Genomic DNA, 67,665 nt, shown 5'->3' on the forward strand with positions numbered 1-67,665 from the left:
AAATTGTCTAAGAACATGGTAAAAGCTGGGACACGATTTCCCCATAAAGATATATATAAGGGAACTTGGAAATCTCCTATTAATGAAAAGATTAACCAAATAGATCATATAATGATCGATGCACAAAAATGAATATTTTTGAATTAAAGTAATTTTGTAAAAATAAATGTTTTATTTGAAAGTGTACCTATCTCTTCTTGTTTGATAATGAAAAATAAATTTAAAGGATAGAAATTTTACTTGTGGGTGGAAGTTTCATTTTAGGGAAAGAATTATGTATATAAATTTATTTATTGACCACAAAATAAAATAGTTTTTGTTAACATACTTCTAAGTCTATTATTTAGTTTCTCACCTTCATGGTACAACCTTATATTGCAACAATGAAAACAAATTATATTTATTAGATTAAATAAATGGTTAGTTTGAAAATCATGATCAAACATTAGGTATATACCTACTATAATTTTTGTGTCTTATGAATGGTGATTGTAAGTCATCACTTTCAATTGCACACAAACATATGTTACAATTTAATGTTTTCTTAATTTTCTTAACTACAAACCCAGCGATATAGTGTTCATCACAAATATAAGACAATGTTTTTGAAAAAATTAAATTATTTAAAGTGTAATCATGGTCACTCTTTTATTCTCATCAGTCATAAAGTTTTCAATGTTGATAATCAATAGTTTTGATTTTCACAGTATGTGTTGTACTCATTGCAAAAATTATCGAAGGTGCCTGTTCTATATAGTTAGCCTGGGAAGATCCAGTAACACTTGTGTGCATCCAGAGCAGCTTTAAATTGTTTTGCCGTTTGGTTGTTGTAACCTCCATTACCCCTAATACAACTAAAGAAAACTTCTAAATGATCCTGAGACAGTTTATAGGCTGAAAGATACTTCAGACCTCCATCCACATCCTCTACATAATTTTTCCAAATTCCCATAAGTGACTTTAAACTAATAATCATGTGATCAAGTGATGTATTTTATAGATTCTTCAATTTTCTGAAAAATAGCGTGTTTATTATGTTGTTGCAAGCTGGATATTAAGTGTTTTGCCAATAAATCTATGCTATTTAAAATATCAAATATAACATTAATAAGTTCGATGAAATTCTCAGTAGCTTCGCAGTTTTCAAATTCCTTTGAGCATTTATTTCTTAAATAATTTAATGCCTTAGCAACTTTTTGGCTGAAAGTTTGGGCAGCTAATTTCATCTTAATTTTTTCTTTAAACCAATTAATATGCCTTCGGGTTATCCTCGTTGCTAGATGAAGGCCTTCCTTTTCTTGAATTTCTATTAATTTTTCCAAATATTCCCATAATCTCTTCACTATTACCATCAAAAAAATTTTATAAGTACCCAAAGTATTGCGGATAAGGTTTAACATATGTGGAGGGTCAAATATTACATACATTGGTTGATTTGTGACTGGATGTAAAAAATATGTTAGCTATGCTAATATTTGATGCTGCACCATCAAATGTTAAACTTGTGATTATGACAGCAGCTTCGTGCATTATTTTTAAGCACATTTTTCCAGATTACTTTTTTGAACTCCTGATAAACCATCGATTAGAACGTAGCGTATTGGTAGTTTCCAGGTGTCATTTAAGCTATTAATTAAAAATACAATGGCTTCTTTTGCTTTGACTTCGGAAAAATCGCTTTGATTGTTACTTCCCATGTCAATATACCTACAATTAAAGTTTTCAATTATATAAATGGAAACTATATGTTATGATACTTTTTATAATTGCTAATAAATGCTAAGCTAAACCTACCCTAAAAACTTTTCACCATCCCATTCTATTTTCTGATGTAGGTATAGACATTTCATCAACCATCAAAGCACTGATATTATACATGATTTTCCTTTATCTTTAAGTTCAACTACTTTTTGTTTTAATATCTACACTGCTTGCATGCATCGTATCCTAATAACATAAAAAACAATAACTTAAAATTGATCGACTAACTACAAACAATATAAAGTAATAAACTGCTTATACGTACCAAAACTATATAGATTACTAATATCAAGTATTAATAATTTTGCTTACCGAAAGTTTCAGACAGAAATCTTCATCGATCATCTACTTTTTTTTAAAGATGTTCTAGTAAAGATTTTAAGGTATTAACCTTTTTAACAAGCCTTCTATTTTGTTGTTGCAACATTTTGATTTTTTTGTTTTTCTTTTGGAATAAATTGTTTACTACCACTTTATATTCCTGATCTCTGTTAGATGATCCTTGTTCAACAAAGTCACCAAGATAATGTCTTCGCTTTTTCAAGGGAAGTTCTAAGGTAGTTTCCTCTGGAATTTCTACTTGAGTCTTAATGGTAGTAGATTGACTCGTTGTTATATTTATATTTTCACTTTTAGAGCCTGTTGTTTTGTCTGAGACAGTTTCTCTTTTCACTGAAAATTTTTTAGTTTTAACTTGCTTAATTGAACGGTTTGAAAAATCGAAAATGCTGGGTACAGCATCTTTTTTGAGTTGTTTTTTTGAACTCCATCCATTAGTAATAAACGAATCCGTCGTGAAATGTTTAGAGCAAATTTTAGAATTATTTGATGGTTTAAAATTTTCACGGCGCATCGCTATAATCCATTTTTTTTGCAATGATGAATCTTTAGGAAACCTAAAACAATTTATTTGCTTTATCCTTTAGTTTTCAACGTAATTATAAAATGAAAATTATATAAGACTCTCATATAATATGTATCTATTTTAAACACTTTGGAAGAGAAAAGTACATTAATAGGTGCTAAATTTCTGGTAGGTTTTCCAAGTTTAATTTATGAATTTACTTACCCATGAAATGATATATCTGTCCCCTTTTTGTGTCGCTGGGTACAATTAAATGCACTGCAAGATAATACCATAATTAAAAAAAAATAATGTATTAGATAAGTATTAAATTGGAACTTAACACTTATTAACAGTTTGCGAACACCTGTAAATACTTCTAGTTTTTAACGTTTTCTGCCATATACTGACGTCACGCATAGCTGCGCAAAGCAATTTATGTTGGCTTCTCTCTTCAAAACGGTGGTACAGCATACGCATCGAGCAAAAAGAAAAGACAGTCTTTTTGCTCGATAAGCATGTCTAATCGACCTGCCTTAGAGACGGGCAACACACAATACACCATCGCGCCCAATGCATTCAATGATTCAACAGTGGCTTTAGCCCGAGACCTTTACCAACTTAGTTTGGACCAACGTAAGTTTTTTTTAAAATTTGTTTTTAAAGAGCTAAAATAAGAGTACTACGTGACATTTACTTATTCTTATTTATGTATATAATTAATTAACGCGAACTAACAAAAGCCGTTAAATCAGGGAAATTAATAACTACCTACAACAAATAAAGCAAACAACAGAAATGCACAAAAATATGCAACATCAACACAGAATCGATTTTAAAGTTTACCATCTAGTCCACTCGTCAGAGATTTGACCTCTAACAGTCATACGAACAAGCTGAATTTTCATGAAAATGTGAATTTTTGGGACCTCAAAAACAAATGCAAAAAAGTTTACCACTTTTATCCTCTGGCTTTCCCCTAAACGCCTCCTCCTAGGGAGGGGGGGGGGGGGGGGTAACGGAAACAATGTAGCAAACAATCGTAGAAAAAAATGTTTCAAATAAAAAATGTAGCAGAGATAATTTTGAATAAAAATGTTTATCGGCACTTTTTGTGTAGAATAAACCGTTCTCTCAGAAGCAACCGATGATGTTTAATGCCAGTTACGCGCGCGAAATCAATTTTAAATAAACTCTGTATCAACTTGACGATAAAAATTCGATATCTTTTGATCAGAGTGTCCTATCGACAAAAATCAAAATGCGTTTTAAAGGTGAAGACTGCAGCTTTCGTGTGTAATTATTGTATTTTGCCAGTTTTTATAAAGGTGTTTAATAAATTAACGTTGCGCGATTTTTGCCATTTTATACGATTTTGATGAGATTATCACTTTCATTGACCTGTCGTAATGTGATTTTCATTGTGAGAGCCTAATTTTCAAAACTTATAACACAAAAATTTCAATTTTGAGTTTTGGCAACAAATACGAGGCATTTGAAATATGTCTAAAAAACGCAGAAATTACACTTTTAAAGTACAAACGATCACACGTCACGGGAAAGGCTTTCACGAAGACGGTATTAAGTAGAATTTGTAGCTGAAGATGTGTAGACGTTTTAACTAAGACTCAGTAAATTTTGGTGTAAAGGAATGCCACGTTTCTTAAAGTATTTGCTTCAATTCAAAGATTGTTCTGGCGGGAGGTTTACGAAGCGCTTTCTTAAAAATCGACGTGTCTCATCGATTTTGTTTTATCTTTAAAACAAAGTAGTTGGCAGAGGGGGGTAAGATTTTATCCCCTCACTGTATAAACCTGGAAACTTACCAATAGACTGGCTGCTATTAATACTAATCCAAGTTAATTAGTTTAATTTAGTGAGGTGGATTTACGATTCTGACCAGACTTCGTAACAAGGACAGCGCTTTTTAGCTTACAAGTATTAATACAAAAAGCTAGAAATGTCAACTACGGCGCATTTTCATGTTTCATTGATTTCGAAAAAGCATTCGACAAAGTCGCACGAATTAATATTCTAAAAAATAAGGAATCAATGGTAAAGATATGAGAATAATCTCAAACTTTGTAGTTTGAGACTACAATTGGTCAATAATATTAGATATGTAGATGACACCGTACTGCTGACAAATAATGCAGGACTCCAGACAATGATGGATAACGTTGTAAAATCATACAAAGAATACGAATTGAAACTCACTCTTAAAAGACTAAACTAATAAGTAGTAATCTTCTTATGCATTGGCAAATTATCTTAAGTTCAGATATTTGTCTTTTGCGGCAAGCAAAAGCTCACCACTGTTATTTATGCCTGTTCAGTTATTTATATTCCGTAGCCACATTTGTTGACGACTTACCCCTCTCTTGTTCTCAATCTTTCCTTGCACCAAGTATTAACAAGAACACCAAATAACTGCCCAATTTAAAAGAAATGATACACCATTAGAAAGTGAAAAGGAAACATGCTACCTGGGCTGCACTATTAAAGATATACGAGGTCATAGTTATGAAATAAAAACTCGTATTAAAAAGCCAGAAATGCTTTTAACTGCCTAAAGAAGGTCCTCTGTAATATAACTCTAAATATTAATACAGGCATAAGAATTCTCAGCTGTCTTTAGTGATTGTTATCTTTTAAGAAGCAGAAAAATGGAGGCTTACGAAATATGTCACCAAATGCTTAGACGTATTAAAAATGTGGTGCTACCAGCAAACAACTATTATCACGATTTTCGAGAGGCTTAGAAAACACAAAGAAATTATTACCACCGTAATGAACAGAAAACTAACCTACTTTGACCGTATTATGAGTAATGATAAATACCGACTACACAGTTATTTTTATAAGCAAGATTGAGACCAAGAGAGAACTTTTACGTAAATGTATATCCTGTATACCTATACATGTTTAATTCGTAGAAGTTAAACAACATTTTTATTTATTATACTAATTGGAAATCGGTAAAAAATGAAACAAATTTGTTCAATAAGGTCAAATTAACCATCTTTATTATATAATTTAGTCATTAGTACAAAAGGTAATTCATTAAACACTTTAAATATTGTGTTAGTTAAAACTAATATCACTCTTGTTTTTTATGTATATCCTCTAAAAACCTCAACCAACATCCGATGACAACAAACCAATATCAACTTTTTACATGTAGTTTATAAAATTAATAGTACAACTTAAAGGAAACCATTTTATTACTATTTCAAAAACAATATAGAAGTAAAAAATTAATAACTTGATTATTGGTGTGATTTTGTAAATTAATAAACAAATGTATATGGGAAGTATTTGCATTTGCATTTAAACAACTATAAAAACATTCGAAGAAGTGTTATATGATCATCATTATCTTTACCGTTATCTCTGTGCTAAATCAATCTATATCAATAGTTACGCCTATAGCTCATTTTAAGCTAATAAACAAACATAATGACTTTTTAAATTTTTAATAAACATTTTTTTTCCAAACCTATATCGTAAGTTCAGCGAAGAAATACAACATATTAATACAAGGCTTAGATTAGAATAAATTTTACAGTTGTAACATAAAATTATTTAATTTCTTTTTTTGTATATTATTATATTTAACACATATAAACTTATGTGCATATTTATTTTTCTTGCATTTAAATAGTTTAAAAACGACATAAAAATAAACAATCGATCCGGGATTTATTAAATTAATTATTTATTGAATATTTTTTTTATTATATTGTTATAATTATATATTTTTAAAAATAAGAAATTTAGAAAGTATAAAAATATTATTAGTTAAAATTAATATTTACAAATAAATGTATTTAGATTTTGATCAAAAAGTATAATTAACATTGATATTATATTTAAATACAAAAAATTAAATATTCATATAATTTTATTATTGTTAAATAGAAAAATAAAGAAAACATAAGAAATTAAATAATTCTATAAGACAAAAATGTAAAATCTATTCTAATCTAAGACTTTCGTTATTATATTATATTTCTTTTTTTGAACTTTCGATATAAGATTAGAAAAGAAAAAGTTAATGGAAAATTAAAAAAGTTGTTCTATGTGTTTATTAGCTTAAAAATTGTATAGTTGTTTCAAAAATTTCCTAGGCTTTTCTTTTCAACAGATTTCAATGATTTGGGTTTTATTCCAAAGCCTAAATACACTTCTATATGTAAATTTTTTATAAGTATTTAAAACTTTTTTTGTTGGCTCTGCATAATGTTAAAAATGAATAATTTTTTTTAGACATTTAGATTGCAGAATTATTTTGCAAAAGCTACTTGATCGATTGTGCTGATATTTTGTGTAGTGTTTTTTTTTATACTAAATAGACTTTCTGAGTAAATTATGAAGGTTCTATGTCGCTTTTAAATATCTGAAAAAAATTACTGAATAAATATTGATTTTTTGAGAAAAAGCAACAGCAACAAACAAACACTAGCAACAAAAAAGAGAAAAAAATTGAATTTTTCAAATTTTTTCACAAATTGTTTAATAAAAAATTTAGCCCATCTTTTGAAGTGTCCGCATAGTGAAATTATCATTTCTAATAATATTTTAAAGCAATTAAAGCAAAAATAGGATCATATACGATTTACCCAACCCAAAACAGATACCGCCTCGTCTACATTGAGTGCGGTGGAGATTAATGTCACTAAGATGCGTGTGGGTGGAGTTCCACACCCTCCACGAGGATCGGGGAATATCATTTATAAACAACACAATACACAAATATGCAACCACACACCAGTGGCGCACCGAGGGGGGGGTTTTGGGGGTTAAACCCCCCCCCCCAGGACCCTATTCCGACACTGTTACTTACACATTTTAAGGACTCAAAATGGAGGTAACATCATAAAAAAAAATTTGGTGACCAACCAAAACCCCCCCCAGAGGCAAATTCTAGGTGCGCTACTGCCACACACAGAAATAGAAATTTACAGGTAAGTGACTTTAGTGACTTAAAATCTTGATAAGTTGAACGGGCACTAGCCTGCAAAATCCACAAAGACAGTTTTATCACCAAATTTCCTTAAAAATTTCAATGTTTAGATTGTAAAAACAGTTTAATATTAATAAAAAAAAATGTAAACACATTGTAAATATAGACTCAATAATAATAAAGTTTACTGTCCTTTTTATTTTTAAGAATTCAGTTATTTGGTACGGTTAACAAAATGCATATTCTACTTTTTTTTCTTAATTTTCAGAAATTTTTATTTTATAAGAACTTTGTTGCCATAGGCCATTAAAATTACTTTTTCTTTAATAAACTTAATAAAAAACTTGTATAGGCTTATTGTAAATATATCAAAATATAAAAACAAAGTGCAAATTGTACAAACATCACTATTTAAAAAAGTTTAACCCGGGATTGGTCGCTAGATATGTGTTTCTTTCAGACGTATTTTAAAAAATAAATCAACTTTTTTAACATCCGGGATTATTTAAGGTACTTTACTAGTTACTTCCACTCCTTTTTCTGGCATAACGCGTGTAAGCCAATCAAGCCTATTAGTCTTGTATACTCGAGTGTAGTAGTCTTTGCACTTTGTGATTAATAACTTTAGATCTGTTGTGAAATGTGTCGTGGAAAAAGACTTAAAGACTTTGTTCTTTTAAAGATTGAGCAGAAAACGGACAGACATAAGAATACATTGTTTGTCTTTCTGCACCAAAATCAATGAAGCTGATAATGTCATTAGAAAGCTTGTTCCCAACTCCCAATACAGATACACATCAAGCCAATTGTGAAGAAAATGAAGGCGTTAAAAACGAAAACAGTTTTGATGAATATATAAACGTTTTATATACGGTTAAACATATCAACGGTTAAAAACGTTCTAGAGTATTGTGCAAATTAATGAAATGATTGTGACATTTTTCAATATTCACATTTGGCAACACTGTCTACACATTTACAACTGACCAAGCATTGAAAACATGACCTTATTTGTCTCTGTCTTTTATTTGAGGGTGTTTTAGGACATTTCCCACTAAGTTTGTGTTGTTTTGTACTATTTGTAATGTTTGTTTGTGGTAATTAGTGAGTTTGTATCGTTTAATTCCATCATGGATATTACACCTAGGAAGCGTGAAAAGATTATCACGTTAAATGAACACACTTCTTTGTTACAAAGAGAAATCGCAAGAAGGTGTGGAGTGAGTCAGGTGGTAGTAAGCAAGATTTTGAAGCCTAAAAGAGAAACGGGATCAATAGATGTGAAAAGGTCAGGAAAATGCGGAAGAAAGAGAAAAACAACACCAGCTGATGAAAAATGTTTGCTTCGAAAGAGCAAATTGGACCCAAGAAAAACAAGCCAAGCTCCAACAAGATGTTAATGATAGTGATTCATGACTCAACTGTACGTAAAAGACTTTTGGAGAATGGTAGAAGAGCAATGCGTCCACAGAAAAAAACAGATTCTAACTGAACGAATGAAGAAACAAAGGCTATTGTGAACCAAAAATACTCTAATTGGACTGTAGACGACTGGAGAAAAGTCTTCTTTACAGATGAAACTCACTTTATAGTTCAGGGACAGCGGTCGAAATTCGTCAGGAAGCCTGAATGTGAAAACCTTGCACCGTCTCATATTGATCAAACCTCAAAACATCCAGTCAAAAATTTTTTTTTGTACAGGTGTGTTGGATTTTTGGTACCAATCGAAGGCATGATGAACAGCCAAAAATACAAATCCATGTTGGAACAGCGTTTGGAGACACAGAACTCGAAAAATGTCAGACCCAAGGAGAAGCGATTCTTCAACATGACTCTGCTCCCTATCACAAGTTGAAGCAAATGATAGAATTTTTAAAAAATAGTAAGATTAATGTTTTAGATTGGCCCGGTAATTCGCCAGATTTTACTACAAAAATTAAAATGAAAATTTATAAACATATTAGCGACAAATCCAGAGTTAATATTGTTAAATTCATATAAATAAACTGTTATACCCAAAAAGATATAGAAGTATACTGTTCTATAATAGAACGATATTTTCTGGCTTAACAAGCACGGAAATATTTTCAGTAACTTTGCTCTCGTTGTTTTGATATATAATAGGTACTCTCACGATAAAGCTTTTAGGAAGACATGTGTCATCCGTACAAGTAACAAGATTAAATAAAAAATCTATGTTTTGGTTCTGATTAATACCATTAGTAGGTACACTAATTGTAGTTTCTACCAAATCAAGGTTTGATCCATTCTTGGGTATAGAAGACCACGTTATGTCTGGCAAATCCACCAACCACGTCTGCGGAGCACCTTCGGTAAGCCCTAAACCATTATCAAACTTTAAATTTACTGTAAGAATAATTTTTCCACCATTCGAATTAATTGATACTGGTTTTCTCGATAAAATCTCGTAGCTAGATTTGTCAACTTCAGCCTTATTGTTCTCTATTTTTTTCAACTCTAGTTTTTCCACTTTGGTAACATTATGCTGGTTATTTAAATGCAGGACTTTGATCTGATGATTGTTTGTATCCGCCACATACAGCTTTTTATTATCGGAACTAATACACACTCCAGCAGGTTCTTTAAATGTGCTACTAGTACCATCTGTGGCGTCTTCAGGTGGTAAAATAATAGAGCACACGGAATTATCGGCAACGTTGACTTTCTTCACTTTGTGATTATAGGTATCAGTTACGAAAAGGGTTTTCTCATCACTGGTTATTCCAACTCCTAACGCGTGTTGGAGTTTGGCGTCAAATAAGGTACCATCTTTATCACCAAATGCAAACAAATTCTGAAAAATAAAACTATGTATCTATTTTAAACACTTTGGAAGAGAAAAGTACATTAATAGGTGCTAAATTTCTGGTAGGTTTTCCAAGTTTAATTTATGAATTTACTTACCCATGAAATGATATATCTGTCCCCTTTTTGTGTCGCTGGGTACAATTAAATGCACTGCAAGATAATACCATAATTAAAAAAAAATAATGTATTAGATAAGTATTAAATTGGAACTTAACACTTATTAACAGTTTGCGAACACCTGTAAATACTTCTAGTTTTTAACGTTTTCTGCCATATACTGACGTCACGCATAGCTGCGCAAAGCAATTTATGTTGGCTTCTCTCTTCAAAACGGTGGTACAGCATACGCATCGAGCAAAAAGAAAAGACAGTCTTTTTGCTCGATAAGCATGTCTAATCGACCTGCCTTAGAGACGGGCAACACACAATACACCATCGCGCCCAATGCATTCAATGATTCAACAGTGGCTTTAGCCCGAGACCTTTACCAACTTAGTTTGGACCAACGTAAGTTTTTTTTAAAATTTGTTTTTAAAGAGCTAAAATAAGAGTACTACGTGACATTTACTTATTCTTATTTATGTATATAATTAATTAACGGCGCATTTTCATGTTTCATTGATTTCGAAAAAGCATTCGACAAAGTCGCACGAATTAATATTCTAAAAAATAAGGAATCAATGGTAAAGATATGAGAATAATCTCAAACTTTGTAGTTTGAGACTACAATTGGTCAATAATATTAGATATGTAGATGACACCGTACTGCTGACAAATAATGCAGGACTCCAGACAATGATGGATAACGTTGTAAAATCATACAAAGAATACGAATTGAAACTCACTCTTAAAAGACTAAACTAATAAGTAGTAATCTTCTTATGCATTGGCAAATTATCTTAAGTTCAGATATTTGTCTTTTGCGGCAAGCAAAAGCTCACCACTGTTATTTATGCCTGTTCAGTTATTTATATTCCGTAGCCACATTTGTTGACGACTTACCCCTCTCTTGTTCTCAATCTTTCCTTGCACCAAGTATTAACAAGAACACCAAATAACTGCCCAATTTAAAAGAAATGATACACCATTAGAAAGTGAAAAGGAAACATGCTACCTGGGCTGCACTATTAAAGATATACGAGGTCATAGTTATGAAATAAAAACTCGTATTAAAAAGCCAGAAATGCTTTTAACTGCCTAAAGAAGGTCCTCTGTAATATAACTCTAAATATTAATACAGGCATAAGAATTCTCAGCTGTCTTTAGTGATTGTTATCTTTTAAGAAGCAGAAAAATGGAGGCTTACGAAATATGTCACCAAATGCTTAGACGTATTAAAAATGTGGTGCTACCAGCAAACAACTATTATCACGATTTTCGAGAGGCTTAGAAAACACAAAGAAATTATTACCACCGTAATGAACAGAAAACTAACCTACTTTGACCGTATTATGAGTAATGATAAATACCGACTACACAGTTATTTTTATAAGCAAGATTGAGACCAAGAGAGAACTTTTACGTAAATGTATATCCTGTATACCTATACATGTTTAATTCGTAGAAGTTAAACAACATTTTTATTTATTATACTAATTGGAAATCGGTAAAAAATGAAACAAATTTGTTCAATAAGGTCAAATTAACCATCTTTATTATATAATTTAGTCATTAGTACAAAAGGTAATTCATTAAACACTTTAAATATTGTGTTAGTTAAAACTAATATCACTCTTGTTTTTTATGTATATCCTCTAAAAACCTCAACCAACATCCGATGACAACAAACCAATATCAACTTTTTACATGTAGTTTATAAAATTAATAGTACAACTTAAAGGAAACCATTTTATTACTATTTCAAAAACAATATAGAAGTAAAAAATTAATAACTTGATTATTGGTGTGATTTTGTAAATTAATAAACAAATGTATATGGGAAGTATTTGCATTTGCATTTAAACAACTATAAAAACATTCGAAGAAGTGTTATATGATCATCATTATCTTTACCGTTATCTCTGTGCTAAATCAATCTATATCAATAGTTACGCCTATAGCTCATTTTAAGCTAATAAACAAACATAATGACTTTTTAAATTTTTAATAAACATTTTTTTTCCAAACCTATATCGTAAGTTCAGCGAAGAAATACAACATATTAATACAAGGCTTAGATTAGAATAAATTTTACAGTTGTAACATAAAATTATTTAATTTCTTTTTTTGTATATTATTATATTTAACACATATAAACTTATGTGCATATTTATTTTTCTTGCATTTAAATAGTTTAAAAACGACATAAAAATAAACAATCGATCCGGGATTTATTAAATTAATTATTTATTGAATATTTTTTTTATTATATTGTTATAATTATATATTTTTAAAAATAAGAAATTTAGAAAGTATAAAAATATTATTAGTTAAAATTAATATTTACAAATAAATGTATTTAGATTTTGATCAAAAAGTATAATTAACATTGATATTATATTTAAATACAAAAAATTAAATATTCATATAATTTTATTATTGTTAAATAGAAAAATAAAGAAAACATAAGAAATTAAATAATTCTATAAGACAAAAATGTAAAATCTATTCTAATCTAAGACTTTCGTTATTATATTATATTTCTTTTTTTGAACTTTCGATATAAGATTAGAAAAGAAAAAGTTAATGGAAAATTAAAAAAGTTGTTCTATGTGTTTATTAGCTTAAAAATTGTATAGTTGTTTCAAAAATTTCCTAGGCTTTTCTTTTCAACAGATTTCAATGATTTGGGTTTTATTCCAAAGCCTAAATACACTTCTATATGTAAATTTTTTATAAGTATTTAAAACTTTTTTTGTTGGCTCTGCATAATGTTAAAAATGAATAATTTTTTTTAGACATTTAGATTGCAGAATTATTTTGCAAAAGCTACTTGATCGATTGTGCTGATATTTTGTGTAGTGTTTTTTTTTATACTAAATAGACTTTCTGAGTAAATTATGAAGGTTCTATGTCGCTTTTAAATATCTGAAAAAAATTACTGAATAAATATTGATTTTTTGAGAAAAAGCAACAGCAACAAACAAACACTAGCAACAAAAAAGAGAAAAAAATTGAATTTTTCAAATTTTTTCACAAATTGTTTAATAAAAAATTTAGCCCATCTTTTGAAGTGTCCGCATAGTGAAATTATCATTTCTAATAATATTTTAAAGCAATTAAAGCAAAAATAGGATCATATACGATTTACCCAACCCAAAACAGATACCGCCTCGTCTACATTGAGTGCGGTGGAGATTAATGTCACTAAGATGCGTGTGGGTGGAGTTCCACACCCTCCACGAGGATCGGGGAATATCATTTATAAACAACACAATACACAAATATGCAACCACACACCAGTGGCGCACCGAGGGGGGGGTTTTGGGGGTTAAACCCCCCCCCCAGGACCCTATTCCGACACTGTTACTTACACATTTTAAGGACTCAAAATGGAGGTAACATCATAAAAAAAAATTTGGTGACCAACCAAAACCCCCCCCAGAGGCAAATTCTAGGTGCGCTACTGCCACACACAGAAATAGAAATTTACAGGTAAGTGACTTTAGTGACTTAAAATCTTGATAAGTTGAACGGGCACTAGCCTGCAAAATCCACAAAGACAGTTTTATCACCAAATTTCCTTAAAAATTTCAATGTTTAGATTGTAAAAACAGTTTAATATTAATAAAAAAAAATGTAAACACATTGTAAATATAGACTCAATAATAATAAAGTTTACTGTCCTTTTTATTTTTAAGAATTCAGTTATTTGGTACGGTTAACAAAATGCATATTCTACTTTTTTTTCTTAATTTTCAGAAATTTTTATTTTATAAGAACTTTGTTGCCATAGGCCATTAAAATTACTTTTTCTTTAATAAACTTAATAAAAAACTTGTATAGGCTTATTGTAAATATATCAAAATATAAAAACAAAGTGCAAATTGTACAAACATCACTATTTAAAAAAGTTTAACCCGGGATTGGTCGCTAGATATGTGTTTCTTTCAGACGTATTTTAAAAAATAAATCAACTTTTTTAACATCCGGGATTATTTAAGGTACTTTACTAGTTACTTCCACTCCTTTTTCTGGCATAACGCGTGTAAGCCAATCAAGCCTATTAGTCTTGTATACTCGAGTGTAGTAGTCTTTGCACTTTGTGATTAATAACTTTAGATCTGTTGTGAAATGTGTCGTGGAAAAAGACTTAAAGACTTTGTTCTTTTAAAGATTGAGCAGAAAACGGACAGACATAAGAATACATTGTTTGTCTTTCTGCACCAAAATCAATGAAGCTGATAATGTCATTAGAAAGCTTGTTCCCAACTCCCAATACAGATACACATCAAGCCAATTGTGAAGAAAATGAAGGCGTTAAAAACGAAAACAGTTTTGATGAATATATAAACGTTTTATATACGGTTAAACATATCAACGGTTAAAAACGTTCTAGAGTATTGTGCAAATTAATGAAATGATTGTGACATTTTTCAATATTCACATTTGGCAACACTGTCTACACATTTACAACTGACCAAGCATTGAAAACATGACCTTATTTGTCTCTGTCTTTTATTTGAGGGTGTTTTAGGACATTTCCCACTAAGTTTGTGTTGTTTTGTACTATTTGTAATGTTTGTTTGTGGTAATTAGTGAGTTTGTATCGTTTAATTCCATCATGGATATTACACCTAGGAAGCGTGAAAAGATTATCACGTTAAATGAACACACTTCTTTGTTACAAAGAGAAATCGCAAGAAGGTGTGGAGTGAGTCAGGTGGTAGTAAGCAAGATTTTGAAGCCTAAAAGAGAAACGGGATCAATAGATGTGAAAAGGTCAGGAAAATGCGGAAGAAAGAGAAAAACAACACCAGCTGATGAAAAATGTTTGCTTCGAAAGAGCAAATTGGACCCAAGAAAAACAAGCCAAGCTCCAACAAGATGTTAATGATAGTGATTCATGACTCAACTGTACGTAAAAGACTTTTGGAGAATGGTAGAAGAGCAATGCGTCCACAGAAAAAAACAGATTCTAACTGAACGAATGAAGAAACAAAGGCTATTGTGAACCAAAAATACTCTAATTGGACTGTAGACGACTGGAGAAAAGTCTTCTTTACAGATGAAACTCACTTTATAGTTCAGGGACAGCGGTCGAAATTCGTCAGGAAGCCTGAATGTGAAAACCTTGCACCGTCTCATATTGATCAAACCTCAAAACATCCAGTCAAAAATTTTTTTTTGTACAGGTGTGTTGGATTTTTGGTACCAATCGAAGGCATGATGAACAGCCAAAAATACAAATCCATGTTGGAACAGCGTTTGGAGACACAGAACTCGAAAAATGTCAGACCCAAGGAGAAGCGATTCTTCAACATGACTCTGCTCCCTATCACAAGTTGAAGCAAATGATAGAATTTTTAAAAAATAGTAAGATTAATGTTTTAGATTGGCCCGGTAATTCGCCAGATTTTACTACAAAAATTAAAATGAAAATTTATAAACATATTAGCGACAAATCCAGAGTTAATATTGTTAAATTCATATAAATAAACTGTTATACCCAAAAAGATATAGAAGTATACTGTTCTATAATAGAACGATATTTTCTGGCTTAACAAGCACGGAAATATTTTCAGTAACTTTGCTCTCGTTGTTTTGATATATAATAGGTACTCTCACGATAAAGCTTTTAGGAAGACATGTGTCATCCGTACAAGTAACAAGATTAAATAAAAAATCTATGTTTTGGTTCTGATTAATACCATTAGTAGGTACACTAATTGTAGTTTCTACCAAATCAAGGTTTGATCCATTCTTGGGTATAGAAGACCACGTTATGTCTGGCAAATCCACCAACCACGTCTGCGGAGCACCTTCGGTAAGCCCTAAACCATTATCAAACTTTAAATTTACTGTAAGAATAATTTTTCCACCATTCGAATTAATTGATACTGGTTTTCTCGATAAAATCTCGTAGCTAGATTTGTCAACTTCAGCCTTATTGTTCTCTATTTTTTTCAACTCTAGTTTTTCCACTTTGGTAACATTATGCTGGTTATTTAAATGCAGGACTTTGATCTGATGATTGTTTGTATCCGCCACATACAGCTTTTTATTATCGGAACTAATACACACTCCAGCAGGTTCTTTAAATGTGCTACTAGTACCATCTGTGGCGTCTTCAGGTGGTAAAATAATAGAGCACACGGAATTATCGGCAACGTTGACTTTCTTCACTTTGTGATTATAGGTATCAGTTACGAAAAGGGTTTTCTCATCACTGGTTATTCCAACTCCTAACGCGTGTTGGAGTTTGGCGTCAAATAAGGTACCATCTTTATCACCAAATGCAAACAAATTCTGAAAAATAAAACTCAGATGAATATATTTTATTGTAAAAACGATTTATTGTAAAATATATAAATATGTTCAAAATAATAAAAATTAATATTTTTGAATTCATTAATAAAAGTATAAAGTTTTTGTAATCGATATCTTTAATTTTTTTTTATCATTATTAGACCATTATCAGTGATTTCTAAAAGTAAGTAATTGCACTTTAATGTGGTAAAAAATGGGCGAAATTTTGACTTTTACTAAACACATGTGGTAGTACTACTTAAAAACTAGGTATAAAAACCTTTGTTTTACATATTAAAATTAATTTAAATTTAAAAATTGGCGATATGCTATAGATGATTGAAGATTCTTGAACCCTGACTCAGAAATGGCGACCTCAATTGGGTCTGACCACTGCTATAAGGCAACTGATACAGAAATCCAGGAAATGAAATTTATGACAAATGTCAATATGTCATAATGTCAAGATAAACATCTTGTAAATTATTTGAAATATTTAATCAAGCAACGTTTAAAAAGATCAGATGATCTTTAATGTGTTGTGATCATTGGGCAAGTGCAATATCTGAAGTTAAAGACTTGATATATTTTTTTTGAAGAAGTTAACGGCAATGAAGGTAGAAACGCTAGTTGGTGGATAAATACATCTACGACTACTATGAATATCAGCTTCAGTCGTCCAATATTGAGCACAATTCTTTTTTAATCTCTTCTACTCTTCCGTGTTTTCTATACTCATCCACATCGGAGCTGACCATTTTTTGAGGTTTTCTGCTAATTGCTTTTACGATCTTCCTTGTGCTGTCCTGTTTTCCCAATTACTTCTAAATTTATCTTCATATCTGTTGTTATGTCCTGCAAATTATCACTAGTTTTGCTATTTCTCTGCTGACATTTCTTATTTTAGTTTATTCTATAATGTACTTATTAGTTTTTTTATTCTTTTTTTTAAAGTATCGTGCCCTTTTAGTGCTTTTTATTTCTGTAGTTTGATTGTAATAGTGATGCTGTCTTGTGTATTTTTAATCTTATTTTTTTAATTTTTCATGTCCGAAAAACTATAGTTTCTCAGTCGCTCGAAATCCTGCTTTGTGGAGTTTCTGTTACTGATTAAAAGACTGGTGCTAGCTAGCTGCTAAGGAAGCGCTCTCTTGATTTTAGTCTGTCAGGATATATTTCGTGGCCAAAAAGGGTGTGAGGGTTGTCAAAGGAATTCCGTGGGCCGTTCTACGGCAGTCAGAATCCGAGAGGCCTAAAACTTATTAGTTTATTTATCCGGAGGATAAATATAAGTTTATCCAGAGGAGTTGGTCTCATGCAGCCGGTAATGAGTAGGAACGTTTCGTTCAAGCTGGCCTTTACTTTCTTGGCGTGGGAAGATCTTTTCCATACCGAACATGCGTATTTCGTCATTGAGAAGCATAGCCCTTACGCTGTTAATCTTAGTACTGTGGGTTTGTCGCCCCATTTACTATTGCTAAGTTTCCTTAAAAGGTTGTTATGCGCATCCGCCTTCCTTCAGGTTTTTTTCGCAACGTAAGCCGTACGTTAACAAAGGTCTAGTGTACGTTGGTTGTTCGGTTGTTCCTCTAGCGTGGTTTATTCTACGTGATGTTGAGTTTCCTTTTGGCCTGTCAGAACTGAAGGTGGAAAGCGAAAACCTGACTTTTAGTTGGATTTGATTTTAGCGAATTGTCTTTATAATACTTGGACATCAAATTCAAGGGAGCTTCCAATTTTAGTTTCATCTTATCAAAAGCTCGAACCTTGGGCTGTGATGCCTAAGTCGTCTACGTATATAAAATTGTTAGTAAAAGTTGGCGATGGTTGATCATTGGGGTATAGGTTAAAAAATATAGGTGCTAGTACGCTACACTGAGCAAAGTTGTTTGTTTGGGTTCGCCAGCGAATTTTTCTCCCCTCACGTAGCATCGTCTATTTTGCAGTAGCAATTCTACTATTTTGGCAAGATAGTAGTTCTTAGGAGTGACGTACACCTTCCGCAGCAGGTTTCTATGGTCTACTGTGTCATACGCGGCGCTAAGTCCACGAGGGCTAGGATTATTATCTTTTTTCTTCAAATCTGTTCTCAACGTCTACAGAGTGTACACTCGCTGTCAGAGCTAGAATTTGGCTGGTACAAGTCCCCCCAGGTTTGAAACCATGTTGCTATGGTATGATTTCTGAGTCGACCGCTTTCTCTATGCGATGCAGGATAAGTGTTTTATACGGATTATGTAGGTGGCAGAGAAACGATATATATATATATATATATATATATATATATATATATATATATATATATATATATATATATATATATATATATATATATATATATATATATATATATATATATATATATATATATATATATATACCTTTTTGACATTTCTGGATCTTCCACAGGTTCTATTATAGCCGATTATGCTTTTGCTTTTCTCAACAGTTTTAGTATTTGGAATGTTGTTCGGCAGTTATTGAACAGGCGTAGAATCCAGCTTTTTTCCACAGTGCAAAAATGTTAAATTTGTTCCACACACTTACCATCGATTCCTGCGGCTTTCCCATTTTTGTGTACATTTAGTCCTTTGTTGAGTTCTTTCATGTTGAAAGGGATGTCAAAGTACTTTTTCTCGGTTGTAGGGGAGCTATCTGGTTAAGAGTAACGTTCGAAGGCGCTTTGCTCACCTTTGGGCCGTTTAGTTTCCTTATTAGATTTCAGGCAATTTTGCTTCTCTGATATATGTCCATAGACTTCCGTCAGTGCTGCCATAACGGTTTTGCTACAGTCTATTGTTTCCTCGCAGGATGGATCTTTATTGAATACTCTTTCATACTTGTTTAAGGTGCTTCTGGAGAAATCTGATAGGTTTAATATAAATTGTTTTCTGCAGCTTCTTGGTATGTGCTGCTTAAACACCTTTTGTAGGATTTGCACGAAGAACAGTTTTCTCGTGCTGGATCTAAGTCGTCATTATACTCAGACCAGTTGGCGTTTTTGAAGTTAAACCGCCTTCGGAAGGGTATCTAGGTTATTTTGATGGCAGAATAAATTTAGAGAGCGCAAATTAGAATATATAGGCCATGAGAAATTAGCAGAGATATGACTTGTTGCAATTCAGTTTTCAGGGTAAAGTATATGGAAAAACAGGGCCAGGAAAAAGAATTTCTTGGCTCAAGGACCTAAGAAAATAGTCCAACAACTCAACAACCGAATAGCTACCAACAAGATAAGGATAACCATGTTAATCACCTACATCCAGGACGGATAGGCACCGTAAGAAAAAGAAAACCTTTGGAAAAAGTTGATAAGTTCGAATAACTTGGATGCGCTATAAATGAAAATAATCATAATAATATCCTATGGCACTTTTGCGGGGGAGATTCTTTCGGATTATTCCGGCCCCAATTGCATCTTTAACTGTACTTGTTTCAGATAACTAGTGTCGAGGCACACTACAACGTGACCGACGGCTTTACGTACACTCTGAAGCACGGGGACGACTTTTATCATTTTTAGAAATGAAAATGTTATTGTTGGGGCCGAGGATCGAATGAATCGTATAAAAGCACCGGAAATGTGTACATTGCTAAACTACTGCATACCTCATGGATTGATCAAGTGACAACTGAAGGAGGAGTTAAGAAGAGCACGATTGATTTTAAAGGTCAGGATAGAAGGAAGAAGTGGCCCAGAGAGAAAGCAAGCAACCTTCGTGGCTGCGAGATAAAAATAAGAGTTTAGTGCGGAATTTGAAATACAGGTGAAATTATCACACATGCTAGAGAGGTACAATTACGAATAAATGTCAGGCGAACGTCTACATGTTCTTCTTATAGTGCCGTGCATCTATAGTGCGTTGGCGAATTATCTTAAGGCCAGACGTCTGTCTTTTGTGGCATGCAAAAGATCGCCAGTGTTATTTATGTCTGTCCAGTTTTTTATGTTCCGTAGGCACGACATTTGTTTGCGACCTACTCCTTTCTTGCCTTCAATCTTTCCCTGGATGATTAGTTGAGGGATTGCGTATTTTTTTCCTCTCAGAATATGGCCGAAGTATTCAATTTTTCGTACCTTGATCAAATTGAGTAGTTCTCTCTCAGTATTAGGATTTCTTAAGACTTCCTCGTTTCTCACCCTATCTGTCCATGGTATGCGGAACATTCTTCGCAACGTCCACATTTCGAAGGCCTCCAACTTATTAATGGAAGGTACTCTTAACGTCCACGTTTCCATGCCGTATAACAATATGGACGATACATGGCATTTAACCATCCTGTAGCGGAGATTGAAGGAAAGATTGCGGTTACATAGTAGCGGTTTAAATTTGATAAAAGCTTGTCTTGCTTGTTCGGTACGGCATTTTATTTCTTGTTGAGGATCCCATTGGTCATTCATCATCATTCCCAAGTATGTAAATGTTTTCACTTGATCGATTGGAGCATTATCTACTTGCAGTTGTATTCTTAAAAGTGCGTTTTTTCTTATTGCCATGCATTTAGTTTTTCCAGCATTTATCTTCAAGCCATATATTTTTCCTACAGTGTTTATTTTATTTAACATCAACTGCATATCATGTTCGTTGTCTGTTATTATCGCGGTGTCGTCGGCGTAACGAATGTTATTTATTGGGAACCCGTTTACCTTTATTCCACACTCAGAGCCTTCCAGTGCTTCTGCAAAAATGTTCTCCACATAGAGATTGAAGAGCATAGGAGACAAAATACACCCCTGTCGCACCCCTCTTAAAATTTCAAATTCTTCTGTGTTGGTTGATTTGTTCAGCCTCACTCGTGCTTTTTGATTCCAATAGAGATTCTGGATAACTCTTATATCTTTCTCGTCAATGTAGCATTTTTATCATTGCGTCATGTTTTACGGTATCAAACGCTTTTTTAATAATAAATAATAATAATAATCGAGGAATGTTATGACTATATCCTTTCGGTGATCCATGCAGTTTTGTACAAGCGTATTCAAGCAGAAAGCTGCTTCATGTGTACCCAGTCCGCTCTTGAAACCAAATTGTGTCTCACCGCTTAGATCTTCCAGCTTTCTGAACACTCTTGTGTGAAGGATGCGAAGAAACACCTTAATCAAATGATTCATTAAACTTATCAGTCTGTGGTTTTTGCATTTTGTCGCTCTTTGTGATTTAGGGATCATTATAAAGGTTGAATAAAGCCAATCCGTTGGAATGTGGCCGGTGTTATATATGGCATTGAAAATTGTTACCAGCATGTCGATGTTATCATCTTCCAAGAGTTTTATGGCTTCCGTAATAATCCCATCCGGTCCAGGGGTCTTGCCTAGTTTTGCTACTTTTATAGCGTACTCCACCTCGGCGCGAATAATCTCTACCTCTTCTATTATCCGCAAAGAGAGATGAAGCATAGTTTGCCCAGATTTTAGCTAGTTCTTCCTGGATATGAACGTAGTTTCCTTGATCAATCTTCAGGCGAGTCTCATGGTGTTTCTTGTATATACTCGAAATTTCTTTGATCTTTTTATGTAGTCCAAAGCTGTCTCACTTTTCGTTTCCCCCCCTTTGCGTTTTTAACTCTTGCCCTTATCGTACGTTGGATTTCCTTGCATTCCTGTTGATTCTGATGTATTTTGTACTGTCTGCGTTGCTCCATTAGATCAAGTATCTCTTCCGTCATCCAATCGTTTTTGTGATTTCTTTTTATTTTACTTGCGACTACTTCGTCAGCCTAGACTATAGCTATTTTTATTTTCTCACAGGTTTCCTCTATGCAATTTCCTTGTATGTTTCTCAAGTTCTCGTTAATGTGCTTACTGTATGTAGATCTAAGCTCTTCATCTCTCATTAATTCTCTAGTGTTTATGTATTTTTTATTAGATGGCTTTTTAACCTTTGCCAATCGAAGCCTTACATTCGCGATTAGGGGGTTGTGGTCAAACGAAATGTCCGCACCAGGGTAAGCGGCCACTCTTTTTATATAGTTGCGGAATCTTTTGTTTATCAAGATGTAATCAATTTGATTTCGTATCATATGACCTGGACGATCTTCTGGTGATCGCCATGTTAATAAAAATATAAATTAATAATAAATTAATGAAAATATATGAACAACCAAAAATAACGACAATTGGATGGAGTCACTGGTCGACGATGGGTAAAAGGAAGATCTGAAATTGTTGAGGGCACAAGATTGGAAAGGTCTACCACAGAACAGGAAGAAATGGAAGAAAACTATTGAAGCCTTGTGTCTCTCAGACCCGTTGAGCAATTTTATATGTATAATGGAAAACAAATAATTGGTTGCAAAAATAAGATCATAGTGTCCTTTCGTGAGATAGCTTGAAATTTGTCTAATTTGCCAAAAAATGTGTTTGATGATCTAAGTATGGATAAAAAAATATGTTTATGAGATATATCAAGCAGTATCAACTGTAGTCTGTACTCCAGAGCTGCCAAACCGTCAATACGGAAGATAGTGCACTCGAGATGGCTTACTACTAATCATATACTCAGATTTAGAAGTAAAAACTCTTAATCTATCAGAAAATTTATTTGCAATTGATTGTCAACTACATGGTTACGTATACGCTCCAATTTGGTTCCTAATCAAGCAAAGTTTGAGGAAGGAGTCAAACATACTTTGCAACTGACTACGTTCTATCGATTTGTACCCGCAAATATGGATCTGTTGCGAATTCTGTTATCGTAAGTAATGCTTTTTAGCGCACCCAGAAATCTGGGGTATGCTCATGCGATAAAATATCACAATGTGACATCAACCATATTCCTTTTAAGTTCGATAAACATAAGTGTAAAACAGATCAGGTGTATTAAAAACCATCAGATCTTAAAATTCAGACTCCCACAAACATCACCCACTTACTTTCCCTAGAGAGTAATATATAAACTAATATGTAACTTTCTTTTTAAAGTTGGTTATATTATTTAAGAACAAATATCTTAATAAACAAATATTAGAATTCTGTGGCTAAATGACTAGATTCCAATGTGTTGTTTGAAGTTAGAGAGTCCCACATTCGGGAGGCGGGGTTGTGGATAATTGTAATTCAACCACCGAGAATTTATTCTCTAGAAGGGATTACACAGAAATTATTGTGTGACATGCCTGTCAGATTACAGTACTGCGATTCTTCCACATATTTCTACACATATTCTTAAAATTGTGGCCAAAGATAAACGCTTGTTGACTTTTCATGTTTTCTTTTCTTGAAAGTTGCAATCTCTAGGAAACTTGTAGAATATGCTCTATTTTGTTTTCTTATATTTTGTTTAATTAATTTTAATAAAAAATACCCTGTAAACTTGAATTTCGTATTATTTTAGGCACACGGTTTTGTTCGAAGGCAATTTACAAAGTTTCGAAGTTAAATAGAGCGCATGTTTTATGTCTTCAAAAGCCTTCTCGACGAAGTGGTCATTAATTCTAAATCCTTTTTTTGAAGCTGGCTTATTCTTTATATTGGTATCCGTTGAATTTTGTTGTTAACCTATTCGTTAGTAGTAATTTATAAGATGATGTTAAGAAGAGTTATCGGTTGGTAATTTTTTATGTCCGCCCTTTCTTCTTTTTCGATGCATTAAACATTCTAATTTTTTACCTATTTACTGGTAATAGATATCTATAATATAGTTTAATTACGAGGTTGTGTACTTTCCGAATCATGCGGATGTGGACGCAAGAAATCTCCTTGGCAGTAGATTGCGGAGGAGAACGGCAACAGACTGTAACGAATAGAGAGGCTTGCTGAGGGAGACCAGGGCTCGAATTGGGCTGTAGAGCCATAGGATGGCATCATTGTAATGGATTCGTTCCAGTTATTCGAGACATTTTTCTATTATAATATTAGTAGTAGAAGTACTTTACTTTAGAGATGTTTATTTCGAATTTCAGATTAGAATAATTATGAGCTACTATTTTTCGCTTTCTTTTTAAATTGCTTTTATATTTCTTCTGTAATGTCTGTTTTGTTCTGTGTAGTTCCTTGTGGTAAAATTATGCAAAATTACAAAGATTGGGCTGTGCAGGTCACCTTATAAGAAGGGATAACAACAGAACACCTAGTAGAATGCTTAGTGCAACTATGGTGCGACGCCGGCCAGTAGAAAGACCAAGGAATAGGTGGAAGACAAAATGGGAACCGATGCTAAAGAGATATTGAGCGTGGATAACTGGAGGAGAGCAGCCAAGGAAAAGGATGATTGGAGGGGGTGCTGGAGAAGACCAGGGCACTAAATGTCTAAGTCGGGCTCTGTTCTTAAGTCTATATAAGTCTATACAACCCCCACAAAATAAAAAAAATATTTAATTGATTTACTCACGCTTGGATCTCTCTCTCCTCCAACAACAGGAGTGACTTTTCCATCGACTAGGGATATCCTTCTAATGCTTGAGCTTTCACTATCAGCAATATATATTTCTTTATTATTTTGGCATAGAGCTAATCCAGATGGTTGCGCGAAGGCCGCGTTATGAGGATAACTGTTGTTTCTATTTTCTTCTCTACCGGAACCGACAATATTAATGCAAGTACCTAAAAGATATAATTAAAATTTATAAAGAGCTATATATAAGAGCATATAAATATATGGCTCGGTAGTAGTTTAGTCAGCATGCTAAATGCCATGACCATTATGGTTTGACATTGTTAATGTAAAGTTTGATTACGTCAATGTCTAACAGACATTTTTGGAAAAATTAAGTAAAAATGGTATTCATAACACAAATTACTTTTATATAGATGCAGTCCTAAAAAAGTATGAATACATTTTTACCTAAATAGTCTACCAAAAAAACAGACAAATTATGCTCAGTCTTTCAGAGAATTTTTAGAGATATAAACAATACTGGTTAAATAATTTTCTACAGTGAAAATAGTATACAGCTGATAATACTACCATTAGGTACTAGATACAAATAGGTACCATTTTTTTGAAGGCACACTGACTGCTTACAATATCATAGTTAGATGCTTAATTTATTCATAAATCAACTTGATGATAAGAAATTACAAAATCGGTATTACTAATTATGGTTTAACAAGACACAATCATAGAAATGATTCAATAGCTTTAAGTTTTTTGAAGACAGAATAATCGACAGGAAATATTTATCTATTTATTATAGATATGATTATCTATTTATATATAGATAATAAATGAATACAACCAAACAGTGGTTGAGTTTAAATGGATGAAACCATATTTACATGTATTATTGCATGGCAGAAAGCCGATGCTGTTAGATTGCCAACCGGGAATGTAAGTCCCTACTTGAACGAGTTTTACTACATCCAGACTAGGGATGGCGGTTTTTGACAAAACACCGGTTTTCGGTTATACCGGTTTTTTTGCTTACGGTTTAACCTGGCGGTTATAACCGGCCAAAAAAAACCGGTTTTTCCAAAAACCGGTTTTCGGTTTTTTTAATCCAATAGTCACAAAGTTACATTTACAATGCACTTTAGTTTGCGATACTTCATTCGACTCGATATCAATATGATCAAAATTAGAACTATCGAAAGAACATCAATATCAATATAAATAAAACACAATTTTTAATAAAACCATTTTATTCTATTAATTATTATATTTATTTATTATTAATTATGATTATGATTATTATTAAATATAATATAGCGTAAGATTAATATATACATATTGCAATAATATACAATAAAATAATATGAAGTAATATTTTAAGTAAAAAAGTATAGGTTAGAAGGTTACAAATAGGTTATATTATACGAAATGGATTTAGCATTATGTTGGCAAGTATTTTTCATGAAGCCTATTAAGAAAAACTCGTTCATATCATATGTTGGTCGGTTAAGCGGCTTCTCTCATCTGACACAATATCATTCAATGATGACACAAGTCTCCAACGACATGTATTTTTTAGCTATAAAAGCCAAGCCTGGCATACAGGTTCTGTTCTGATCCCAGAATGAAAACGGATCACTTTGCAGCAAAGGCCGCTGCAGATATAGAGTCAGTTCATTTGAAAAAGAACTTTGAATCTGTGTGTCCTGAGAACTTGAACTGAAACCACTGTTCACCAACTCCAGATTGTGTGAAGACCAAAGAGGGTTTGATTTTAAACTCACTTTGGCTTCTTCATTCTGGAAGGAGCAGGAAGGATAAAGTTTTCCGATTTCGGTAAGTTACTTCCTAACTTCCGAGCCTAAATTGGATGTGACTGTCTCCGCTATATACGGATTCAGATATAGTTTTTTGAACCTCGGGTCCGTGATTGTAGCATGGCAAAGCAGGGGATTTCGTAAAAGCCTAGTGCCCCTCTCTTGAAGGCTAGTTATAAGCTTTTGGTATAACTTTTGAGCTGTACTAAGGTTTGGCTTGAGGTTTCTTAAAAATCTTTCGATAATAGACACAAGGGGGATAACAAGGCTAGCAGTAATGTACTGGGAACCCGAGATCTCCTTTGTGGCCTCATCGAAACGCGATAAAATGCTTACAATTTCAGTGATTAGTTTTATATCTGAATCAGAAATCATCCTTGGTGCTTTTTTAATTGAGTGATCTGCCAATATTGCAGCTATATATGGGGACATTAGTGTAAATCTTTTAAGCATATGGTAGACAGAATTCCATCTGGTTGTAGTCAGATGCAGAGAGCAGTAAACCAAAATTATTATACTACTGCTCAACAGAGAGCGCTAAAATAATTCAGGTTCTATTGTCAATGAATATAATGAGAGTAGAATATAATATGCAATTATTGTATTCAATTAATGATGCAAATTTAATTTACCATTTAAAAATATAATCCTCTAAAATACCCACCAATTTTCCTCTCCTCCCAAACCCAAAAAATTCTCCACCCCAACCATTTCAACATAAAAAATTTCCCAGACTCTTTCAAATGGGATTTAAAATTGAATAATGCAATTCATCTTTTATTTTTACTACCATCAAAAAAAAATTATCATGTATTACTTTTAACACGTTTGTATATTTGTACAATAGGTACATTTTAACTCATTTAATACTTCCTGTATGTGTGTATCGTTTTGAAAACGTAGGGAAATCCTTGGAGATTCGTATTCGTAATCGGTAATTCGATATTTATAGTCAAAACATTATTTTTGGTCAGAAACAAACAACCATTCACCCACTTTCAATGTCAAGAGTCAAGTGTGAAAAATAGATGATGTAAAAGATCACTTCTTAATTTCTTATGTAAATATTATGATTACAAATACCTTTTCAACGAAATATTATAATAAAACTTAATTGTTTCTGGCTGATCAGAGTTTGCATTGCACTTTCAGTTTGCTTCTGTATTTATAAAATAAAATAAAATTTTAATTATGGTTTTGTTTGGAATAATTACTTGAAAATAATAATTATGATTGGGATCCAAAAAAATACCTAACCTAATCATAATCACAGTAAAAACCTAATAACCGGTTTTTACTTTAAAAATACAAAACCGGTTGTAACCGGGACAAAAAAACAACCGATAAAACCGGTTATTGCGAAGTAAAAAAACCGGTTTTCGGTTAAAACCGGTAGGTTTTTCCCATCCCTAATCCAGACAGTAGGAAAATTGAATGCAAACTCAACAGTTGTCAAGGATTTCGGGCCCGTGCAAAACATTATATCAAGCGATAAGAAGTACTTCAAAGAAACTACAAATAAACTTAAAAAAAAAAAAAACAACTAACAAACCTTAGTTACAGAGGATTAATGTAAAATTTACAACTTGATGGCCAATCACAATATAAATACAGAATAAAATATGATGATTTATGACACTATTTAATAAATATTGGGTATCTATAAATCCATTGACAACTATCTGTGTTAAACATAAACAGAACATCATAAAAAATACAATCATAAAATGTTAATGTTACAACCTCCAGTATACATTAAGATCACAATTACAAAGAAGGACGTGATCATATAGCATCAGAGAGATATTGCTTTATCAATGATTAGGAGACTATTTATTATAAGACACTGCAATTTTGCTACTTTGAAGTAAGTTATGTAAGATTATACCATTTTATTTGTACCTAATGATGAAATTATATATTCACACTGTGTATCCACATCCAAATACAAACGGTAGAAAAATATGTTAATATCTTATATGATAATTTGTTCTTTTAAATGCTTTCATACATATACTTCTCACAATTTTTGGGTTTAAATTGCACTGCATGAAAGTGCAGTAAATGAAAGTAAATTCATTCTCTTACATAGTCTTTAGATTATATTGTTTACTGTTTTGTTTACTGAGAAATAACTCCTATACAGTTTAAAAAAGCTTTAATTATATTTCTTTTCGATGGCTAGTTATAATTGGATCACAAATTAAAGTCGTCTCTGCAAAAAGACACTTCTTCCAACATTTTCTGAATTTTTCAGAATTTGCACTTCGCGATCGAGACGGCCACTCAGTAGTTTACATTCTTTCTATTGAAGGGGTTGAATCATTTTTCGTTTGTCGGCAGTTTGTTTATATTCGTGTTATCGAATGAAAAGAGCAGACCTTAGAAAACAAAAGTCAAAAAAACGGTATTCAGAAAGTACGGCGCTAGGGTGGGTGATGTGCTGTCGTGTATGTACGGCATCAGTATGGTGTATTTGCGCAAGGTAACGTACATGAACGATACCATACCAGTAAGCCAGATGGACAATGTAGAACGTGCTATTACGATTATAGCTCTCCAAAGAAGTAAATACTAAAAAATGTACGGTGACAGAACCTGAACGATGGAGATTAATTTGCGCTCATCAAAGCTGCAAAAAAAGTGTTCCTGCTTATTATTCTGTTATCAAAAAATTCAAGTACATTGAATCGTTTCTCTGGTTGTGTGTTGTTAAACCATTATTAGTAATAACCATTTTTGCATTTGTCATCATAAAGATTATTTTCTTCCATAAAGGTACGATGGCGAATGGACATTGACTCCGAATCCAATAATGATCAAACACACACATATAAATTGATTTCTTAATAATTAAGTATCTCATTATCACATTGTACAGTAGTGTGCTTTCAAAAAATGATACCGACGAATATTTCTGATTCTCTAAAATGTTAAAGAATTGGTTGCAAAAGAAAATTCTAAAAAGGTTTAAGAACTCCAAATCAGTAAATATTTTTAACATAGTTACCTGCTGTATATTTTTTTGACTTCCACCATACTGTATCTTCCAAAAACAAAGCCCAAATCTGGTGGGTTCCAGCCATTGCGATAATCAGTACTTCTCGAATGACCGGATTACCAACAGGATCCATATCCTGTTTTCTATAGATAGATAAATCCCATGGAGATGATATGGCTTGTTCTAGTCCGTTTTTCCCTCCAAGCATGTCGTCACCTTGTTTACCGATACCTAAAAAATATATCAAACTTTCAATCACACACTCAACGTTAATTTTACATAATTAAATTAAATTAATATATATATATATATATATATATATATATATATATATATATATATATATATATATATATATGTTACACTTGAAATTTCCGCGGGAGTTATATGTGCTTTCTGTGGTTTTCCGGGTTTGACTCCGCGTTGAATAATTTTGGTTTTGAGGAAAACCAGTATTTTGACGGCGTTTAGGCAAGGTCGCACTTGCCATTGTCAAGTCAGGTAGTGACACTTCTTGCCGATGCTTGAAGTAGACTGCAGTAGTCTAGTAGTCTACTCAACGTCTACGAAACGCTTAAAAACAATCGGAAACGAAAAAAACTATAAAAGAGATGACTAAAAAAAGGTAAAAGGCTAAAAAATTGCGAGAGAAAATAATTATGAAAGCAAGAATGACAAAAGAAAGAAATAAATATAGAAGATGCATAAATAGCGCCAAAAGACTAAAGAGATACGAAGAGAAATATCTGGAAGGAATTTGGAGAACAATTTTAACAATTTTAGGATGCAGACGACACAGGGCCAGAGAAGATAAAGTAGTTAGAAGTACATTATATTTTTCATTATTGTAGGCTCTATTCATGTTTGCGACTTTTTAAATCATCTAATGGTGTCTAGTAGTTCATCAGTAAGCGAAGAAACTTATGTTTTGTAAACATTGTTAGTTAATTTGATTAATTAGTATACTAAAGTTATATAATTAGAATAAAAATTGGATTGATTATAGACTGGTAGATCAGTTAATCTGAAATTTATGTTGTCAATATAAATGCATGGTGCATACGATGCTATACAAAAACAGTTAAGTTTATTTTCTTTACTTTCAGGATTTATTTCCATCTCAGACAGTTCCGTTAACCTTCAAGTATTTTTGACCCAATTAATATTTCATTATCATGTAAATAAAACAAATGCAAGCTGTAATTAAGTTTACCATGCATAAAATAGAAACAAGTTACACTTCTAACAACTATACAGGGTTAATACTTCAAGGAAGGAACACAGAACAAATATATCTTGCAACACAGCAAATCTTGAATACTTTACAATATATACCACAGTTTAATATAGACCAAGGTAGGCAATTTTTCAGAAAAATTGTATAAAGCTTTCAGCATTCAGCGCAAAACGTCTCCTGCTCTAAACATAGGTCTTCTCTTCTTGTTTTCAAGGCCATCTATCAACTGTCGCCCGACACTTAGTTTGTCTTCATGTGATCTTAATTCCAATATCCCCTTTGTCCGACAAATATTCGTCTTTTTCATTCATGCGCTTGGTTATCTCTGCAAATCCTAATTTCCTATCACAGATATTTGGTTGGGTATTAAATTTGTCATTACTTTAGCCTTAGATAATATATTTAAATCAATCTTTTCAGTTGGCTCAATAATTTCACATACCCTCTCTTTTGCTGTTCTTAAATTTCAAGCTCTAATTACCATATCATTGGCGAAACGTAAGTTGTTTAGTATGTATCTTAACAGTGGTTGTTGCTTGCTAGTATATATTTTCTTGTAGTTTTGTATACCTATAACCTTTTTCTTCTTCTTTTTATGCAGACACGACTCTCTCTCTCTCTCTCTGTCTGTTTTTCAATGTGCCTCCAGTAAGTTGTCATCCCAACTTTTTTGTGGTGTTCCTACTGATCGTCTTCCTATTGGGGAATCGTCTCTTGCCGTCTTTACCAATCTATTTGTTGTCATTCGGCTTATATGATCGTTCCATTCTACTCTTCTATTTCTTACCCGGTCCTTAATGTTCTCTACCTTGCATCTAGGTCGTATATCGGTATTTCCAGCTCTGTCTCATACTGTTTTACCATAAATTTTTGTGTGTTTTCATCTCTGCTGTTTCTAACATTCTTTTTGTCCTCTCTGTATCAGGTAGTGTTTCTGTCGCGTATGTCATTACTGGTCTGATGACTGTTTTGTAAATTCTACCTTTCATTTCTTTCCCGATATTTTTATTTCTCCATATTGTTTCATTCCGACAACCTGCGGCTCTGTTTGCTCTATTTACTTGATCTTCCACTTCCGTTTCGAGCTTTCCGTAGCTAAATAATGTGACGCCCAGATATTTAAACTCCATCACTTGTTCTATTATCTGACATTCCAGCTACAATTTACATCTTAGTAAATTTGCTGTTATAACTATGCATTTTGTCTTTTTTGGGGAAATTAACATGTTAAATTTTCTGGCGGTTGTATTAAATTGGTGCAGCAGACGTTGTAAATCATCTTCACTTTGAGAGACTAGTATTGCGTCGTCTGCATAGCAGATTATTTTAAGTTATTTTTCTCTCATTTGGTATCCTTTTTAGTTCTTACTTTCTTTATTATTTCATCCATAATCAAGTTGAACAATAGAGGACTCAGAGAATCTCCCTGTCTTATCCCATTGCCAGCTTCAATATGTCAGTTAGTTCTTCTTCTACTTTTACTTTTATTGTGTTGTTTTGGTAGATATTTTCGATCAACACTGCCTGGGGTAATTGCGGGGTGGATTGAGTAGCTCTGCGGTTACCAAAGCCGGTCCCAAGCCAGGATAAAATGTGAAGGGTGATTGGCAAGGTTAGAAACATACCAATCGTAAAAACGAATATTGCTCGCAGAAACAATGTACAGTCTCGGAGCAGGATTGATACTGCCTATAGCCTAAGCCATGAGAATGAAAATTAATATAATCTAAGACAAGAGGCCTGTTTTTCACTCTATTCTCTATTAAGATTTTCAATAGATGGTTGTTGATTTCGGAATCCTGCCTGTTCCACATGGTGATTGGTCTCTAATTTTATTTCTATTCTTGTAACTATTGCTCTGGTAAACTTATAAAATCTGCTTTAGAGACTAAGCAGTCAATAATTTTCTAAATTTGTTTTATCTCCGTTTTTATGAAGCAACATGATGGAAAGTAAAATAATAACCAGAATTTCGAACATAAAAAAAGAAATGGGCCCAATAATGAAAAATATGATACATAGTACTTGAAAGTTAACAAGAACAAAGAATATAAAGAAAATGTAAAAAGAAGACTAGAAAACCGAAAAAAACTCGAAGACATAAACAAATAATAGGGAAGCTGTAAAACTATTATACAAAAAACCGCAAAAGAAATCCTGGGCATACAAAAAAGGCCGAAGAACAACGATTTGATAAAGAGTGCCGATACATAACAGACTAGTAAATAAAGAATATTGTTCTGAAGTTATTTTCTTGTGGTATCTTACTACAATTTACTATTTTTGTTGGGAATAAGAAACAATTTTACTTTAAAATAAGTTTATTTGACATTTCGATTTCTATTTCGGAAATCATTCTTAAAAGATAAAATTTATTTATTTATTTAGTATTTGTTTGAAATATCAATAATACAAATAACAAGAAAATGGTATAGAAATAAGTAAAAACAGATATTAATAAGAATTTTGCGAAAATAGTTGACGACACTACTAGAGGTATAATATACCAACACAACTAATAGAACTGATAAAAGAATCTCTAAAAGGAGAAAGTAGAATCCGGATACAAAATGAATTAACGGAAACAATAGATGTGAAAAAGGGACTACGCCAGGGAGACGCTCTATCATGCATCTTGTTCAACATCGTACTCGAGAAAATACTGAGGGACACAACAGTCAATACACGAGGAACAATCATTAATAAAAGCGTGCAAATACTAGCATTTGCAGATGATGTTGACATAATCGCAAGATCAAGAAGAGAAATGATAGAGGCATACAACCAAAGAGAACACGAGCTGCACAAAATAGTGTTCTTAAAATCAATCAGACCAAAACAAAATATATGCAGGTAAGTAAAAACGCAGAAATAAGGCAGCCACAAAATATAACAATAGGAGAATACAACATTGAGGGGGTAAAAAACTTTATATACTTGGGATCCCTAGATAATAACGTTGCGGAGGAAGTGAAAAGACGAATATTTACTGCAAATAAATGTTACCATGGCTTAATTAGGCAACTAAGATCAGATAACGTCGCAAGAAAAACAAAATGCCAAATATATAAAACTCTAATAAGACCGGTACTCATATACGGCTCAGAAACCTGGACACTCACTAAAAGAGAGGAAACGTTGTTAGCCACCTTCGAAAGAAAAATCTTGCGACACATATATAAGGGCACAAAAGAAAACGGAATATGGCGAAGAAGATACAACTCTGAACCATACAAAATATACCAGAATCCGGATATTATAACATTCATTAAGATAGGACGGCTGCGTTGGATAGGACATGTAGAAAGAATGGAAGAAGGCGAAATACCAAACAAAATATTCAAACAGATGCCATTAGTAAAAAGAACAAGAGGAAGACCGAAGCTGAGATACTTAGAACAAATAGAAAATGATATAACAACCATAAAAATAAAAAACTGGAGAAAAAAAGCACGAAACAGATCAGAATGGAAAAGAATCCTGGAACAGGCCAAGACCCAAAAAGGGTTGTCGAGCCAGTGATGATGATGACTACTAGAGGCATAGAAGAACAGTAGAACGAAATGAAGACATCTATTACCACAATTTCGCATGAATATCTAAAATCAAAAAGAGAAAAGAAGCAAGAATTGATAACAGATAAAATATTGCAGACGATGGAAGAGCGAAGAAAATTAAAGGGTAGAAATGATAACGAATACAAAAAGTTGCATAAGACTATACTAAAGGAGATAAAACAAGCAAAAGAAGCATGGCTGACGGAGAAATGTGAGGAAATTGAAATACTACAACGCAAACATGACGATTTCCATATGCACAACAAAAATTAAAGAGATACAGAACACCAGATAACAACGCAATACAGACATAGTTGTAGACATTGAAGGCAGATTTCGAATACCATTGAAGATAAATTACGAAGATGAAAAGAATATATACAAGAATTATTCGAAGATGCAGTACGAAGACCGACTGAAATAAACAATCTCTACGACCCAGAAATAACAAACGAATAAGAAACTAGTCATTAAGTGGATTAAAGATGGGAGGGAAACGAGGGAAGCACTTTTTAATTTGCAAGTTCTAATACAGCGAGCCAGGGATGTCAACTGCGATGTGTATGCATGTTTCATTGATTTCGGGAAGGCATTTGATAAAGTCCCACATGGGAAACTAATCGATATCCTAAAAACATCGTTTCAGCGGTTTACGCTGAATGGACCATTTTGAACGGATGCAGGGAGATGAAACACCAAAGAAAGTAATAAGACGGACACAGAAACAGGCCAAAGAGAAGATCCGAACTCAGATATACGTAACAAGTGATGAAAACCACAAAAATTACGTGCCGGTATAATAGGTAATAAGAAAGTGGACTGGTTGACTAAACATGAAATAAATAAAGGGTGAGATCCTAACTCAGATTTTATCGAGTGATGTAAGAAATGAAGTTAAATCTAGACTATATAAAATATGAGAAAAACAATGGAACAATATTTCAAGCATGTCAAAAAATTTATATTTTTCTTTACATCAACAATTTCCTTCGCCACCTGAATACATATTTAAACATAATCTATCAAAACGCGATATTTCTACTATTGTAAGATTAAAAATTCGACACGGAAAATATGCGGCACATCTGTATAAATTAGGAATAGGGAATTCACCAGTTTGCTTTTGTGATAATGTTTTTATTAGAGATTTGAATAATATTTTCCTGGAATGGAAAATTAACGGGAGATATATAGACCAATTATATTACAGCCAACAAGAACAAGTGTGTTTTCCAATTAGTATAGAGTATTTACTAAGTTTCCATGTGATGAGAATAATTAACTTACTGATTGACTATTTGAAAGAAATAAACATTAAAATATAAATGAAACAGTTTTAGATATAACAAAACTAATAGATCACGGTAAAAAATATCTAATCAGAATAGAGGTAAGTTTCTTATTTGGGGCACTCCTTACGTGGATCAATATTTCCTTCTAAAACTTATACTCACTGGCAAGATTAAGGGTAGAAGAGTCCATTTTCTGACTGGCTGAACAGGTAAACCTTAGAGTAGCTGATTAAGAAAGTAATTGAACAGCCTACACCCTGCCATGTCAAAGAATATCAAACGCAGAAGTTACTAGAAGAATAGGAAATGAAACTAAAATAATATTGACTATCAAGAAAGAAGAAAAATTAAGTACTTAGGCCATGTTATGAGAGGGAAAAGATACTCATTATTGCAGTATAAAGTTAGCAGCATTATTCAGTTAAAAAGTAATGTGAAGTAAAAAGTCTCCTAAATCATTTTCGACTGCTGCAGATTTAATTAAGACTGAATGTAATAATATTACAGCAGATAATTGGAAAAAATGTAAAGAGCATGTCAAAAAACAAAAAGAAAAATACTTACAGTTCCAAAACATTATAGAGTAGTTATAGATTTAAACGATAGCGATGATAGTTATACCGATTTAAATGTAGACGATAGTTAAGTTTAAATTATTTTTTTTTGTATTTTTCAATATGTTAAATATATATTTTAACATAAAAGTATTACTTATATTTATTTTCTTTTACTTTCTGGGATTGCCGTAATTTTGATAATATGTATCAGTATTTAAGTCCGACCCTGTATACAACTATACCTAGAAGATTAAATCCGAAATATCTTGCAACGAACTATAAACATAAACTCCCTTAATGTTGTTATATATCTCTTACCTTACCTGCAACAGTCTCAACTTTTTTGTTTTTCAAATTTACTTTCCTAATTGCATGGTTTTCAGTATCCGCAACAAAAAGTATATCTCTATTTTGGAAGGTCAATCCTTGCGGATTATTAAATTCAGCATCTTCTAAACTACCATCCTTAAACCCTAATTTATTTCCACCTATTTGCTGTATAATGGTACCATCTTCCTTTAAAATTAATATTCGATTATTGCCCGTGTCCGAAACAGCCAAAATTTCATGGTTATTTTCATCTAGTATGTTAGTAATTTTTCCTGGAAATAGTAATGGTCCTTTAAGATCAGGTAACAAATGGTAGGCAGACTTAATTGGTAATTTGTGATTAGAGATCAAGTTCTTTTCCTTATAAAATTTCAATGCGTTCTTTATATATAGTATAAGATTGTCTTTATGTCCCTCTCCAGTCAGCATAACTATAGGATTTCCAGAAGGCCCTAAGACGAGTAAAGTAGGCCAACAATGTATACCACATTTTTTCCACATGTCTGAATTACGGTCATTAACCACGGGGTGAGATATGTTGTACCGTTGGACTGCCGCCAATATGTTGGAAGATATTTTTTCATTCTCGAATTTGGCACTATGGACACCGACCTAAAACAATTTATATACTTACAATTGAATCGGTGAGATGAAAAAGGTACACATTCCAAAAAATGCGAATTTAAACTGAGATAGCCATTTTGTTTCTAAGATCAAGTTCCATCTATGGAGTTGAAAAAGGTACACATTACATTACAAAATATTACTTATGCAGAGGTCAAAATATTCCGTTGAGTTGAAGAAGGAACACATTCCTGGAATGTGTCCCTTCTTCAACTCGACGCGTGTCACACAGCGCAAGTGTAGTGGGAGTCCGCACAGTTATCGTTTGCGCATATCCGGCTTCTACACATAAACGGCCAGTCATTTATCTGTTGTTGTTTAGTTAGTGTGGAGCTGTGTTATAACGTAAACAGTTAACAGTGAATAGTTATAGTGTGTTATTTGCGATGTCGAGTTCAGACAGTGAAAATGTAGAGCCACGCCGGAAGAAGGGAAAGTTAAATAAAGAATTACATGTCAGAGAGATGGAAAAAATTGCTAGACGCAAGGGTGAAGAGTTTGTTACGTCATCAGGTAAACTAGTTGAAGCTAAACAAACTGGCCCTGACTGTCAGTGTAAGAAACAGTGTATGTCTAAGCTATTAGATGAAGACAAAAAACGTATTTTAGAAAAACTTTATGCTGGCCAATCAAAAAATGAACAAGACACCTTTTTAATGGGGTGTATTGAAAGATTCGATGTCAAACGGCACAGACCAACAGTTGATCATTCAAAACAAATCAATGCCTCATTTAAGTATTATGTGATCGTGTCTGGAAATCGTTCAGAAGTATGTCGCAAAGCATTCATAAGTTTGTATGCAATTTCACACAAAATAGTTATCAGACTCACAAATCTCTTGGCGAAGGGAATGTCTCCTCTTGACATGAGAGGCAAGCATTTAAATCGTGTTAATACTATTCCAACCACTATAACTACCAAAATACATGAACATATCGATTCATATCCTAAATATTTAACCCATTACACTAAGCAACCTATAACCTATTTGGGTGCTAAGTTAGATGTACTGAAAATGTATGATATGTTTCTTCAAAAACACCCTGACCTTGGAACAAAAGTAAAGTACGAGTTTTTTCTAAAATACTTCAAAGAAAATTTTGGATATAGATTTGGGAAGCCACAAGTCGACGTATGTTCAACTTGCGAAGACCTTCAAACTAAACTAAAATCCACTACATTGAATGATAACGCTAAACGTACCGCTGCTGCAGAGCTAATAGTGCATAAGAGACGTGCAAAAAAATTTTACACTAAGCTCAATGAAGTGAAAGAGTTGAGTAAAACTAGACCTAATGTAATGGGGATAGTTTTTGACTACATGCAAAACTTACCGCTACCCAGTTTGCCCGTACAAGAAATGTTTTTTCTGAGAAAGTTATGGTACTATGTATTTAATGTTTATGATTTTAAAAACGATAGGGCAGTATTCTACACATACCCCGAAGGTGTTGCAAACAAAGGACCAGATGAAGTCACCTCTTTTGTATTAGATTTTCTTCAAAATGAAATCCCTGCAGAGATTACGGAACTCCACATTTTCAGTGACGCATGTGGCGGCCAAAACCGCAACCACACTATGGTGAGGGTACTTTCAGCCCTAACTATGACCGGTAGATTTACATCAATCCATCAATATTACCCGGTAAGAGGGCATAGCTTTTTGCCATGCGATAGAACCTTTGCAGTTATTAAGAGAGCAGTACGAAAATATGATCGCATTTATTCTCCAGACCAATACAAGGCCATCATAGAAAACGCCAAAAAGATTCAACCAACTTACAAAGTAAAAGAAGTAAAAAATGAAGATGTACTAGCCTGTAAGAAGTGGTGGCCTCTTTACTTTGTTAAATTACCAAAAAGCCTTGAAGATAAAAGAATATCTTTTGCCATAAGCAAATATAGTTATCTGATTCACAGAAGTGACCGGAAAGGATACGTGGTAGCGTCATCGTTCATTGGTGGTTTTCTCTCACACACCTTTAAACTTACAAAATCCAATGATGTAGTGCTTCCTTCAAGCAAGGCTTACGATTATGGAAAGGTACCTATTAAGGCAAGCAAGATCAATGACGTCATGAAACTCATCAAATACATTCCAGAGGAATACTTGCCCTTTTATGATGAACGTCGTACTTGGCCAACGACAGAAGCTGAGACCCCTGATGAAAATGATGAAAATTAACTTTCCATTATTGTGCTGTAAACTTTTTTTATAAATCATGTATGTATTTTAATATTACATTGCTATATTTCAAATTATTTTGTTTCATGTTGCCTTAAAATCTCATTTGCAAGATATTGAGTGTAAAAAGGGACACATTCCATTATCTAAAATGCTAATAACTCAGACATAGTATTAAAAAAACCAAAATAACCATAACAGTTGAATGTCTTCCATTTACTTGTGAAACTTCATAATGGAACCATTTTCTGTAACATATTTAGTTTTGCAGATAAACAGTTTTTTTTAGTTCCTGAAAAATAGCCATTTTGGAATGTGTACCTTTTTCAACTCACCGATTCAATTTATATACTTTGTATAACTAATTAAATTTTTTGTATTTTCAAGTTTTCACTATTGCTAGTATAACAGAATAAATATTTAATTGAGATTAATAACTCACATTAGCAATTTAATTGCCTATGAAATTCATACATTAATTTTAAATAATTTAAAACTAGTATAAAAAATGGAAATGGAATTATCATTGTTTATGATGGCTTTGCATTATTTACTTAACACATGAACCGGATGTAAGCCCACTTTCTAAAAATGTAATAAATTTCAAATAAAATTAGTAATTTCGAAAATGACAAACCTCGAGTGCAATGTAACATAACAAAACACCGCATCGTGCCCTAATCATCTTATATAATTTACTATCTCACTTTTTAATCAATCAAACCGACACCTAGACTTCCCCTAATAAATTAATTCTTACTTATACGCTTTTTTGTAACTTCACTCAAGCCTAAATGCTACACATTTAAATCTGATTAGTTAAGTAAAGTATATTGGGGTAATATTAGACTCGAGGCTTAACAGGTTGACTGCCAGGCGGTCGTATACCACCGATTTGATACGGTCTGTTGTGATATAGTTCCTGTTTTGCTACAGGTCGTGTAGAGAAGCGGAGTTATTGAAGTATTCGACCGCTGTGGCATACAGTCTTCAAATATACACATCAGTTTTCATTTTGGCGGAATAGGGGAGACTGAAATGATATCGAAACTTTGAATTGTCTTTATTTTGAGTAAAAAATATCCATTACAAAAAACTAAAACTAAAAGACATACAAAAGTTAAATAAGAACACAAAAGAAATGAAAAATTATCGGTTATTAGGAATGTTTATTGAAAACAAGGTGTGGTTGAGCTTCAAAGTGTCACACTAAGTTACTACTTTTTTGACCAGATTTTTTGTTGTTTCCCCGTATCATCTCTTTATAACAACCTTTACAGTATTTTTTAATTTTATCACATGGTCCTTCTTTCTTCACCAAAGAATGAATTTGCATCGATCTCCTTGTAGTTCGTATTTGTTGTTGTTCCCTTTCGGAATCATTCTGTGACTCAATGTTGTCTTCATAATTGTTATGTTATGTGAACCTACCTTAACATGAGTGACAGGTGAAGGAGATGGACAGCGGACAGCAGGCGAAAAAGATGGCTCGTTAGATATAATCATGTATTAAGTTTAGTTGGTCTTTAATAAAAGATATTAAAAAGAAACTGGTCGTCAATATTATTAAAAGCCCACAGAGACAACGTAACATGGTGTCAGAAGAAATTCAGGTCAGATTATAGCAACGAGTATTATAATAGTCATACAAAAGTCGAAACATGGTCTAACAGCACGTGGTGGTCTGGTTGGTTTTAAAAGAAATTGAATTAAAAACGGTCAAAAGATAAAGTTCAACCATGTCGGAACAAGATTCTATAGAGCAGAATCAACCTGTCGTTGTAAAAATAAAAAGTAAGGTAATAGGAAATGAAATCCAACCATTGTCAATGCAAGGAAATTTGGCACACAACTGGGGAGAGTGGAGCATAAATTTCAAAATATTTTTGAGGGCCACAGGTTTAGAGGAAGAAAACGATGCGAGAAAAGTAGCTTTATTATTGCACTATATTGGTACAGATGCAAGAAATATTTACAAGTCATTTGAGGTTAACATGGATACTGTAACATTTCAAGAAGTTGTAGGGAAATTTGAAAAATACTGTAACCCGAAGAAAAATTTAACAGTAGAAAGACATTATTTTCTTACTAGAGTACAGAAAGATGGTGAAACCATTGAAGATTTCATGACTAGTCTAAAGAATTTGAGTTTAACATGTGAATTAGGAATTTTAAAAGAAAGTTTGGTGTGTGACATGTTCATTATTGGTCTAAATCCTAAATACCATTCAATTAAGCAAAAACTATTGCAAGAAGTAGATCTGAAGACAGAAAAGGTATTACAAATTGCTCAAAATATAATTATAACTCAAATGCAAGCACAACAGTTAAATAAAAATTCAGAAGCAGTGGTATACAAAGTAGAGAAGAATAAAGATGGTCCAGGTCCGAATTTTTACCAAAATAGTAGTTACAAGAGTCACAATTCAAATCATTCAAGGTATAGAAATGAAGTCCCAGGTCCAAGTTGGAGAAATGATGATAGTCAAAGGTACAACATAGATGGTACGAACACAAACAGTCAAAGTCAGGTAACGAGTCAGACTTTTAAATCAAGATATAATGGATGTGCAAATCAGAGTAAGAATAGTGAAAATAATCAAGTGGTAAGAAAAGTTTGTCAAAGATGTGGTGAAAACCATAGAAATAAATGTCCAGCATTAGTAGCTATTTGTCATTATTGTAAAAAACAAGGTCATTATGCAAAATGTTGTCAAACTAAAAGAGTAAATAAAATAAATTTAAGAGAAAGTACAGTACAATCATCTAATAATGGAAGTGATCCATGTTTTGTTATTAAAACTATTAGTCAGAATAGTATTAATCAGAATTGGTCAATTGTAGTCAGAATCAATAAAATAAATGTAGTATGTTATTTAGATACAGGTGCACAAGCTAATGTGATGTCAATAAAATTTTTTAATGAGGTTAATGTAGAAAAGTTAGAACTGGTACCTACATGTATAAATTTAAAGTCTTTTTCAAATGATGTCATACCTATAGTAGGAAAAGTAAATTTGTTATGTGAAATTGAGAATAGGTTAGAAAATATTGAGTTCATTATTGTGAATTTGGAGTGTCAAACAATTTTGGGTCTAGATACTTGTCATAAATTAAAATTAATTAAAAGAGTTGGTCTAGTAAGTCATGAGTCTATAATAGAGAAAAATAAACAAGTTTTTACTGGTCTAGGTTGTCTACCTAATGTATGTCACTTAGAAATTGATAAAAATATTAAACCTATAATAGAACCGCCAAGAAGAATACCTTTTTCTTTACATGATAAATTAAAAGAAGAATTAAACAGAATGTTGTCTACGGGAGTAATAGAAAAAGTCAATGAAGCAAGTGAATGGGTAAAGTCAATAGTCTTAGTCGAAAAAAGTAATAAAAGTTTGAGAGTTTGTCTGGATCCCCGTAATTTAAACAAAGCTATAAAAAGATGTCATTATCCTATACCAACATTTAATGAGATTAGGTCAAAATTAGCAAAAGCAAAATATTTTTCAACACTAGATGCACAGTCAGGGTTTTGGATGATACCATTAGATTTAGAGAGTTCTAAGCTATGCACATTTAATACACCCTTTGGAAGGTTTAGATTTACAAGATTACCTTACGGTATAAGCTGCGCTCCTAAAATTTTTCATAAAGTAATGAATGAAATAGTTGGAGACATAGAAGGAGTTTGTTTATATATAGATGATATTTTAATTTATAGTGAAACTTTGGAAGGTCACAATAAAATACTAGAACTAGTACTAGAAAGGGCAAAACAATTCAATTTAAAATTCAATATGGACAAATGCAAATTTCTATTATCAGATATAAAATATTTGGGTCATATTTTTAGTGCAGAAGGCATATGTCCAGATTCTAGTAAAATAAGTGCAATTTGTCAAATGTCTATTCCTAACAGTGTAGCTGATATTAGAAGATTTTTGGGAATGATTAATTATTTAGGTGAGTACATAGATAATTTAGCAGAGCGTACAAAAAATTTAAGGTTGTTATTGAAAAAAAAATATTAGTTTTCATTGGACAGAAGAGCATGGAAGAGAATTTGAGCCGCTTAAAGAAATGATTAGTCAAACGCCAGTACTAGCATATTTTGATAACAATTTACCTTTAACATTATCAGTTGATAGTTCACAATTTGCAGTTGGTGCAGTGATTTTACAAAACAAAAAACCTATAGCATATGCATCTAAATCTTTGTCACAGGCTCAGTCAAATTATGCAAAAATAGAGAAAGAGTTATATGCAATCCAGTTCGGATGTACTAGATTTAAACAATACATTTATGGTAGAAAAGTTCAAGTTGAAACAGATCATAAACCATTAGTCAGTCTTTTTAAAAAACCATTATCTGAGGTTCCAGCACGTTTGCAAAGGATGATGCTAAACTTACAGCTTTATGATTTAGAAGTTAGCTATACTCCAGGAAAATTTCTTTTCATCGCAGATACATTAAGTAGGGCACCAGTAGAAGGTCCAGATAATACTGATAGTGGAGATGAAGAGTTACGTATACATGGAAGTTTATTAGTTAACAATTTAGCTGTGTCTTCAAAGAAATTAATGGAAATACAGGCAGCAACCAAAACTGATAGAGTTTTACAGTCAATAATAAGATATTATAATGAAGGTTGGCCAAGTTAAAAAAATAAATTGGAAACGGAGGTTAAACCGTATTACAATTTCAATCATGAAATACATGTTGTGGATGGATTAGTCTTTAGAGGAAATCAAATAATAATTCCTGAATCATTGCGTCAAGTTATATTAGAAATAATTCATGAAGGACATTTAGGATATGAAAAATGTATTCGACAAGCACATACAGTAGTTTTTTGGCCAGGCATGACAGTAGATATTGTTACGATAATTATCCTGGCCTAAAATAACCGTAAATATTATGACTAATGTGTTCTGTTTTTAGATTTTACGAGAGTATTCCATTAGCCGGCAGAAATTTACCTGAATGAACCTTCCAGAAACGGTCGAGCCGATGTAAAAATACCCGTTTGCCTTACCGTTATAATTTCACCGCTAATCGAGAAGGCTGTTCGATGATTCTAGCGTAAAGGCAATGGCATATATAAAGGACATTTTATTTGGAAGAGACAGTTAATTCGGACGACGCGCTCGCGATAAAATGTTACGTTCGCTTTTTAATAAATTATGTATGTTTAGTGAAAATAAATAAATATCAGTCATTGTGCTTTTTAATGAATTAAGATAAGAACAAGACATTATAAATTAAAGACTTAACAATTAATAAATTCACAACAAATGGTGTCAGAGTGAGATCGAACATAAATTAGACTTATAATAATAATACAAGTGAATATAAAATAAATTGTGAAAATGGCTACGATTTATGAGCTGACAGTGACTAATTTAAGAAGACATCTTGAAGACAGAGAATTATCTTCCACCGGAAAAAAAGGCTGAGTTAGTCCAACGACTAAAGAACGCTTTGCTAGAAGAAGGACTAGATCCAGAGACTTATATATTTGAAGACAAACATGATGCTGTCATCTCGTCGATTTCGAAATTGGAGAACAAAGTTTCTGACGATATTTCGAAAGTTTCTTCTGATGTAGCCAAAGTATCCGGCGACATCGCTTCTTTAGAAAGCAAAGTTTCTAACGAGATTTCTTCTCTGGAAAGCAAAGTCTCTGCTAACATCTCTTCGGAAATCTCTAAAGTCACTTCTGAGATGTCTGCCCTGGACGATAGAATATCTTCGTTAAAAAACCAAGTTGCTGCCGATATGTTGGCCTTCGAAGAAAAGATATGGAAAGAGATGGAAAAGAAGATGGAGGAAACCGGGACAGCAGAGAGAGGAAACAATCCAATTACAGTGGAGATAAAAGAAGACGAGACGAAATGTAAGTTGGAGACACGGCCGAAATTTGAAGGAAGTGGAGGTTCTATTCATGTTAAAGTCCCAACTTTCGACGGAAAATCATCATGGAACAACTACATGAAACAGTTCGAATCAGCCGCAAGAGCAAATGGATGGTCTGAAAAAGAAAAGGCGGTAAACCTGACTATCGCTCTTCGAGGAGATGCCTTAGATGTGCTTCAGACCATAGCCGTAGAGGAGACCGATGATTTCGAACAACTGAAGAAGAGGTTAAATATGCGATATGGCCACGAACATTTGGAGCATGTATATCAGTCACAGCTTAAAAATCGTAGACAGAAGAAAGATGAGGCTCTTCAAGAATATGAGGTAGATATTGCCAGATTAGTACGATATGCTTATCCAACAGCTCCCGAAGACATGATGGAAAAATTGGCCGTTCAAACGTTTATTGATGGTCTTCGTGATCATGAAATGCAGAGAACACTACGATTAGCTCGTCACAAGACGCTGGTTGATGTCTTATCCGCCGCCCTCGAATACGAGTCAGCTACGCAGGCCTCTGGCGGGTACAGTAAAGTTAGAACTGTAAAAGAGGAAGGAGATGAAGATAAACTTGACCAGCTCGTTAATATGATAAAAAGCATTACATGCAAGAAAACGAAGACTATAAAATCAAGGAACTCACCATCAGAAAAACCAGAACGAGTCGGCTTTAGGGGAGCAGCTTCGACCCGGAACTTTTCCAAAGACCCTCTCATACTAATAGCTTCTTTGAAGTGTCGTGAAGATAGTGTATATGTAGATGGAGAAATAAATGGTAAAAGACATACGTTGTTGGTGGATACCGGAGCGACCAGAACCATTATACGCCCGACAGTTATAAACAGCCGAAAGAAACTGTTACCAACGAGGTTGCGACTTCGGACCGCTACAGGTGAAAATGCTAACATTCATGGAGAAATCCAGGTACAATTGGGAATTGGAGCAGAAAAGTTCGTCCATACTGTTATAGTTGCTGACATCGAAGAGGATGTTATATTAGGAATGGACGTAATGAATATGCATGGATTCCAATTGGATTTTAAGAATAAGGTAATCAAAGTTGGCAACGAGGAGGTATTTCTCCATCCACATAATGACAACACTGTGCAAGCAGCCATTACAGAAGATACAGTCGTGCCTGCGAGAAGCGAAACGATCATAGTAGCGCGGCTACAGGGATTTGTGGACGAAGGGAGACCTGTTATGATGGAGCCTTGGAACCACGACGATGAGGTTGGCCGTGGAATCATAATTGGAAAGGAATTGGTGACTTCGGCTAAAGAAATTCCTGTGAGACTTATCAATGTCAACGACTACCCAGTGACCATAAAGAAAGAGACAAAAGTAGGAACTTGTGTACCTGTGACATCCATAATTCGTCAGGCGACAACATCTGATAATTCCAACGACAAATTCGACCAAATGGTTGCAGTTGCAGGACAGTCTCTAAATCAGATGGAGAAAAGGAAATTAAGGGAATTTCTTCGGCAGTATCGTGATATTTTCGTACCGAAAGGAGGAAAGACGGGAAGAACTACCGTTGTTAAGCATAAAATTGATACTGGTAATGCTAAGCCAATTCGTCAAACAGCTCGACGATTACCACAGGCGAAAAGAGAGGAAGCTGAAACGATTGTTCAGGAAATGAAGAAAGACGGGGTGATAGAACCTTCTACGAGCCCATGGGTCTCTCCGGTGGTCCTGGTTAAGAAGAAAGACGGAACGACGAGGTTCTGTGTGGATTACCGTTTGCTGAACAACGTTACCAAGAAAGATAGTTATCCTCTGCCTCGGATCGATGACACATTGGACACATTGGCTGGAAGTAAATTGTTTTCCACTTTGGATTTGAAGTCTGGATACTGGCAGGTAGAAATGGACCCAGTAGATAAAGAAAAGACAGCCTTCACCACAGGATCTGGATTGTGGCAATTCAACGTTATGCCATTTGGACTTTGTAATGCTCCTGCGACATTTGAGAGGCTTATGGAAAATGTGTTGAGAGGGTTATCTTGGAAAACATGCCTGGTTTATTTAGATGACATAATCGTCTTGGGGGAGACATTCGAAGATCATTTGAGGAATTTAGAAAACGTTTTTAATCGACTTAAAGCTGCCCAATTGATGCTAAACCCCAAGAAGTGCCAGCTATTTCAAGGTAAAGTCAATTATCTGGGTCATATAGTCAGTAAAGAAGGAGTGGCCGTGGATAAGGGAAAAATCGATTCCATTAAGGAATGGCCAAAACCAACTGACAAACATCAAGTGAGAAGTTTTCTTGGACTATGTACTTACTACCGGAGGTTTATTAAGAAGTTTGCAGATATCGCTAAGCCATTAACGCGACTTACGGAGGAAGCAAGAGATTACCGCTGGGATACAGACTGCCAAAATGCCTTCGAGACCTTGAAAAAGCATTTAATAACAGCACCAATTTTAGGGTATCCACTGCCAGAAGGAGAGTTCATCTTAGATACAGATGCAAGTAATGTGGGAATTGGAGGAGTGCTGTCTCAGATTCAAGGAGGACAGGAACGAGTCCTCGGATATTTTAGTAAAGTTCTTTCAAAACCTGAGCGGAATTATTGCGTCACGAGAAGAGAACTTCTGGCAGTAGTGAAATCAGTAGAGCACTTCTATCAATACCTCTATGGAAGGAAGTTTTTAATCCGAACCGACCATGCCGCCCTTAAGTGGTTGATGCAGTTTAAGAATCCAGAGGGTCAGATAGCCAGGTGGATCGAACGACTCCAAGAATACGATTTTAAGATTGAGCACCGAGCCGGAGTTAGCCACAGAAACGCTGATTCTCTTTCCAGACGGCCATGCCCAGCAGAGTGTCCCCACTGCAACAAAACGGAATCCAAGGAAGCAGCAGTGCTAAGAACGACGATTGTCAACGACGACTGGACGCCTACTAAGATAAGGGAAGAACAAGAGAGAGATCCAGTTATACAGAAAATCCGAAAATGGAAAGAGGAAAACCGTCGACCACCTTGGCAGGAAATATCAAACCTATGCTCAGTAGTTAAGACGTATTGGGCCCAGTGGGACTCATTTATCATCGAAGATGGCTTGCTCAAACGAGTCCTGGAAAATGATGACGGTTCAGAGAAAAGAAGACAGTTAGTGATTCCAAAGAGCAGAATAGCCGAAGTACTTCGTCAGTTACACGACAGTCCATCGGGAGGGCATTTTGGTGTAAGGAAAACCCTTCAGCGAATTCGGGAACGGTTTTATTGGATGAACAGTTCCGACGACGTAAAAGACTGGTGTAAGAAATGTACTATTTGTGCTACGAGTAACGGGCCTCACCGGAAAAGGAGAGCTCCTATGAGACAATATAATGTTGGAAGCCCGTTTGAAAGAATAGCTTTGGACATTGCAGGGCCATTTCCAGAAAGTGAAAATGGGGGCAAGTACATGTTGGTAGTAATGGATTACTTCACTAAGTGGGTCGAGATTTACGCACTTCCAGACCAGAAGGCCGCCACCGTTGCAGATAAGTTGATCCAAGAATATATCAGCCGATTTGGAGTGCCTTTGGAGATCCATAGTGACCAAGGCAGGAACTTTGAAAGTGATCTATTCCAAGGAATATGTGATAGACTAGGCATGAAGAAAACAAGAACTACCGCGTATCATCCGCAATCGGATGGTATGGTAGAACGAATGAATAGGACAGTTGGCAAGTATTTGACAAAGATGGTGTCCGATCATCAGCGAGACTGGGACCAATACCTTCCGTTCTTCACAATGGCCTACAGATCTGCTGTTAACGAATCAACGGGCCAGACACCAGCCAGAGTCCTATTCGGACGCGAAATGCGACTACCTTGTGATCTAGAGTTTGGGTGTCGACCTGGAGAAGATGTAGCAGGTGAAGATTATGTGATCGAATTACGAAGAAGAATGGACGATGTACATGAGTTGGTCCGTTCCCACCTTCAGATCGCTAGCGACCGAATGAAGAAACGGTACGATACACAAGCCGAAAAGGGTTGCTTTAAGAAGAACGACAAAGTATGGCTGTATAATCCCAAGAAGCGAAAAGGTTGTTCTCCCAAATTGCAGCAGTTTTGGGAAGGTCCATACCTCATTATGGAGAAGATCAACGATGTCATCTACCGAATAAGCAAGATTCCGAGGGGAAAGCCGATGATAGTACACCATAACCGGTTGGCATCTTTCGAAGGTGACCACGACGTAGATGAAGAAGTGGAAGTAAACCAAGTCCAAGATGTGTCTGACCTCACGTTTGAGGAATTCATGGGTGCCTATGGAGGTACCGGTAAAGCGAGACATGGTGTTACCACTGAAGAAAAGCAAGATCTACTCGCGCTCCCCGAGGACTACTCGCTGGCCCTTACCATCCCGGCCAGTATCAAAGACGCACCAGGGTTGGCATCCGTCTTTCGAAGGAAGTTTGGTCGAGTTGCAGAACTTCAATGCCAAGTGCCAGCTCCCGGTAAAACCTTGAAACTCCAAGATGCATCACGTTACCTTTTCTACCTGGTAACAAAAGACACTGCCCGTGACCAACCTACCTACCGAGATGTGTGGGAAGCCTTACTTCAATTGAGAGAGCACGTACTAGAGTCCGACGTGCAAAAGTTAGCCATGCCAAAGTTGGAGTGCCGCCAATTAGATTGGAGGGTTATCCGAAATATGGTGGAGGAGATCTTTAAAGACACCGAAGTCCAGGTGTTAGTCTGTTGCAATCCGCATAGTTACTGGTGCGGAGAGAAAACCGTCCCTTGTCATTTTTATACAACTGGAAGTTGTAAAAGAGGGTCCAGTTGCCGATACCAGCATACAGTTCCGGTTTCAGTCCCGACAAGGTTCCAGGAGGAACCATCTTTTAAGAGGGGGGCAATGTTACGATAATTATCCTGGCCTAAAATAACCGTAAATATTATGACTAATGTGTTCTGTTTTTAGATTTTACGAGAGTATTCCATTAGCCGGCAGAAATTTACCTGAATGAACCTTCCAGAAACGGTCGAGCCGATGTAAAAATACCCGTTTGCCTTACCGTTATAATTTCACCGCTAATCGAGAAGGCTGTTCGATGATTCTAGCGTAAAGGCAATGGCATATATAAAGGACATTTTATTTGGAAGAGACAGTTAATTCGGACGACGCGCTCGCGATAAAATGTTACGTTCGCTTTTTAATAAATTATGTATGTTTAGTGAAAATAAATAAATATCAGTCATTGTGCTTTTTAATGAATTAAGATAAGAACAAGACATTATAAATTAAAGACTTAACAATTAATAAATTCACAACAATATAAAGAATAAAGTTGAACAGTGTCCAGCATGTATTAAATATCATAGATCAAATAGTCCAGAACAACTATTACCACATGAAATACCAACTTTGCCTTGGCAGAAAATTGGTGTTGATTTTTTTTATTATAGTAAAGTCACATATATGTTATTAGTAGATTATTATTCTAAATACTTTGAAATAGCGCCTTTAAATAATACTTCAGCAAAAGAGGTCATTAGTACAATGAAGTCTATATTTGCGAGACATGGAATACCATTGATCTTAATGTCTGATAATGGTCCCCCATTCTCATCAAAAGAGTTTCAGTCATTTTTAGTAGATTGGGACATTACTTATCAAAGTTCTAGTCCTTATTATCCAAAAAGTAATGGTTTGGTAGAGAGGACAGTTCAAATTGTAAAGAATATTTTTAATAAGTGTATAGAGTCAGGCTCTGATCCATATCAGGGAATGTTGCAATACAGAAATACAACGTTAGAATGTGGTTATTCTCCAGCACAATTATTAATGTCACGTAATTTAAGAATGAAATTACCTGTTAGTGAAAAAATACTCATACCAAAAACAATTGATAGGGACGAATATAACAAATTTATTAAGGATAAAGAAAGGAAAGTAAAAGAATATCATGATAGGTCAGCTAGAAACTTACCGAATCTGTTTGTTGGAGAAAATGTATTTTATAAAAAGGTTCCATCATCACCGTGGTTACCAGCTACTGTGATAGAAATAGGTCCTTTTCCAAGATCATATGTCGTCAGAACACCTGAAGGTGTACATTATCGTAGGAACAGACAACACATATTAAAGCCTGCCAGTACAATTAGTAGACAAAATAGTGAGGTGATAGTTAAGCATGAAAATAGTACAGCAGCTAGTTCCAATTTGTATGAGGCTCCAAATATGAACAACGATACATCAATTTCAAATCAAAGTTATGACAATTTAAATGTTAGCTTAAATAGGTCACATAGACCAAATGTAAGTAATCAATTTTGTACCAGGAGTGGTCGAATTGTAAATAGACCAAAAAGGTTTTCATTTTCAGAAGAGTAATGCGGCAGTGTAGTGTTGCGGGTAGATTTAGGTTGTTGGGATAGTTTAGTTTTGTTTGTAAAAAAAAAGGGGCATGTTATGTTATGTGAACCTACCTTAATATTTGTAAACCTACCTTAACATGAGTGACAGGTGAAGGAGATGGACAGCGGACAGCAGGCGAAAAAGATGGCTCGTTAGATATAATCATGTATTAAGTTTAGTTGGTCTTTAATAAAAGATATTAAAAAGAAACTGGTCGTCAATATTATTAAAAGCCCACAGAGACAACGTAACAATAATTAAGGAGCGACTTTATTACACGCTCTCTAAATTCAGTTATTTTCATCTTTTTATCGGCTAGTTGCTTGAAAATAATTTCAGAATTTACGAGTGATGTACCAAGAAGAAATTACACAGCGAGATTCCTGTACCATTTTAGTGATTTTCGTAGGGGCGAATTATACTTTCCGTCTTGCGTCAATTGAGGACTTTGCCTCATTGTATTCCATTACAGCCTGAAGTTTATGAACAACACCACTTCGTCGTTGAATTTTTTCCGAGTTTCGTAGATAGTTTAGTAGATAGTAACAAGACATCTTCTTTATCCTTCCACTTGAAAACGAAAATGCATCTCCCGTTTTCCAACCCAAACGTTTCCCCTTTTTTCATTTATTTTTATTAATTACTTCTTTTGAGTTTTCAAGACGATTTGCTCTTAGCGATAGTGCGTTTCCTTGTCAACTAATCACTACATGTGTTGGTACAGAAGCGTTACCTTCATTTTTTTCCTTGCCTGCATAAATTCTTATATTCCATGTGATTCCATTGTCACTACAAAGTTTAACCCCACTTATAACCCCAGGGCTATACGTATTTTCGAAACTGCTGACCGAAACAATTCGTTGTTCCTACAGCTATACCATTCCCGTAGATTCTTTACCCAGGAGTTTCGTCTTCTTCCTATGGACCTTTTTCCTGCTATTTTCCCTTGCATAATTATTCGAAGCAGTTCATATCTTTCGCCTCTTGTAATTGTGTCCCAAGTATTGCAGTTTTCGTTTTTTGATCGTAAATATGACTTCCTTTTCTTTATTCATTCTTCTCAAGACCTCGACATTTGTGACTCTCTCGGTCCATGATATTCTCAGGATTCTGCGATACATCCACAGTTCAAATGCCTCTACTTTTTTGGTATCAATCTTTTTCAACGTTCATGACTCCATTGCGTAGAACAGCACAGAAAGTACGTAACATCTCATCAGGCGAAGTTTCATTTCAAGGCTCAAATCTCTTACGCAGAACACTCTCTTCATTTTAGTGAACATGGATCTGGCTTTTTCTATTCTTATTTTGATTTCTGCTAAGCTATCGTTGTCTTCATTTATAAAAGTGCCTAAATATTTGTATTTGCTAACTCGATCGATAATTTCATTGTGTAAATATAAATTTTGGACATTTTGTGTTGATTTCGATATTACCATAAATTTAGTTTTCTTTATGTTCAAAGATAGTCCATATTCTTCGCTGCAGTCTACTATCTTATTCACCAATGTCTGTAGCTCTTCAAGTGTTTCTGCGATCAGAACGGTGTCGTCGGCAAATCTCAGATTGTTTAAACTAACACCATTTATTTTAATACCTATGAATTGCTCAGAGAGTGTTCTATTCATTACGTCTTCGGAATAGAGATTAAACAGGGTTGGTGACAGTATACACCCTTGTCTCACACCTCGCTTTATTTCAATTTCTTCAGTGGTATTATTCTCTACTCTCACTAATGCTTTCTGATTGTAGTACATATTTGCTATTAGTCGGATGTCTCGTTTATCTAAATTCTTTTCTATCAGGAGTCTGATTAGGTGATCATGCCGCACTTTATCAAAGGCCTTGTTGTAATCTATGAAACACATGAATACATCTCGATTTATGTTAAGACATCTTTGAGACATAACGTTCAGTGCAAACAACGCCTCTCTTGTTCCAAGTCCATTTCGGAATCCAAACTGGGTATTATTGATGTCCATTTCCAGTTTTCTGTGTACTCTAGAGTGTGTAATTTTCAGGAATATTTTCAGTACATGGCTCATCAGACTGATTGTACGGTAATCACTACATTGTTTGGCATTTATCTTTTTTGGTATAATAACAAAGGTGGATAAAAGCCATTCTTGTGGTATTTTTCCTGATGTATAAATGCTATTGAAAAGTTCAACTAAAATGTGAATCGAGTCTTTTTCTATTAGTTTAAGGATTTCCGTTGGTATTTCATCTGGACCTGGGGCTTTACCATTTTTCATTCTTTTTAGTGCGTATATTACTTCCTCTTCCGTTATTTCTGGACCTTCGTCTCCTTGTATGTTACTTAGCTCAGATTTTTGTCTATCATCTGCAAAGAGTTCTTCAATATAGTTTTTCCATGTCTTCAACTGTTCTTCTAGTTCTGTTATTATGTTTCCGTTGACATTATACAGGGTATTTGGCTGCTTACGTTTTTGTGTACCTGCAAGTTCTTTCACTTTTTTATGTACATTAAAAATATCATGTTTTGCCTGCAATTGCTCTATTTCTTCACATTTTCTTTTATAAAAATCTTCTTTTGCTATTCTGATTTCTATTTTGATTTCTTTCTGTATTTGTTTATACCTTTGTTCGTTTTTTCCTTTCATTATTCTCCGATTGTCCATGAGAAGAAGGATCTTATCAGTCATCCACCTTTGCTTTATTTTTGGTTTTTCTTTAGTCAGAATTTTCTTCGCAGACCTTTTTTCTTTATCCTCACACTTATGCTTTTTTTGCGGTATGTAATACTTCATTACTAGCCGACCTTGGAAACGAATAACAGACTCATCAATACAGAATATATGCCATGGTGTATAAACTGCTTGAACGTTTTTAACAAGATTATCTAGCAATGGTTTTACTTTGTGCAAGCGGTCACCATCTGGACACGTGGTATTATCGGATATGTGCCACATTATTAGAAGGAGCTGAAATCGGTTTCTAGGAATACTAGCCATTTGGCTAGTATAATTTGGCCACGTATAATGTTCTCCACGACCAAGAACAAGAAGAATATCAATTCGCAATAAATATATCTAATAACTAAACGGTACTTGCTATATCAACAGCAAAAATGTAAGTTTACAACAAATAATGTGTTTATTCAAACCTTGAATCCACACGTGGGATTTATAATGGCGGCAGCGGGGTGCTACCCCGTAGCGAAAGACAGTATTCTCAGCAGGCCAGGAACAAAGTGATGAGTTGAGATTGCAAAATTTATCTCCGTAATCCCGCTGAGGGTGATCTTTAGAGCTAGAAATGTAGGTGGAAGCGGCAATGTGGCTTAATACTTACCACTTACATACCACTGGCAATTAGATGGGGTTGTCGGTACGATGTGTCATCGCGTGCCATAGTCGTGGACTAATACGCACTCCGATACGCATCGCCCGACACAAAACACCTACAATTTTCACTATCGGCCAACTGACCTGAAAATGCCCACATAGAAACAAAAGGAAATGTAGAAATATGGGAAATTTTCAAGTCACACGCTAGTCTTGCACCGGCTCCCATATAGGGTCTCTTGTACCCTGGGAGCCCTTTGCCGGGGCTCTGCTCCCGTTCTACGAACCTAGACTCGTGACTGGAACCTTTACATCTTTAAAAATGTGTTTTTATTTCATTACCCATGTAAGAAATATCGATAATCCACCAGAGATGGAATCTACGCAGGGGGCACTTCGAATTGGCTGGTCGAAATCCCTCTGTAAGGCACCGTGGGAATGGATAAGTGGCCGTAGTATTCCAGGCCCTTCCTTTGCTCTTGGTGATATACGTAGCAATAATTTTCATTTAATTTTTAATTTTTATTTACACAAAGTTGCGAAACTGCAACAAGCGTGTCATTATCTTTTCAAATTCAATTCAATATTCAAATTTACCAGTTTTGATATTTTCTAGAATAACAACTTACGCAAATCGTGAAAATGTAATTTATTTCATCTCAAAACCGAACACTTGAGATTCTGCCAACTTCTATAAACATATTTATTATAAAAGCTATTAAGTGGAATTATGAAGTGACTTGCACAAAAACACATGATATATTTAGAAATGTAAAATATTTCAAACCTTTAACAAAAAGTTATATTAACTATTTTTTTAATTCTGGATTTTTGTCTTGCATTTAAATTCATTTTATATTAAGGGAAATATTACATATTTCAAAAAAAAATTATTTCTATGTTTTAGTCCAAAATATCTAGGTTTCTAAGAAAGCCTATTGTATGTGTTTCAGATAAATGTTTGATACCTGATCAGGTGCTTAACAGATTCCATGTATTTATGGCGTTGGCGAACACAATTATCCTACAATTACAGACAATATGTATTCGCACAATCTTCATGTTGCTCTGTTGACTTTGCCCATTTAACAGATATAATTTCAGAATAAGTAGTTTTTAGTGAGAACATTTGTGATTACACTGAATTCACTTCTCTGCTTCTCTAAGAATTTTTGTGTAGCGAGCAGAACTGTATTGACTGCACTAAGCCACTTTTTCAGACATTTTTTGGAACGCTGCATAATGATTCTGGTCCTGTAAAAGGAAAACTAGCTCCTTCTTCCTCCTTGCAATCTCGTTACCAGCAATTCCTTTATATCCCGACACCTTTAGCCACGTTACTTTGTTGACCAATGTCTTAAGGGACTATTTGCAGTTTTAAGCTGTTACTAACTCAAAAGTTGTAGACTCCATAGTTTTTAGTGCGAGTTGGGGGGTCAGAGCTAATAAATATTTTGACAGAATTGAGGCGTTTTTTTGATACTCTTGAGAGCAAAAATCTACTGCTAATACAGTATACTATAATCCAGCATACTTGATAATCGATACGGGTAAAGCAGGTCAAAAATGCGCCTCAAACAAGAACCGAGACATTCTCGTAGAAGAGACAATATTATTTACTGTTCTTGCAAAATATTTCGCTACGAAAAAAATAGCGTGGCTAAAATGGAGTTGAACAGGACACGTCGCCAGACTATCTGATAACCGATGGACACAATGTATTGTCGAGTGGAGGTCCAGACAAGAAGCACTAAGGAGCAGAGGACGCCCACTAACCAGATGGATTGATAACCTGAAGCCTGTTAGCAGTAACTGAATGGAAGAACTAAGGAAGACCTATGTCCAGCGTGAACGTGTACAAGTTGATGATGATATACGAGTGAGAGAGCGTGAATAAACAGTTCACAGTACTCGGATTTTTTAATTTATAGAAACTGGAAAATAGCGTTTTGTGTTGAGTGTTGAAATCTTACTATGCAGTCATCACGTTTTTAGCATCTTTATGGATTACGTTACTACATCCCTTAGATGCTGAAGAGGAACAACAGATCATTGAGTTTTAGAGACTAAACCTTCGTTCGCCTAAAGGCAGTTTCTACAGTGACCCTCCTTAGATGTTTATCTAGTGAGTCTGAAAACCGTAATATATACCCAATAGATAATTTTAGGTTTTAGACGTGTTGCTTTATATGTGATATTTGTGAGTTTTCTTAGGTTATACTGATAGTTCTTTGTTTGAGGTAATTTCTTAGGTTTAAGGCATCTTAAATGAGATCAACAATAATACTGCCAAGCTTAAATCTAACATCTCTAACCAGATCATTATCATGACTCACAGCATGAAATCCTTCTCTTTTGAGCTTTCATAAGATATCAAAAACTATTACTATGCCAGAGATGATAAGACTCCTCCTTGAAGATAACTATTTAGTGTACTCCTAGTGGTTGGCTGATCTCCAGGGACAAAATAATTTTCCTGGTCATTAGCATGGATTGAATCCATTTCTAAAAAGTTCTTTACATTTTCCTCAAGAAAACAATGTACTATCAAAACTATACATTTCTTAAATCAGAATTTTCCTGGGCTTTCAATAACTATATGCTTGCAAGATCAAAGGTAAGTTAAATAAATTGTAGAATTAGTGTAGATCATGATGTTTTTGAGTAATACACTTCAAAAATCTCTACCTATTACTAAGAAATATACTGAATATGATACTTACCACAACTAAACCATCTTCTATTGAAAATTTGTTTTCAAGTTCTCTCAAATCGGGAAGAATATGCATACAATTTATACAGCAATAAGTAAAAAAATCTAAAACAACAATTTTTCCTTGGAGGTGCTTCTTCACAGAAAGAGGTTCTGTTGTATTGAACCATTCCAATCCTAAAAATAACATCTACAGTGTGACAAAAAGCAACATAATTGGCTAATATTTGAATTTATAAATTCACAAAAAAAAATCAATACCTTAGATAGGTACATCCTATCAATATTTGGTAAACATTATATAATATATTGGAGTACATATATTAGGGTTAAGGGCTGTATATCATAAAAAGCTCTTCTTAGGAATACATGACGAATTGCAAAATAAATGATTTGTGTGATGTTTCAACTTTAAGATTCATAGAATTTTTTAATTTCTTATTTATTTGGACAGTAAATTTTCGTTACAAAAAAATACATTATTAATATTGCTAGGTTATCTCTGTACTTAAATAATACAAGGTACTTAATAATTTGCCCTATACTTATAACATATAAAACAACAGAAACTGGAAAAATGTATTTGAAAAATAAGTAAACGAAACTTCAGCTTTCGTTTTCGATTCTAGGACCATAGTTCTCACTTTGTTTTACAGAATATTAAGAATATATACTGAGAATATGATATTATACTAGAGTATTTTCAATAAACTTCTCCTAAAAAAACCCAAATTAATTGTTAAAAATATTCAACCTCTCATTTATACTTAAAAAATCTAAAGATATGTCAAAAAAGAGCTTTCACCATAATTGATTCTGTGGACTCAAATATGAAATAAATGATTTTGTCTCAGTGTTCTCGAAGAATAGAAAATTTAATTTGGGAAAGAAAATCTAGACAGGATATACCATTTAATAACTTAGGTACAGATAAAACAAATGTTGAACAGTGTTATTCTTTTACCCAAGGATACCAGTTTAAGATAATCTGATATTTGAGAATAGTCTGGTTAGCACTAAGATCCAAATTAAACATGTAGTTAAACATAGCACATTCTACTCTACTGACTTATAGACATTATGAGACTTTAACACGACTTTAAAATGATAATGTCAATATTGATGAATTGCATTCCTGGGACGACTTTATTGTAAAATAGTTTTCCATTACATGAAAATTTATATATGAAAAACAAAATTTGTTTAATTTATTTTCGTTTGTATTTTGAGAATGATTTCCGAAGTAGAAATTTAAATGTCAATAAACTTATTTTAAACTTCAATTGTGGCTTATTCCCTTTAAAATGGTAATTGCTTACTTTTGCAGACTTCTTCCATTGAAAAAAGAATAATAATCATGAATAAAGGGAGTATATATTCATTATTTTTCATTAAAAACTTTCCAGTTGTAAATACTAATCTATGAACAACTATAAAGTTTCGAAAATGAACTTTTGTTTTAATTTATGCAGTTTTAACTATTAATAAACTGCATGTGAACAATTTTATGTTTAAATATTGGCTAAAGGGCACATATGCTTGGTTGTACAGTAATTTTCAGCCACTGCCAATCAGTCAAAAATTTAAACAAGGCAGCATAAAATAATTACTAAATTTACTACACAGTTGGGACTGGTATCAGCAAATTGAGTAGGTATATACTATATTTTTTTTATTAAATATCTGAAAGCATTTATCAACATTAAAATCTAACAAATTTCTTTGACACCACTGAGAAAGGCTATTAAGATCAATGTCCTTCCTGAGGAACTCCACAACAAACTTCAATTACCTTAGGATATGTTACCAATTTTAATCACTTGCTTTCTGTCACTTAGAAAACTATCAACCAATTTAGCAATCCATCAAAAAAACCCAAATTTCTTAATTTTTCCATTAATAACAAGCAATTAAGGAATTAAGCTTGTCAAATGCCTTGGAGAACATCAACTTTATACAGATTCTCCCATTTATTCCTACTATCAATATACTACACTATTAGTTCGAATGAGTTCAAAATTCACTGTGGTTTTACCTGTCACTTGAAAAGTAATACTATTTACTAAATGCAATACTATTAAGTATTTAACCAAAAAATATACTCTATATTCTTTGATTTAACTGAGAAATCTCTTCAATATGTAAAATAACTTAAGCTTACCTGGAGTAAAGTCTTGTATAGGAACATATTGAACATGTTTTAAATACTGAAGTACACCTTCATCTTCATTTTTTGCAAGTTCAATAAAATTTGTAAGCTGTTCATGGGAATAATACAAAGAATTCACACTCATTCTTCTCGTAGTGTATGTTGCTGTTTTACTACTTAAACTATCAAAAAGTTTCCGAAATATGTTCATTAATAAATTCGTCTAACACCTCGTTAACAAATGGAATGCGAAATATGTTTTATGATTATGAAATATTTATTTCTAGAAAGTGTTCAAAATACATACAGACACAGTTTAACCACAAACAGTTAGGACACTCGGTGTCGGCGCCTTTGAAGTATAAAAGTATCCAGACGCCATATTGAAAACAGACCAAATCAGTTACGGACTGGCACAAGTGGTTAGAACAGAGACGTGTTTATATTATTTCAAAGTTAGTAAACAAGTTAATTTGAATTAATTACAATCGACAATATATTGTTTTAATTTTAATCCTCAGCTGGTATCGTTATTTTATAAACACATAACTGGTATCGTGGGGTGCGTAAATACCCCAAAATTAAAGTGACCAGCATTTATCTCTGCATTGAAAAAAAGAAGACATGTCTCATAATATTTATTATTAACTAAAAAATACAAAAGTTAAATATTATTATTAAAAATATTTTATTTATTTTATATAAAAATAAAACTTTTCTACCATAGCCAAATAAGAAATTGAAAATCTTCTACTAAAGTAAAAAACAACCTACAATTATTTCGGGAGGCAATTTTGTGTGTAAACTAACTTAAATAGACTTACTTTTAACTTCTACAACAATAATTTAACAAAAGTAAACTTACAAAAAATTTTAACAAGTAAAAATGATATCGGAAAAATTAAGAGGGAGTGATGAATACGTATATATCTTAATTTCTAAAACAATCTTGACAAAAGTTCCGGGTGACACTACGTTCCTTACAACTTGCTTTCTTACAGTCATCACATGATTTCACTTTTCTGTCTTTATGTTTCGGACATCTTGTTTGCTTAGCAGGTTGTCGATTTGGAAGTTCCTCAGTAGGGTTTCTTGAACTCTTGTCTTCACCTTTTCCAAGAATTTTTATGACTGTGGTTTTAAGTCATTAGAGAGCTGTTTCATATCTTTTCTTCTTTTCAGATGTTCATTCAAAAGACTTTTACCGAGTAATATCGTGAAATGTTTTTGAGACAAAGAACATTGACTATTTGCGCGTTTATAAAGAACATATGCATTTTTTCTTGTTATATCTGAAATTACATAAAAGGCAGCCAGAGGCCATCTTTTTTATTATAAGTTTTTAAATTGCATTCACTACAGTTTCTAGTAGAATAGTTGTGAATTTAAAATTTTTTTAGTAGCAATGGTACTTATTTGTTTTTAAGGTACTTCGTACAGTTCTAGCAGTAATAACAGTTTCTGTTGAAATTAGGGTGTTGTTACAAGTAAAATTGATTTCAGTTAGACTACTTACGGCAGTTTCACGCTGTTCCTGTTCTTCATTAATTGCACGAGCTGGTTAATTTATCTCTATCACAATCCGTGCATTTTCTACAATTCTTTTTTCACAATCAGTTTTTTCAAATTTAAAAAATAATGTTGTGAATTGCAGATTTTGATGGTACAGGGCCTTCGAATGAAAACGAAAACGTACCGATTATATCGTTGGCACTACTTCCAGAATAATATTATTTAATAATTTTAATTTTATGTTCAGTTGTAAAGGTTTACCAATTTCCTAACTGGAAATATCAATTCCTTTATTTTTTTTTTGCGAATAAAACCAGAATTATTATTTATTTATTTATTTATTAACGGGATGTCCCCATTTTTTACAAAATAATTAACAAACGTAAAATATCCTAACCATAACACAAATACTAAAACTAAATATTAAATAATTATTAAATATTGTTAAACAATTATTAAATTACATAAATTAAATTTTCCTGAGAATCATTTTAAAATGAAATGGGAATTTAATTTCCCATATCAGAAACTGATATGGGAATTTGGCATAGTTAGTGTGCTAGTGTTTTATAGAGAACAAAGATATTTCTTTAAGAATTCTAGTGCTACATCTAAAGTTGATAGGGACCTAATAAATCAGAACAGTCAGTTGTATGATTAAGTAGTTTATAGAGAAAAACTAGATCGCATTTTAGTTCTATAGTTTTCTAACGAACTGATATTTAGCCTTGACCTTAGTTCAACCAAAGACAAGTTCTTTAAGTTTAATCTATAAGCACAAATCCGGAGAAACTTATTTGAATTTTTTCGAGGGTGTGTAAATATGGTTAAAAATAGTATGGTGACCATTCTCTAGAGAAGTTCTTGTGATAAAACCTAGATTGTCTGTGATTTCATTACTAATGAAAAAATAGACGTATATTTGACGTTTCCCTTATCAAAACTGAATGTCACTTTAACAAAACTACAATTCAATCTAATGGGTGTTAATAACAAGCTCGTATGTCGGTACTAGTTGCATACTATATTCGGCTTCTCTTTGTTAGTAGAACAACCTCATACTGTTCTTTTCGCACTAATTATGCGTGCTATATACAGTTTTCAGATTACCACAACTGTGTAGTATTTTTTTGCTACTAACTTTAACTAAAATTTATATATTAGCTTATTCTTAATGTAAGCTTAATTTATTCTAAACAAAAAAAATTTAAAAACAAACTATTATAAAAAAACTATTATTTGTAATATTTGGAACATGATCATGTATTTAACCAGACTTGGAACATGGAAATTTGGTTAAAATTATAATTAATTGGGCAATTGTTACAAATCATTATGTATTTCTGCATTTCCTGTAACAGAGTTCTCTGAGAGAATATTTACTTCACTATTGTGAACAGTGTCAGCAAAAGAAGTTAAAGGCATTGTAAAACTTTTATTAGAAGTAAATCAACAAATCAAAACAACTACATGGCACTGTACTGACACTTATTTTGCATTATTTACCTAGGTAAAAAAGTAAATACTGTTTACCTACAGAGAGAAAATTTACTTCTTGTAGTTATTAAATAAATAACAGTAATTTTTCATGTTAGTAGTAAAAAAATCTATTTATTGCTCCAAACGATTAATTTATTTTTTATAGATTTATTTGAAATATTTTTTTGGCATTTGAAATTTTGATTAATAAATTTTAATGTGTAATACAACCTTACTCTAGCATACAGATTTAAAAAATATTTATATGGAAAGTTAACACAAGGATGTACGAATATTACACTTTCATACAGAGTAATAAAGTTCTTTATGACACCACTTTTGATTATTATGTGTTCAAAATGTTGTTCAAATATATTGTCCAGTTGAATTATATACTCTAAAAAAATATTATCCGGCATTTCAAGACTACCAAACATATCGAGGGCATCAGTATCATATGCTTTAAAAAACAATATAAATTAGAATCATCTAATTCAGTGACAGTTTTCCAAATTTGAACAAGTTGAACATGTATGAACCTCCAAACACTTTTTAATATAATATCCACATACATATCTGGCAGTATTTTGTGAAATTATATCTAATTTTTGATAATCTAAATCAATATTAGTTAATCCAACTGTTGTGGTTGCTGCAGGTTGATTATTTAATGTTAACGCAAGTTCAGTGAGTTTCAGTAAAACTGCATCAGGATCTCCTTGGCAATTTTCTGCTCGCAGAATTCATTAGGTCAACACACAGTAATTTTCTAAATGCCATTTGAAATTGAAACGTTGTTGGACTTAAATTATTTCCTGTTTGTTGTCTAATGGAACCAAAAAAATTCTCCAAAGAGTCTTGATTTAACCTTCTCGTTAACAAAAAAGTATAGCCAGCACTTTTAAGTTTCTCCCACAACAATTGTACACCACGAATTGTAATTCTCCACCCTTTTAAACATTTTATACGACTTGTTACAACTTTATTTTTATTATTGACAACTTGTACAGTGTTAAAAAACTTGTCACATTTTCCTAAAAATTGCTTTTGGTATTCTAAGTTTTTAAATGCCTGACAATACTTTTTAGAATGGGTGCAGTGAAGAAGAATTAATAAATCAAACAAATTATCAAATATTTGAACAACTTCTGAAGTACCTTCGGCAGCAGCTGGAATGATACAAATCTAATATATAAATTTAAACTTGCAGCAACTGTGCTACTAAGAACTTGTGAAGCCAGCTTTACCTTCATCTTCTGGAAGGCGTTAGGATTTATATGTGCCTCTGTCAATTTTGGAGCAGCTCGGTTTGCATATTTATTGTCGTGCACATAAAAGGCTTTAATATGCTCCCACGAAGTTGTTTTTTTAATATTGGCTTCATTGATAAATACAAAGTGGTTTTTAATAAATTGTTCCTTGCCAACTTTATCAGATGAGGAGTATCAAACATGTAAATAATTTTTTTATCTTCCTGAGAGTTTTCCTTAAAAATAAAATATGGATTTTCAGGAGCTATATTCATGCTATTAGCAAATTTCCAATTATTTGAGCCTAAGTCACTTATTATGGCACAAACATTTAAACCACATCTGAATAATGACTTTATGGCCTCTGTCAAAATCACCTGCAATTTTTTTGCAGGACATGAAGAATGATGCAGGTAATAACATAATGGTTGCTTCCAATTGTTCATTATACCCCTCACCATTAATACAGTAGCACTTACTGCAGGAACAATTGATTTTTCACCAGCTCCAAAATCTTCTATGCCAACAACTTCATCTGATCCTCGGTTGTATAATAAATTTGCCTTAATTGCCATTTCATCAAAGCATAAGACACACATTTTATTTTGTTCAGAAAAATTACTCACTTTAAGAGTAATCATCTGAATTATATTTTCATTAAGTCCAGGTTTTATCTTGATTTCCTCAGTGTACCTTCTTAATGTGCGAGGATTAGGAAGATAAAAAAGTTTCATTAATTTCGTTTTATATACCCTGGGTCCCGTAAAATACATCTTTAGACATTCTTGCTTAAAAGCATCTGAATAGCGGCGACCTCGTGGTTTCTTGTTTGTCTGGGCAATCTGTATTGTTATAAAATCGGCAAGTTCCTTTGGACACAATTTATAAATCAACTGCTGACAATCCTCTGCAGACAATGAGTTAAGAACATCTGATTTTTGCATCAGAACTTGATTCTCAAGTTCATTTATTTTTTGTGACAAACGATAATTTTCATTTCTCAATTCCTTTACTTTTGATCTTAGAACTTCCTTCCTTGGAGTATGGGAAGATAGAAGTAAAGGTGTTTGAGTGCTCAATGTTGGAGAAAATTCTGACAGTGGTGGAGTTGATTTGTCTACATTATCTGTAAACAGAAAAAAATGTATTATACATAAGTCAATACTCTTGTAATAATAGAAAAAAGTCCAATTTAGAAATGTTATAATGTATTGTATATTTCTTTTAGAAAAAGAGTGCTAATTCTATCACTTGTTATGAATGAATCCTCTGAATGTTTACTACTAGTATTAAAATTCACATAACTTTTAACAACTTTTATTTTTAACTGTTTTTAAAAAATAGGTTTATACATAGAGTGGATCAAACAGACTAAATAACCATGTATAACCTGTAGAGCATTCTTAACTTTGATATATAATAACATAAGGACCACTATTTAAAATTGAAACATAGGTTTCAATAGTTTAGAAAACTCTAAACAAATAAAAAGAAGAAAAGATTATATACACATGTTTTATAAATAAAATTGAAAAAATATTAAAAGTTGCACTATTTACATAATTCATTATCAGGATAGAAATCTCTTGATACCTTTGGAAGTAAATATTTAGTACTTACCATTGGATATAACAATATTCTGCAAAATATTAATTGCTGGTCCTGAAACTTGATCTTGTACAGACTCTTCCCCACCTTGCATTGAACACCCATTTCTAGAAACATTGATATCTGCAAGAAATAAAGTTAGCTGTTACTTTTTCCCTCACTTTGTTACCTCCTTTTAGTTTTAATAACGTTTTGCACTTTATGTCTTATAATGAAACATTAATATCTGATACTAAAAATAAATATCTTTTTGGGATAACCAACATATTTAAAACTTCACTGTCCAATGAATCACATATGATTCAAATAGCGTGGTAATATGCTAAATGGATTATATATAATCCATTCATGATTCAAATGTGGTTCAAGAGTAGGTCATGATATTTAATATTAAAATAACATTGAACTTGGAGACTCTTCGTAGCTATTACCATTTGGACAGTGAAGTTTTAAAAATAATAGATAAGTATTTACCAAAAAACACTAATAGAAAATGACTTACCTAAAACTGAATATGAATGATCACGGTGATTGTCTGAGGATCCCTGCATACATGAAAAAATGGTAGGAACTGCAGTAGGCTTAAGCCTGTTACGGAGATAATTTAAGAAACAATTGTCATCAAAATGTAGATGACAAAGTTGATAACTTTTATGAAAAGCTGGAAGCTTTACATATAAATCCTCCCGTCCAGCAGCTCGTGCCCAGGTTTCTGCCCTGAAACAAATATATTTTAAAAATTTGAAAATTGACTAGATAAAATGGATAAAAAATATTACTAGGCAAAAACTTAATCATTATATTGTTCTGAAGTTATATAATTTATTATTATTATTTATAATCATCATTATAATCCCATTTAAATAGTAATTAATCATTATAGATTATAAAATTCAGCAAATTTGAGTTTTATGAACTTTCATAACAAAATAGAAATATTATTTCTATATATAATAATATATTATATATATATATATATATATATATATATATATATATATATATATATATATATATATATATATATATATACAAAAGTAAGTACACAAATATTATTTTAATAGTTATAGAGGTACAGCAAAAAGTAGGGTTCTTCAAAAATGAACCAGTCTTAAATCATTTAAACTTGTAATTTACGTTTATTAGTTACGGATATTGACAAACAGAAATACATACCTTTGAGGATCCTTGGGAAACGTAAAAAACGTACCTCCCGTCTTCGAACGTGAATTTTTGCAAGTGTTCACAGCACAATGGTCTCCAGGCATAATGAAATTACAAATATCTCTTTTAAACCACAAAACTAATATAACTAATATATACCTACGTATATAATATACGAAGTTGAAATTTGATAATACAATTTAGTTCTAAAAAGAACTGTTTTTAGACTTAATTAAACGAAAAATAAAACGACACAGAAATAAACAAACAAATCACGACAGATGACTTGATGACTACACTACACGTCACCTTAATACCAGTCGGATGTCACTACGTCACTAGCGGTCGGTCTGTTTTCAATATGGCGATATGGCCTGCGCTAAACGATGCGCGTACTTTTTCCCGCCTGTCGAGTGTCCATTAGGCAATCCAAACCACGTGACAT

The 67,665-nt window shown here is 33.2% G+C and overlaps 2 protein-coding genes and 1 long non-coding RNA gene across 3 annotated transcripts; all 3 read right to left on the bottom strand.

Annotated features, from left to right (window-relative positions):
• Positions 1–1,465: 1,465 nt before the first annotated feature.
• On the bottom strand, positions 1,466–2,438 carry LOC140440609 (uncharacterized). The gene is made up of 3 exons (XR_011950883.1): positions 2,074–2,438; positions 1,795–1,947; positions 1,466–1,707 (listed from the first exon to the last, which is right to left on the bottom strand). It is a non-coding gene; the product is annotated as an uncharacterized lncRNA (long non-coding RNA).
• Positions 2,439–9,612: 7,174 nt separating this feature from the next.
• Positions 9,613–13,761, bottom strand: LOC140442165 (NHL repeat-containing protein 2-like). Its single transcript, XM_072533243.1, has 2 exons — positions 13,651–13,761; positions 9,613–10,386 (listed from the first exon to the last, which is right to left on the bottom strand). The coding sequence occupies exons 1-2, from the start codon at positions 13,759–13,761 to the stop codon at positions 9,613–9,615; spliced, it is 885 nt and encodes a 294-aa protein (XP_072389344.1).
• LOC140441278 (NHL repeat-containing protein 2-like) lies at positions 12,034–60,575 on the bottom strand. The gene is made up of 6 exons (XM_072531896.1): positions 60,220–60,575; positions 58,069–58,235; positions 36,923–37,541; positions 29,966–30,187; positions 25,139–25,350; positions 12,034–16,808 (listed from the first exon to the last, which is right to left on the bottom strand). Exons 1-6 carry the CDS (start codon positions 60,416–60,418, stop codon positions 16,035–16,037), a joined length of 2,193 nt encoding a protein of 730 aa, XP_072387997.1. The 5' UTR covers positions 60,419–60,575; the 3' UTR covers positions 12,034–16,034.
• Positions 60,576–67,665: the final 7,090 nt, after the last annotated feature.

Source organism: Diabrotica undecimpunctata, chromosome 5 (genome assembly GCF_040954645.1).
Source record: "Diabrotica undecimpunctata isolate CICGRU chromosome 5, icDiaUnde3, whole genome shotgun sequence".
Lineage (NCBI taxonomy): Eukaryota > Metazoa > Arthropoda > Insecta > Coleoptera > Chrysomelidae > Diabrotica > Diabrotica undecimpunctata.

Coding starts and splice junctions, on each gene's coding strand:
- LOC140442165 (XM_072533243.1), bottom strand. CDS start 13,761: ATGATATTCCCCGATCCTCGTGGAGGGTGTGGAACTCCACCCACACGC. Junction 10,387..13,650: donor CGGTATCTGTTTTGGGTTGG/GTAAATCGTATA, acceptor TTTATTTTTCAG/AATTTGTTTGCATTTGGTGA.
- LOC140441278 (XM_072531896.1), bottom strand. CDS start 60,418: ATGAACATATTTCGGAAACTTTTTGATAGTTTAAGTAGTAAAACAGCA. Junction 30,188..36,922: donor AAAAGTTGAGACTGTTGCAG/GTAAGGTAAGAG, acceptor TATATTTTTTAG/GTATCGGTAAACAAGGTGAC. Junction 25,351..29,965: donor GTCAAAAAAATATACAGCAG/GTAACTATGTTA, acceptor TATATCTTTTAG/GTACTTGCATTAATATTGTC.